The following is a 72,089-nucleotide window of genomic DNA, read 5'->3' on the forward strand; positions in this document are numbered from 1 at the left end:
TACAAATCAGTATGGCTTCAAGCAAAACAGAATATAGTCTACCTAACAGGAAGACATACATTCAAATGTCAAAATGAATTCAAAGCATATCAAGTGTTCTGGGCTTAGTGGATTAGCACTTGGTGTCATTTGCATTGTGTCCAGAGGCTGGAAAACTAAACATATTTCCTAAGACTCTCTTTCACTTAGGTTTCTGATCATGCATTAGGTTTTGCCAGTTACTTGCAGAGTGAGATGTAGAAGGCAGAAGTATAGGAGAGACATTTCTCCTTTCCTTTAGTTGTTCCTGTGAGAAGCACAGAATTGTAGAGATCTCTCGCAACAGAAGACTGTCTACTCCTTCTGTGGTTCTTTTTTCTTTTTTAATTAATTAACTTTTTATTGAAGGATAATTGCTTTACAGAATTTTGTTGTTTTCTGTCAAACCTCAACATGAATCAGCCATAGGTGTATATATGTATATCCCCTCCCTTCTGAACCTCCCTCCCATCTCCCTGTCCACCCAATCCCTCTAGGTTGACACGGAGCCCCTGTTTTAGTTTCCTGAGCCATACAGCAAATCCCTGCTAGCTATCCACTTTACATACGGTAATGTAAGTTTCCATGTTACTCTCCATACATCTCACCTTCTCCTCCCCTCTCCCCATGTCCACAAAGGTATCCCTATGTCTGTTTCTCCATTGCTGCCTTATAAAGAAATTCTTCAGTACCATTTTCTTAGATTCCGAATATGTGCGTTGGAATATGATATTTATATTTCTCTGAGTCACTTCACTCTCTATAATAGGTTCTAGGTTCATCTACCTCATCAGAACTGAATCAAGGCAGTTCTGTTTTATGGCTGAGTAATATTCCGTTGTGTTTATGTCCCACAGGTTCTTTATTCATTCATCTATTGATGGACATCTAAGTTGCTTCCATGTTCTAGCTATTGTAAATAGTGCTGCAATGAACAATGGGTTATGTGTGTCTTTTTCAATTTTGGTTTTTCAGGGTATATGCCAAGGAGTGGGATTGCTGGGTCATATGGTGGTTGAATTCCTAGCTTTTTAAGGAATCTCTATACTGTCTTCCATAGTGGATGTATCACTTTACATCCCCCACCAACAGTGCAAGAGTGTTCCCGTTTCTCCACATCCTCTCCAGCATTTATTGTTTGTAGACTTTTTGATGATGACCCTTCTGACCGGTGTGAGTTGATATCTCATTGTCACTTTGATTTGCATTTCTCTAATAATGGGTGACGTTGAGTATCTTTTCATGTGTTTGATAGCCATCTTTATGTCTTCTTTGAAGAAATGTCTACCCAGATCTTTTTCCCATTTTTTAATTGGGTTGTTTTTCTGGTATTGAGTTGTATGAGCTGCTTGTATATTTTGGGAAGTAATCCTTTGTCAGTTGTTTCATTTGCTATTATTTTCTCCCATTATGCCATCAATTGTTCTGCCTATGTTTTCTTCCAAGAGTTTTATAATTTCTGGTCTTACATTTAGGTCTTTAATCCATTTTGAGTTTATCTTTGTGAATGGTGTTAGGAAGTGTTCTAATTTCATTCTTTTACATGTGGCTGTCCAGTTTTCCCAGCACCATTTATTGAAGAGGCGTCTTATCCCCATTGTATATTCTCACCTCCTTTGTCAAAAATAAGACACCCATAGGTACATGGGTTTATTTCCGGGCTTTCTATCTTTTACCAGTGGTCTATATTTCTGTTTTTGTGCCAGCACCATACTGTTTTGATGACTGCATCTTTGTAGTGTAAGCTGAAGTCAGGAAGGTCGATTCCTTTAGATCCATTCTTCTTTCTCTAGATTGCTTTGGCTATTCGGGGTCTTTTGTGTTTCCATTTTAATTGTGAAATATTTTGTTCGAGTTCTGTGAAAAATGCCATTGGTAATTTGATAGGGATCACACTGAATCTGGAGATTGTATTTGATAGTATAGTCATTTTCACAATATTGATTCTTCCTACCAAGGAACATGCAGTATCGCTCTGTTTATGGCATCTTTGATTTTTAAAATTAATGTCTTATAATTTTCTGTGTACAGTACTTTTGTCTCCTTAGGTAAGTTTATTCCTAGATATTTAATTATTTTTGTTGCAATGGTGAAGGGATTCTTTAATTTCTATTTCTGATTTTTCACTGTTAGTATATCGAAATGCAAATGATTTCTATGTATTGATTTTGTATACTGCAACCTTGCTAAATTCACTGATTAGCTCAGCAATTAATTTTCTGATATTATCTTTAGGGTTTTCTATGTACAGTATCATGCCATCTGCAAACAGTGAGAGCTTTTTTCTTCTTTTCTGATCTGGATTCCTTTTATTTCTTTTTCTTCTCTGATTGCTGTAGCTAGGACTTCCAGAGCTATGCTGAATAATAGTGGTGAAAGTGGACACCCTTTTCTTGTTCCTGATCTTAGAGGGAATGCTTTCAGTTCTTCACCACTGAGAATAATGTTTGCTGTAGGCTTATCATATATGGCCTTTACTATGTTGAGGTAGGTTCCTTCTATGTCCATTTTTTGAAGAGCTTTAATCATAAATGGGTGCTGAATTTTGTCAAAGGCTTTTTCTGCATCTATTGAGATGATCATATGATTTTTATCTTTCAATTTTTAATATGGTGTATCACATTGATTGATGTGTATATTGAAGAACGCTTCTGTGGTTCTTGAGAGGAAGGCACTGAACTGGTGGCTTCCAGGTCCTAAATTCTAGCAATAGTAGTATCTTCTTAAAGTCAGACAGACTTTACAGCTGCCTAGCAAGCTACTTCTGCATAGAGTAGCTCTGAGTATTAGGCCTTAAGCCCTTTGTGTGATCAGTAAGCATCTAAGTTCTCTTATCAAATTTCTTTCTGCCAGTAATTGCTTAGGCAGCTGTTCCCTGCAACTGAAAGCTAAGAAACCAAGATGTGCCACACGGCTTCCTAATTTACAGTGCTGCTTTTCTAATTAATGCAAGTACAATATTTTCATAAGTGGTCTTAGCTGATCTGCTTAAACATATGGTATGCTAATGAATGTTGAAATATGTCTTAACTTCAGTTGTAGATCTAGAAGAATTATGACTTTCTCTAACTGGTAGCCCCTCAGGAGGTTTTATTTCAGATATGGCTGTTACAAATAAATATTTCTGGAGAAATACATGACCTGTAAAATTACATGGAAAAAGTACACAGGTTCATGGGCATTCTCAGCTTTTCTGATGTACAAAATACAAAACTGCAATTAAGCCAAGTTGTTAACAATTAACTGGATGCATTGTGTTGCCTAAACAAAACTATGCCCACCTTCTAGAAAGTCAGCATAATATGTCTACAGGAACAATCTTTAATTAGTAGTTACCTCAGGCCACCCCTTTCATTAATAGGAAATAATAGGATCAGTGTCTTAATAGGTTTTCTAGGGTAAGTATCTATGATAAACAGGAGCTTTTGCGTATATCCTCAAGTTCTTAGGTCATCATAATGCACTTTAATTAAGGTCTTTTCATAAGCCAATATATGTATTTGCTTTTGTTTATATGAGAGATGCTCAGAGAGCATTATTCGTTAACTATAGTATGAGACTAAAGTATACATAGATCATATACAGTGTTTTCAGATTTTCATCAGTGAAAAAATTGTTGCATCTGTGGATAGAAATGAGTCTTCAAGAAACTGTTTATATTTTTATGATTCATAGTGATGTGAAATGAACAAAACTTTAGCAATTCAATAATTCAATAAAATATTTCACCCTTAGGTGAAGCTGAGCCAATGAGAATGTATTACAGTTTATGCAAAGATTCCAGAGTCAGGAAAACAAAGCTGTTCTGGGCCAAATTGTTTGGCTACAAGATTGAATGAAATCCAGTGGTGCCTTTACTCTAATTATGAATATGTAAAATTCATGAGTTCAAACTGACAGCAGTTGGAAGGGAACAGAAATGTCACTGCAGTTGATTTCATAGAATGGTAGAATTTGGAAGATTTTAATTTTGTTTTCAGGCTAGTTGTTGTTTCAATAACATCAATAAAAAGTATAGTGAATTAAACTTCTCTCTAGTCTTTTATCCCAGAAGGTAACTCTGCTGATATTTGAATATTTACTATGTACTAAAGCAAATATCTGAGATAGACAATCTAGTCAAATATTCTTGATCCTCTTGATACCTAAAGCACTGATTAAATTATGCCTAATAAATGAAGCCCCAAGAATACAGAGCAAATGATTTCCTGACTGTAACTGACGATGGCAGAACTAACAGATGTGACCCCAAGAGGAGTCTAATTCTGAGAAGATAACAAAGCAAATCAATTAAAATGAAGTATTTGAAGTTTAGAACTTTTTTTACAGTTAAAAACTACATAAATAATAACATATTACTTCTCTTGGCATATAAGCACAGATAAGAAAATGGCATAAACTGGGCAAGAATATGAAAGGGAAAATAAGGACAATAAAATTGTATTAAATTGCCTCTGGCTTACACAAACTATTTCAAAGATCCAATGGCTTCTTTCGTACAAAATTTTAGAAAATCAAAGTCAGAATATTTCCTTTCTAACAAGTTTCCAGAAAGTTTATGTTTTAAAAGCATTATGCCTCCAGGACTATATATTTCACATGAAATACTAAGAAACTAGAGAACAAAGTATAAGACCCCTGGGGACTTCAGATCTCATAGATTTAGTTTAAAATGTTTTTTGAGGAAATGAGTTTCCAATAAAGGGATGTTTGAGCTATCAAAATATCTACTGAAAAGAAAGCAAAGGAAATATTCGATAATTTTTCTCTCAGTAACAAAAGTAATAAAGAAAACCATTGGCAGTACTACCTCATTTCAAAGGTAAAACTCCTTCTAGCCCAAGCTCTTTATTTTTTTCTCTCTTTATTTCAGTGATGCTATCTGCCATTGAATAACTGAAATCCATTTGTCAGGGTCAACACACATGCTAGTAAATACTAACATCAGCTTTCAAGGTTTGTATTTGCAAGTTTAATACTGTACTTAGTACTAAAAAGCTTAACTATTCCTTCATTTAATTTTGTAAGCCATTTTAGCTTATTTAAGCATTCTTTCTGTGAAAATATACGCTGTACATGAGTTCAATTATCCTTCATGAATAGTTCAAAAAGTCAAGAATTAAAATTAACATAAAATTATGTGCATAAAGTGGTTTACTGTTCTCCAATGTGGAAACTATATTTTAAAAGACATTGATTACACTCTTAGAAGAGTCTTAGACTTTCTTAATATATTCAATCTTCAATATTCAGACAGCATTTAAAATTATTTAGCAGCTGCTGCTGCTGCTAAGTTGTGTCTGACTCTGTGCAATCCCATGGACAGCAGCCCACCAGGCTCCCCTGTCCACAGGATTCTCCAGGCAAGAATAGTGGAGTGGGTTCCTATTTCCTTCTCCAATTTAGCAGCTAGATTTAAAATAAGATTTCTTTACCTTATAGTACCAACAAAAGAGCAATATAGGTTTAATATGTATCATTTTGAGATTAAAAAAATAAAAGTCAAGCATTCTCAGTAGATAACTTGGTTCATGTTATAGATAGATAATCAAAACAAAAATATTAAACTCAAATATTTTATGAATTACTTAAAAATTCAACAGATATCCATTAATGGATTGAGTAACATGTATTTGTAAAACAGGTGAAACAGAAACAAGACACAGAGCAATAGTGTCTTGCTTATTAGAATAGAAAAAAAAAAGTAAGACAAAACTGCAACGGGGAATTCGGAAATCTCAATAGGAATTACATTACAAAATGCTACAATATTTTTAATGGAATGTAGCCATGTAATTAAACATTTAATTATGTCTTCTTTCACTTAGCATTCACAATCTTAGACATTTTTCAATGAAGATAAATTACCAAATTTTGTAAAGACAGGTAAAAGTAGGAATTTCCTTGCAATTTTTCTTTCATATTCTTAAATTGGTTTATCTATACATCTAATTTCTGTACCAATGCCAACAATACAGAAATATGAGGTATGAGAAAATTCTCTTCTATTTAAATTCCAATTCTTACTAAAAGCAGAGTAACAATTTGGAAGATATGCTATTCAATTTTTTATAGAAGCACAACACTTTTTTAAAAGAAATAAAAATAGAAAAACAGTGTTTTATACTTTGCTTTTCTTACTTAGCCATGCATTTTTCTCAAAATAAATACATAAAAATTTATTCAGTCTTTTCTACTGATAGATATTGGGATTTTTTTTTCTATTTATTTCAAATATAGTATTGTATAATACAAATCCAGTTACCACATTACTTCTGTGTAATGACATCCTCAATATCTACTGGATAAGGCCCATATAGTGGTTCAATGAGTGTGTACACTTTAATGTTTAAAAATGCTGCTACACAAATTCTACAAAGTTTGAAGTGATGTCCAGTTCCATGGGATAAAGTTAATAGTGGTGCCACATCCTTGGCTCTACTGAATATGATCAACATTTCATATTTCTATCATCCTAATTTTTTTAAAGTTTTCAGTGTTTTAATCACCTTGTCCTTGTAGTGAAGTGGAACATATTTTCATCAGAAGCCCATTTGTATTTTTTCTTCTGTGAATATCCTAGCTATATTTCATGCTAGCTTTTCTTCTGGCAGTTTCTTTATTTTATTAATGTGTATAACTTTGGGTGAAAAGTAGAAATATTAAATTTTTATGTATTAAATATTACAAATATCATCAAACCATATGCATTTGTCATTTGTGACAATATTTGATCTACCAAATGGTGATCAAGTACAGATTACTCAAATATTTTATTTTAGTCTATCATTCTGTCATTTGTCTTTACATATAGTTTCTTTACCACACAAATATGCAATATTATGTAATCTGTACTTTAATGTTAATATTATATTTATGTTTAATACTATTTATAGTTTTAAATATAATAGATATATAAATATAAAATATAATAATTTTTAAATGGGCTTCCCTGGTTGCTCAGACAGTAAAGAATCTGCCTGCAATATGGGAGACCTGGATTTGATTCCTGGGTTGGAAAGATCCACCGGAGAAGGGAAAGGCCACTCCAGTATTCTGACCTGGAGAACTCCATGGATTGTACAGTTCATGGGGTCACAAAGAGTCAGACACAACTAAACAACTTTCATTTCACTTAATAGTTTTAAAATATTATTATAATATTAAAATTAAATGTATTTAATATTATTAATATTTAATTAAAATAAAATGTATTTATTTTTGATATTATTATAGTTTAAGCTTCATATATAGTATTAAATGGGACTTTTTCCTTTCTTTCAAAGAGATGGCTGTTTTTAGTTCTTCAAAGTTAATTCATGATTAATAATTTTCAATTTATCTACAGAACTGGAAAAATGATTCTAATCAATAATTCTTTCATGCTTCTAGAGTTAATTGAACATTTACAAATTATTTAAATATGTACAATGAATAAACAAGTTTTTTTTTTACTTTCTTATGATTACAAGTTCTATATTGAAATGCAAAACAATCACTAAGTTGAAATTTTAAAATACCATACTGTTAGCACAAACCACATTAATTAAACCTGCTAAATGATGATTTGGTCTTAAGTTAAAGTACCATTTGCAGTGGGAAAATGATACTGATGACTTTACCTCCTTTTCTTATGGAACTGGCTTCTTCATAATTCCATGGATCATATAATGGCCCTATTCTCAGCCTCTTTGGCTTTTGAAACATATACTCAATCTACAGAATCCTGTGCTATCACTGTCACTTGTCTATATGGCTTCATGAAGACCATCTCCATGATTTTCAACAGGCTGCCTATTTTAAAATAATACTATATGGAAATAATATGTTTCCAAGTACAAAAAAATGTCCAAAATGAGATGGTTATTCAGTGATTCAGAATATTTCCCCATTTTATTGTTCATATTAGAACAAAAGATACAAAATGAGAAATTTATTATAAAGAACTTCTAAAAACATGGAAATAAGCTCACGGAACACTGTAGAACACGTATGCACAGGCCTCGTTCTCGTTTTGCAGTTGCTAAGTCACATTGTGATCCACATAGTCAAACGCTGTAGCATAGTCAATGAAGCAGATGTTTTTCTGGAACTTTCTTGCTTTTGCTATGATCTAACAACTGTGGTGTTGGAGAAGACTCTTGAGACTCCCTTGGACTGCAAGGAGATCCAACCAGTCCATTCTGAAGGAGATCAGCCCTGGGATTTCTTTGGAAGGAATGATGCTAAAGCTGAAACTCCAGTACTTTGGCCACCTCATGCGAAGAGTTGACTCATTGGAAAAGACTCTGATGCTGGGAGGGATTGGGGGCAGGAGGAGAAGGGGACGACAGAGGATGAGATGGCTAGAAGGCATCACTGACTCGATGGACACGAGTCTGAGTGAACTCCGGGAGTTGGTGATGGACAGGGAGGCCTGGCGTGCTGCAATTCATGGGGTCGCAGAGTCGGACATGACTGAGCGACTGAACTGAACTGAACAGATGTTGGCAACTTGATCTCTGTTTTTGTTTGTTTGTTTGCTATTAATTATTTTGCTAGTTTTCATGAAATAAAATGACTGAGGTCTGACCCCTAGGCTCAGTGAAGTAGTATTTGATAAAACGGTACAAAAGATTAATAAGGCCATCAATGAGAACAAGAAGTGAGGTTAAAAGGAAAACAGTCAATGCAGCACTTGTAATATTTCACATAAGAAGGCAAAATATAAAACCAGTTTTCATAAAATATATTTTCTATAATTCTAAAAGCCTACTTTTTGTGTGTGTGTGTTGAGTTTCCTCCTCGTTGTTCAGTCGTTAAGTCATGTCTGAGTCTTTGTGACCCCATGGAGCAGAATGCCAAGCTTCCATGTCCTTCATCATCTCCTGGACTTGCTCAAACTCATGTCCATTGAGTGAGCGATGCCATCCAATGATCTCATCCTCTGTCATCCCCTACTTTTCTTGCCTTCAATCTTTCCCAGCATCAGAGTCTTTTCTAAAGAATCAGCTCTTTGCATCAGATGGCCAAAGTATTGGAGCTTCAGCTCCAGCATCAGTCCTTCCAAAGAATATTCAGGACTGAGTTCCTTTAGGATTGACTGGTTGGATCTCCTTGCAGTCCAAGGGACTTTCAAGAGTCTTCTCCAACACCACAGTTCAAAAGCATCAATTCTGCGCTCAGCCTTCTTCATGGTCCAACTTTCACATCCGAACATAATTACTGGATAAACCATAGTTTTGACTAGACAGACCTTTGTCAGCAAAGCAATGTTTCTGCTTTTCAATACACTGTCTAGGTTTGTCATAGCTTGTCTTCTAAGGAGCAAGAAGGCCCCCAAAATAAAGTCTGTCACTATTTGTACATTTTACCCATCTATTTGCCATGAAGTGATGGGACGGTATGCCATGATCTTAGTGTTTTGAATGTAGAGTTTTAAGCCAGCTTTTTCTCTCTCCTCCTTCACCTTCATCAAGAGGCTCTTTAGTTCCTCGTTGCTTTCTGTTTTTAAAGTGGTATTATCTGAATATCTGAAGTTGTTGATATTTCTCCTGGCAATCCTGATTCCAGGTTGTGAATCACCCAGCCCAGAATTCTGTACGACGTACTCCGCATATAAGTTAAATAAGCAGGGTGACAATATACAGCACTGACACGCTCCTTTTCCGATTTTGAACCAGTCTGTTGTTCCCTGCCCAGTTCTAACTGTTGCTTCCTGACCTGCATACAGGTTTCTCAGGAGGCAGGTAAGTTTATCTGGTAATCCCATCTCTTTAAGAATTTTCCAGTTTCTTGTGATTCTTACAGTCAAAGGCTTTCTTATAGTCAATGAAATAGATTTTTTTTTTTGGTCTGGAATTCCCTTGCTTTTTCCATGATCCAATGGATGTTGGCAATTTAATCTCTGGTTCGTCTGCTTTTTCTAAATCCAGATTGTATAACTGGAAGTTCTCAGCTAACATACTGTTGAAACCTAGCTTGAAAGATTTTTGAGCACTGCCTTGCTAGCAAGTGAAATGAGTGCAGTTGTTTGGTAGTCAGTACATTCTTTGGCATTGCCCTTCTTTGGGACTGGAATGAAAACAGACCTTTTCCAGTCCTGTGGCCACTGCTGAGTTTTCCAAATTTGCTGCCATATTGAGTGCAGCACTTCAACAGCATCTGCATTTAGGATTTGAAATAGCTCAACTGGAATTCCATCACCCTCACTGGCCTTGTTTGTAATAATGCTTCTTAAGGCCCACTTGACTTCACATTCCAGGATGTCTGACTCTATGTGCATGACCACACCATCTTTTTCATTACCTTTAAGAAATGTCTACAGTACAGCTGTACAGAAGAAAAACAGGCTGACATGTCTATTTCACTAGCAATATGTAGATATTCTACTAAGTGATCTCTAAACTTGATCTTCTCATAAATCCTACAGATGCACATTAATCATAATCATTTACCAAAGATGAAATTTAAACTCAGAGAAATATCAACAACTACAGCATTATTAGGCAATAGACTTCGGTTTCTTATTTAAGTGCATCTTTTTCAAATCCCCATCTTTCTGCTTTCAGCCCTGTGGCAATGACTTTCAGGTATCTGTTTACCTGTTCCTGCTCACTACATATGGTTTCATTCCACTGCTTTCATATTGGCTGAAAAATGTTAGAAGGGGGAACCACCTTAGTGAAGAAATGAGCCTATGGCATTCCATGTTAATTTCAAAGCTCTTTCAAAATCCGGCCAATAATTCAGCTGTTTCCCCCCCATACATATTTGTGAAAAAAAATTTAGACATGCTTTGTTATAATTAACAGCAATATGATTATGCAGATTGCCTAAACCTACACACGCACACAACAAAATGATATAAATGTAGAAACAAACAAAAAAACTGAGGGGAGTCAGACTGGCATGTTTAATTCCCTGAGTTTTAACCTAAATTGGATTCAGTGATACTTTCAGCAAAACTCCCTCCTGCTTTACACCTGAAAGCAGATGGAGGCAGATTGCATCATGAGTTCAGTCCTTTCAAATTACAATAGTTTATGATGCTCATCTGCATTTTAATCAGATACAAAGGATTTATTTCTGAAATGCATGAAGGAAGCTAATTTTCAGTACCTAGAAATGCATCAGAGAGTTTATAGCCAGTAGAGTAAAATAGGTTGCACATTTTTATTAATATTTTGTATCTATTTCTCTTGAGTATATTAAATTACAGTGATAGATGTGTCAGCAGTTTTATTAAAAGATGACCATAATCCTTTCAAAATAAGGATAGAGAAGTGTTTTCATACTAAAAAATCATTTTTATTATAACTTAACTCCTATTTGGAAAGGAGTTAAATTTGGAATCTGATTTAACAAAATAAGGTATGTTTTATTCTAGTAAACTGTTATGTAGATAAAAATGTTAAGTATTGCATCATTTTATTCCACCCCACCTTTTTTGAGGGCATCACTGTCACCACAATTTAAAGTTCTGTAGGGTTCTCAGAATCTACTTACTGTAGGTTCCTACTCAAATCTGTCAATGGGAGACACATGGTCAACATTTAGAAAGTGGAGAAGATGACATAAATTGCTGATACCTTTTTTCTTAACTCTCTCAAACTTCCTTGACTCCATCACAATTTCTGATTCCTTAGTTTTTCCAAAGATTATATATTGTGCTTATTTTCAATGCTTTAATACTTTTATCTAAAATATGTTGAATGACGTCTCTTCTGGCCAAATAATATCTATATCCACTATTGGTGACTCGGGGCATTTTAGTAGTCATTTATGAAAACAAAGTAACCAGCAATATTGAGAAGATTTTAATTACATAATATAACACTTCATTAACTTAGCATTTTCATACACTTTCCATGGTGAAGTTAACTTCTTCCTGTGCTCTTTCAATTCTCAACATAGGTTCCTTTGTGAGTGTGTGTGTAAATCTAGTTTCTTGAATTTCTAGAATTTTTTTCATTTCCACTGTTATCTAATTTATTGGCATACAATTGCTCATAGTATTCTTAGTATTTTTTTATGATACTTTTTATTTCAGTGAAGCTATAGTAATGTTTCTTCTCTCATTTCTGGTTGTTGGAACTTAAGTCTTCTCTATTTCTTGGAGAAGCCAGCTACAGGTTTGTCAATTTTTAAAAAATCTTTTCAAAAACGAGCTTTTGGTTTTACTGATTTTTCTCTATTGTTTTTCTATTTCATTCCTCACACATGCATGCTCAGTCACTTCAGTCATGTCTGACTCTTTGTGACCGCATGGATTGTAGCCCACCAGTCTCCCCTGTCTAGGGGATCTTTCAGGCAAGAATACTGGAGCAGGTTGCCATATTTTATTAAGATAACTCTAATCTTTATCCTTTACATCGTTTGCTGGCTTTAAGTTTAACTTTCTCTTCTTTTTACTGTCAGGTTGAAGTTTAGGATTTCGATTTGATACCTTCCTTCTTTTCCAACATAGGCATTTAGAGCTATAAATTTCCCTCTAAGCACTGCTTTGCTGTTGCTGCCAAGTCACTTCAGTCGTGTCCGACTCAGTGTGACCCCATAGATGGCAGCCTACCAGGCTCCTCTGTCTATGGGATTTTCCAGGCAAGAGTACTGGAATGGGGTGCCATCGCCTTCTCCAAGCCCTGCTCTAACTGAACTTTAAAAGTTTTTTTTTTTGTTGTTGTTTGCACTGTGTCTTCATTTTCATCAATCTCAAAATATTTTCTGATTTCATTTGTGATTTCTTCTTTGATCCATCTGTTTGGGGGTATGTTATTTGATTTCCACATATTTGTAAGATTCCCAAATTTATTTCTAATAATTTAGTTTTAGTTTCATACTCAGAGAAGGCAATGGGACCCCACTCCAGTACTCTTGCCTGGAAAATCCCATGGATGGAGGAGCCTGGTAGGCTGCGGTCTATGAGGTTGCTAAGAGTTGGACACGACTGAGCGACTTCATTTTCACTTTTCACTTTCATGCATTGGAGAAGGAAATGGCAACCCACTCCAGTGTTCTTGCTTAGAGAATCCCAGGGACGGGGAAGTCTGGTGGGCTGCCGTCTATGGGGTCGCACAGAGATGGACACGACTGAAGTGACTTAGCAGCAGCAGCAGTTTCATACTGCTATTATCAGGCACTACACTTTTAAAATAATTTCTATCCTTTTAAAAATATTGAAGTGTGTTTTTTGTTTGTCTGTTTGTTTTAGTACATGGTGTCTCCTGGTGAATGTTCCATGTGTTATTGATAAGAACAGGCATTTGGCTCTGTTGGATAGTATAGTCTATAAATTTTCACTAGGTCTATTTGATAGGAATTTGAAGTCTCTGTTCCACGTGCTGCTTCTCTCTCTGGGATAAAATCTGTGATGATGAGGTGAGTGAAGGTGGGAACAATGGCCTGCTTCTCTCTGAGGGATACTTTCACTATAAGGTAGTGAGAGCTTGGTTCGTGAGGAGGTGGCATCTACAGGTCTTCTGGGTTTGCCTTTCTCAGCATGAATCCCCCACCACCAAAGCTGGAACAAGGGTATTTGGGGCTCCAGGTTATTCAGCAGAGCCACATCCAATATAGATCTTCTGTCCCATGATCACAGACTGAGCAAAAGAAGGCTGTCCCCACCTCTCAGCTATATTCAGCCAGAACTTAGCCTCAGGAATAGGTAGGTAGGATGATAAATTATTATGTCCTGCTTTCCTGAGAAAACAGTTTTACTAACCAGGAGTCGGGGAGAGAGAAAGCCCTGGATTTTTGCTTATGTTAACTTGGAGTGGAGTTACATATCACTAAGCTGTCATGAATAGAGATGGTTTGGGTCTTAGTTTAAATACCACAGAATCACATTCTCAATCAAATCTAGATTTCCTTAAACAAGTGTCTCTTCATCTTCTGTAAGCTCACAGAGTCTGATATTTCTTAAACATTTGTATTTTTCATATTTTCATCTGTAGTTTTTAATATAGCAGTCATGACTATCAGGTCTACCACCAGAAAAAGAGACCTGACTTTCTATTTTGAAGTTTTATTATGCGAGGAACAATCTAAATTATTATAAATAATAATGGAAGTATTATCAAGGATTTTTAAAATATCCTGTTTTTAAATACTCAGATTGAAATGATAGAATTAAAAATAATGTACTTGGGACACTACTAAAGAGTCTACCCATAGACCACTGGAGACATCTACCTGTAGACCCCTTAACTGGCCCATGGACATACTAATATCCCACATGCCTCTTCCACTCCTTAATGGCTGGCTGCCATCGTGAGCTCCTGTGGACACCAGAGTGAGCCTTTGCAGATGGCTAGTAAGCAAATGCAGAAAGGCAGCCTAGCTCTCTGAGGTTGGAAAAAGTTACAAAGCCTAGGAAAGAATAAACAACAGACTCACAACACCTGGCCTGAATTTATGAGATTGAGAGAAGGCATACAGTCTTAAGAATCCCACTACCATCACCACCACCATTCCTGATTCAAGAGGGAACAAGAAATATGGGGCAGGCATATTCTTAGAAAAGATCTGTGGAAGTTTCAAAACCCCTAGATAGAGTAACAGGTGAAGGTAACTCTCTTGTGAAGCCAGAGAGTAGTCACTGGAGGAGTTAACCTCTTCTTCAGATGTGAAGACAGCAAATGAAAGACTTCAAGAAACACAAAAAGTCAAGGAAACATGACACTACCAAATGAATATTATAAACACCCAGTACCTGATCCCTCAAAAATGGAGGCTTATGAGTTGAAGGAAGAAAGCTTAAAATGATTGTCTTAAGGAAACTCAGAAAGGTAAAAGAATATCCACATAAAAAAATCGAGAAAATATTATCTGAACAAAATGAAATTCAACAGAGAGAATAATTAAAAAACAAAAATTCACATAAAAAATACAACTTAAGAACTGAAAAATGCAATAGAGAGCATCAACAGCAGACTTGAATGAGCAGGAGAAAGATTCTATAAACTTGAAGATAGGGTATTTTAAAGTTTTCAGAGAAGAGTGTAAAAAAATTTTAAAAAGTAAAACAAAAAAACAAATAAAAAGCAGGTTAGTTATAGGACAACATCACAAGAAATGACATTCTTATTATGGCATCCCAGAAAGAGTACATAGAGAAAATGGCAGAACAGTTATTTAAAGAAAGTGAAAGTGAAGTCGCTCAGTCGTGTCCGACTCTTTGGGACCCCATGGACTGTGGCCTACCAGACTCCTACATCCATGGGATTTTCCAGGCAACAGTACTGGAGTGGGTTACCATTTCCTTCTTCAGGGGATCTTCCCAACCCAGGGATCGAACCTAGGTCTCCCGCATTGCAGGCAGATGCTTTACCCTCTGAGCCAATGGTCAAATATTTATGAAAGCTGGAGAAAGATATGGTATTTCAGGTACACTAAAACATAACACCCCATACAAGTCTGACCAACAGAGGACTTCTCTGAGGCACATTATAATAAAATTGTTCAAAATCAAAGACAAAGTGAGAATTTTGAATTCAGCAAGAGAAAAAAAGAAAGAAAGAAAAACCTTATTCCATACAATGGAATCCCAAAGAGCTATCAATAGATTTCTCAGGCAAAATTTTGCAGATCACAAGACAGCGGGATGATATATTCAAAGTGCTAAATGAAAAAAAAAAAAAAAAAAAACAAAACAAACAAACAAACAAAAAAACCAGCTTGCCAACTAAGAATACTTTACCTGGCAAAACTGTCCTACAAAATGAGAGAAAACTTTTCAAGACAAACATAGGAAAGAGAGTTAATCACCACTAGACCTCTTGTCCTATAAGAAATACTAAAAAGAGTTCTTTAATCTGAAATGAAATGATGATAATTACTCACATGAAAACATATGGACATATAAAATACACTAGATTGGGTTATTAGGTTATGTACATGGTCAAATTTAGAATATTCTAATGCCATAATAGTATGGTAATATGTAGATCACTGAACTCAACTACAAATGTTAAAAGATAATGGTATTAAAATTACTATAGCTATAATAACTTATGAATAGATACACAAAATAATATGTAAATTATCATATCAAAAATACAAAAAGGGAGGATTAACAGGGCACAGATTTTGTTGGTGATTAAATTATTATCAGGTTTCCCAAATGGTAAAGAATCCGCCTGCAATGCATGTGACACAGGTTTGACCCCTGGGTCAGGAAGAACCCCTGAGGAAAGAATGGCTACCCACTGCAGTAGTCTTGCTTGTAGAATCCCATTGACAGAGCACCCATGTAGCCTGGCGAGCTATAGTCCATGGGGTCTCAAAGAGTTGGACAGGACTGAGCGACAAAGCACACACACGCACACACACACACATACACACAAGTTGTTAGCAGCTTAAAATAGAATGTTACAACAATATTTTATGTAAGCTTCACAGTGACCACAAACCAAATACCTACAGTAAATGCACAAAAGAAAAATATATCAATGTGTGAAACTACAGAAAATCACCAAGTCACAAAGGAAGACAGTAAGAGGAATAAATGAAAAAAAAAAAAAAGAAAACAATTCATAAGATGGCAATAATAACTGTTTACATGTCAATACCTTATTTCCCACTGTAAAATTTTATCCTTCCTTTGCTGCAGGAGAACTTGCACATTACTTGCCATGGTTACAGACCCTGAACTGCAATTTTCTGCTTATCCCAAATAAACTCATATTTGCTAGAGAAATAACTGGCAATCTATTTATTTCAGGTTAATAATATATAAATACAAAGTCTATTTGTTCTAAATTAGCCATGAATTACACTTCCGTATATCCTGATAAAACTAGGAAGAGCTAGTCTTTAAGACTTATTAAAGAAAAAAACTACCCTTCTTTTAAATTATTATGGTAAAAATTGTCAGTAGTTTCTTTTTATCACAAAATTTAAGCAGGTTTTATTGTAATTATGTACATGTATATTATGATTATCATATAAGCTTATTAAGGAAAGTTATTTTCTTTAACTGTGCCTAAACCACTCTAAATAGTATTACTATAGTGATTTTTCCAAAATCACAAAATTTAATCCTGTTCCTAATAAGACTGAAACTCATATTTAGTGCCTTGTTTAGTTCAGTGTCTCCATGGTATGTAGTGGATAAAGCTTAAATTCCCTGTGGGGAAAGGTCTAATGATTATCTCTTTTGGTTTGTATTGTCATGTTCAAATATATTAACACAATAAAATAAGCACTATACATTTTGTGTACATTTTGTTTACCCAAGGAATACTAGATACATTGAAGTAAGTAAATCAATATCTGCTGACAGATGAAAGAATCTGTGAATAGTGGAAAAGCAGATATGTTTCTCTTGAAGAATGTACAGTATATAAAAACAGTATAAGTATACTTTTCCTTCTTCACTGCATACAAACTGCTAAAAGTAGCAAGAAGCGAGGGTTATCTCTCTATTTCTGTCAATACACCTAGTCTTGAAATCAAGTTATACTTAGTAGCCTTGGAAACTTGGGCAAGACCCATAGATTCTGTCAGTCTATTTTCTCACCTGCAAAATAGGAATAACAAAAGTATGTATTTCCCAGAGAGTTGACTAAATTAATGTAGGTAAAGTATGTAAATTTATTCACATAGTGCCTGGCACATTATGTGAATTTAAAACTGCTGGCTATTATTATGATTTTCTTTTTGCTATATATGAATACTGTAAATTCAATTCTAGTTCTTCAATGGAAAAGTACCTCATTTGCTGAAATAAATACCTGTCTACAAATGTATGATAACTGAACCCAAATGAGATCAAATATTTTAAACCATTATGAATATTTTACTTAACTTGATTGAGCTTGAAAAATTAATAATGATAAGTGAGATGTTAAATGTGGTTGCTAATTGTTGCTATTTGTCAAATAGTGGGGACTTATATTGTTATAGTGCTTAAGAATTTAGAGTTTAGTGTCACATTGAGCTCAAGGCAAGCGGGGTTGGAGTAGATATTAGAAGACTGGGACAAAAAGAAGTTAAACGACATTCTAAGTTCACAGATAAAGAAGTCGGTTCTTCTCATAACAGAATATTGTTTGTTTTAGAAAAACAGAATTAAAAATAGCAGACTGTAACTGGAGAGAAATAAAGGGAAACTAATAGTTTTACATAAGGTCTTCTAAATATATTCATTCAAAGGTATTTACCAAGGACTGGGCACTTTTCCACAGGCTCAGCCCTCTCTGTTGCTGTGGACAGCAACACAGACAGGGTTTCTTTCCTCTCTGAGCTTACAGTAGTGCAGGAGATACACAATAAAGCAAACAAAATTCATACCATAATGTGTGTGATGAATTTAAAGAAAGCAGCAAACAAGTTGCCAAGCGAAAAGGGGCACAGATGGGGTAAATGGAACTTTACTTGCTCTAGAGGGGACAATAAGGGAATGTTACCAGCTAGAGGTAAAATAAGACATGGATGAGAAGGAGACAAAGAAGGACAAGCAAGGAGAACATTTCAGACAAAGACAGACAGTCATGAGAAGAGCTTTGTGTTGGGACATATACTGGCTAGTGTCGAACAACTGAATGCCTGTTAACATAATGATGAGACTAGAGAGGGGCCCAGACTGAGCCTGGAGGAGCAGGTTGGAGGTGCAGCAGGTCAATGATAGTGAGAAATTATGATTTTATTTTCAATTTGATGGAGGCCAGTTAATGTTTTTAAACAGGACAATGGCATGACCTCATTTACCTTATAAAAAGGCCACTTTGAAGAGAAACTACACGAACCATAAAAGAACATTAGTGGGGAAATTTATTCAGGAGAATTTTGTGGTTCTTTGAGTGTTAGATTCATTTCTGATCTGGACTAGGATCGGGGGTGAGCTGAGATGAAGTGGAGAGAGCTAAATAAAAGAGAGATATGTTTAGGAGGAAACATTGACAGACTATCTCTCCATGGACTTGGAGTTATGGAATGAAGAAGAGGGAAGAATGAATAATGACTACTTTTTTTTTTTTTTTTAAATTTGAGGATAATGCCATTTACTGATTGGGGCATATGGTAAAAAATAGATCCATGACATAAAGAGAACTAAATTGAGATGGCTAAGGCAATATATAATTTATCATCTGAACAGGCATACTTTTGAGAGAGATAGAGGGACTCTCAGTAATTACTGCAGGGTTGGCACAAAAGGACTGCCATCCTAGAGATAAGTGATGCAAATAGGAAAAAAAAAAGAATAATAGCCAATAACAATGAAACACTTCATGCCAAGATCATACTTTATTTACATGTCCATTAATATATCTCTTCCCAGACCTCACTGTATCTATAGACATTTTGCAGATGAGAATACCATCAGAGAGAAATAACTTGTACAAGTCACAAGGCTATTACTTATTCTGTACTGGCACTGGGCTGGCATCTCCAATACCCCATCTCTGGCCCCCGAACTCTTTGTTGTTGTTCAGTTGCTAAGTAATGTCCTACTCTTTGAACTCTTAACCAGTAAATATCATGGCCCCTCACAAGACCCCCAAATTATTCAAATTCTGTTGGAAATATTTTTCCTGTCATTTGAACCTCTAATATTATGTCTCCCTAACAATCTTCCTTCTCACATTTGTGGGCAGCAAATGAGGTTTTCAGCACCAGGAAAACATCTTCAAGTTCTTAATTAAGAGAAATGATTCTTTGGTATTATTTTACTACTTGTAACGAGTTGACTTAATGAAGATTGCAGTAATTATAAGTGACAGAAATTGATTCTATAAGAAAAAAAAAAACTTTATTGGAAAATGTAGCCTTGCTCAACACAGAATCCCAGAAACAATTAAGAAAATACACTCCAGATGGATTGAGTCAAATGATGAAAGCTGAAGGAACCACAATCGCTGGGGATGGAAGACCTTCTCCCTTCAGTGCTGCTTTTATCAAAACTCAACTTTATTTCCTTGCCAGGTCTCTCCATTTAAGGTTTAAAATTATCAGGAGAGATAATCTAGTGTCCTGGCTTTGGTCTATCTCTGGATCATTCAGCTAAGGCTGGAGATACAAGACTCTAAAAGAGGCCTAAGTCTTTGAATTGGGGCCCTTTGCAGAGAATGGGGAAGTTCTATATGACAAAAGTTCAACCCAATTTGCATCTCTACATTCTGCCATATAGAGGTTGTTCACATAAATGTGCATACTCGTGCGCGCACACACACACACACACACACACACACACACCTCCCTAGTTATTCTCCTCTAACCAAAATGTACCTGCCCAGCACAATTCGACCATTCTGCATAGGCACTCTTCTTCAAAAGAAGAGGTAAATGGAAGTCAATAGTCAGCTACTCTAGTTAGAGATGACACAATGTGTCTTTAAATTATCCAGTAGAGCCAACTGTCCTCAAATTCCATCTCAATATTCAAAAACTTTAGAAATAAAAATTTAACACCTTGTCCATATTATATAATAAAAACAAAAAGAATAAATGCATAAAATATGTACTCTTTTATTCAAAATGGAAAAATTACTCAAATTGAAAAAAAAAAAAATTTGTCGTAATGGATGCCAGTGTCACAAAACCATAAGAGCATATATCTCTTCTCTTCTCAACTTGTTTGCCTTCAGTTCTTGTTTCAGTTGACAGGGGTAGAAGTATTTCTCTTTGGGGGATTCCTTTCTAAGAACGTTAGCTAACTGTATAGTACCAGTATAATAATTAAAATTTATGGACTATTAATTCTGATGCTAAAACATATTACTACATGGATTCTGGCCCATTTATTTTGATTAAGGTTTCAAAGGATATTCTGAATCCTGAAAAAATATCTGTCAATCCTCACAAGGTTTTGCTTGCTTTTAACTGACCATTTAGCTGAATTTTCAATGTTTCATTCTATTGTATAAGGTTAGATGCTTTTGGATTAAATGCGGTTAGTAAGAAGAGTTGATACTTATGAAGCTCACTTTTGTACAGACACGTCTTGGTCAGTTTCAGGGTTGGGAGTTCTGTGCTATTAAAATCATGATTCTGTTAATCTATAAATTGTGATCAATATTTCTCACCTATTTAATAAGTACTTAATTCTTTGATATTGACACATGATCACTGCCATTTATTGAATAGATTATACTGACCATAAAGTTATTATTACGATAACCTTCAAAAATATTTTGAATCAATCAAAAATATTTCTAGTCTGAGTTTTTCTGAGAATCCATATCTAGAACTGACTCGATTTTTAATTTGAACTATCTCTCATTTATATTTAACTATTGTTATCCTGAATGTAATACAGTTCTTGGATTAGGGCTATACATGTAGGAAAATTGGATAAAGATAAGTACTTCTGGAAGTTCTGACCACTTGAAGGAAGTCATTTTTGTGTGAAAGCATGGCAACTACGTACTATATGTAGATACTAGCAACATAGGAACCATGAATATTAGTGTCTTTAATTTGTATTTCTGTGCCACTGGAATTAGTATAATGTGGTACAGAGGAAACATACTTCCATTTATAAACTTTAAGTTATTATTTTTCTTTCCTATCACCTTAAATGCCTTAGGGTATGCAAATCTATAAAAGAAAAACAAAAACATAGATCCGCATCCTCCTCTGTCACTCCTTTCTAATTATCAGTGAACTAAGTAGAGTGCCAGATATTTGGGATTTCATTTGGCTTATGTGGTTCCCCTCACAAGGCAGAGCAGAGTATAAGCAGTCTGTGCTGCCAAATGAGAACAGCTCAGTGCCTGCTGTTGCTGTTGTTCAGTCCCTAAGTCGTGTCCGACTCTTTGTGATCCCCATAGATTGCAGTATGCCAGGCTTGCCTGCCCTTCACTATCTCCTAGAGTTTTCTCAAATTCATGTCCATTGAGTCAGTGATGCTATCTAATCATCCCATCCTCTGTCGCTCCCCTCTCCTTTTGCCTTCAACCTTTTCCAGCATTAGGGTTTGTCCAATGAATCACCCATTCACATTATGTGGTCAAAGTGTTGGCACTTCAGCTTCAGCAACAGCCCTTCAAGTGAATGTTCATTTCCTTTAGGAAATGTTGATTTCCTTTAGGATTGACTGGTTTAATCTCTTTGCTATCCAAGGGACTCTCAAGAGTCTTCTCCAGCACCACAGTTTAAAAGCATCAATTCTTAGGTGCTTGGCATTCTTTATGGTCCAGCTCTCACATCCCTACATGACTATTGGAAAAGCCATAGCTTTCACTATACACGCTTTGTCAGCAAAATGATGTCTCTGCTTTTTAATATGCTGTCTAGGTTGGTCATAGCATTCCTTCCAAGCAATATGTGGCTTTTAATTTCATGGTTATAGTTACCATCCACAATGATTTTGAAGCCCAAGAAAATAAAATCTTTCACTGCTTCCACTTTTTCCTTTTCTACTTTCCATGAGATGATGGGGCTGTATGCCATGATCTTGGTTTTTTTGAGTGTTGAGTTTTAAACTAGCTTTTTCACTCTCCTCTTTCACCTTCATCAAGAGGCTAGTTTCTCTTCACTTTTTGCCACTAGAGTCCTACTAGCTCACTCAGAAAACACAGCTGTGCATGTTACCTCAGAAGGTCTGCCTCAAAAAAGATGCATTTTTAACAGTCATTGCCTTCATTGGAATTCAGTATTATATGATAAAAAGCAAACAACTACCAGGATTGCCAGAAAGAAAGAAAAAAATAGAACATTACTTTCGATGAAGCAAAGCTTTAGGCACTGAATCTCTGCTCACTTGAAGATCACTCTGACACATGGTTTCTATACAGATTTCCTCACATGTGATGCATATGTGGCTTTATACATATATACTTGTATAAAGTTAAAGTGCTGCACTCATTACGCCAGCAAATTTGGAAAACTCAACAGTGGTCACAGGACTAGTTAAAGTCAGTTTTCATTCCAATCCCAAAGAAATAAAATGTCAAAGAAAGTTCAAATTACCATACAATTACACTCATTTCACATACTAGCAAGATTATGCTCAAAATTATTCAAATTAGACTTCAGTAGTACATGAACAAAGAACTTCTAGATGTACAGGCTGGATTTAGAAAATGCAGAGGAACCAGCAATCAAATTGCCAACATAGAAAAAGCAAGGGGATTCCAAAGAAACATCTACTTCTGCTTCACTGACTATGCTAAAGTTTCTAACTCTGTATATCACACAAACTATTCTTAATGAAATGGGAATACCAGACCACATTACCATACAGGACCTCTATGCAGGACAAGAAGCAACAGGTAGAACTGGACATTGAACAACAGACTGGTTCAAAATAGGGAAAAGAATATGTCAAGGCTGTATATTGTCACCCTGCTTATTTAACCTCTATGCAGAGTACATCATGTGAAATGCCAGGCTGGATGAAGCTGGAATCAAGATTGCTGGGAGAAATATCAACAACCTCAGATATGCAGACGTTACCACTTTAATGGGAGAAAGTGAAGAGGAACTAAATAGCCTCTTGATGAAAATGAAAGAGGGGACCAAAAAAGCTGTCTTAAAACTCAACATTCAAAAAACAAAGATCATGACACCCAGTCCTATCAATTCATGTCAAATAGATGGCGAAAATGTGGAAACTGTCAGGTTTCATTTTCTCAGGCTCCAAAATCAACGTGGATGGTGACCGCAGCCATGGAATTAAAAGATGCTTGCTCCTTGGAAGAATAGCTATGACAAAACTAGGCAGTGTACTAAAAAGTAAAGACATCACTTTGTCAACAAAGTTCCATATAGTCAAAGTTATGTTTTTTCCAGTAGTCATGTATGGATGTGAGAGCTGGACCATAAAGAAGGCTGCTGCTGCTAAGTCGCTTCGTCATTTCTGACTCTGTGCGACCCCACAGATGGCAGCCCACCAGGCTCCCCCGTCCCTGGGACTCTTCAGGCAAGAACACTGGGATGGGTTGCCATTTCATTCTCCAATGCATGAAAGTGACAAGTGAAAGTGAAATAGCTCAGGCATGTCTGACTCTTCACGACCACATGGACTGCAGCCTACCAGGCTCTACCGTCCATGGCATTTTTCAGGCAAGAGTACTGGAGAGGGGTGCCATTATGCTTTCAAATTGCAGTGTTGGAGAAGACTCTTAAGAGTCCCCTGGACAGCGAGGAGATAAAACCAGTCAGTCCTATAGGAAATCAAACCTGAATATTCATTAGAAGGACTGATGTTGAAGGTGAAGCTCCAAAACTTTAGCCACCTCATACAAAGAACTGACTCCCTGGAAAAGATCCTGATGCTGGGAAAGATGGAAGACAGGAGAAGGGGATGACAGAGGATGAGATGGTTGGGATTGCAACCATGGACTCAATGGACATGAGTTTGAGTAAACTCAAGGAGATAGTGAAGGACAGGGGAGCCTGGCCTGCTGCAGTCCTTGGGGTCTCAAACAGTAAAACACAACGTAGGGACTGAACAACCAACAAGGGCTTTAATACAAATGATAGTAGTTTTTCTATATTAATAGAAATGATTTTATTTACCTAATAGTTTTAACAGTGGAAACAGTGGCTGACTGTATTTCTTTTGGGGGGGAGGGGGTTCCAAAATCATTGCAGATGGTGACTGAGGTTATGAAATTAAAAGATACTCCTTGGAAGGAAAGTTATGACCAACCTAGACAGCATATTAAAAAGCAGAGACGTTACTTTGCCAACAAAAGTCCATCTAGTCAAGGCTATGGATTTTCCTGTGGTCATGTATGGATGTGAGAGTTGGACTATAAAGAAAGCTGACCACCAAAGAACTGATGCTTTTGAACTGTGGTGTTGGAGAAGACACTTGAGAGTCCCTTGGACTACAAGGAGATCCAAGCAGTCCATCCTAAAGGAGATCAGTCCTGGGTGTTCATTGGAAGGAATCATGCTGAAGCTGAAACTGCAATACTTTTGGCCACCTGATGCAAAGACCTGACTCATTTGAAAAGACCCTGATGCTTGGAAAGATTGAAGATGGGAGGAGAAGGGGACGACAGAGAATGAGATGGTTGGACGGCATCACTGACTCAATGGACATGAGTCTGGGTGAACTCCAGGAGTTGGTGATGGACTGGGAGACCTGGCATGCTGCGGTCCATGGGGTCACAAAGAGTTGGACACGACTGAGAGACTGAACTGAACTGAATAGTTTTAAATAATAAAGTATGTTGGGGAAAATTCATTTGGTAACCTTGTAACAAAAATAAAGGAATTCAAGATAATAGTTATCTTTATAGGGGACAAAGTAAAGTTGAGGTAGAATATATAGGAACCTTAAAAGACTTATGACCTCTATTCTATAAATTGTATTATGGATACACAGAGGCCTATTTTATTATTAATATTTATGATGATATTTTAGTTTTTAGAATATTTTCTAAATTATGTAGATATTTTGTATATGCAATAATGTTTACCTTTTTTTTTTTTTCATTTCAATTTTCTTTATTTTGCCAGTGTGGATTTTCTCCATTTCAGAAGTTTGAAAAATTTATATAGTCAGTTCTGTTAGTCTTTTCATTTATAGATCCTGATGTACTTAAGGAGATCTTCTGTACCACAGGATTATAACAATGTTCCCTTATATTTTCCTCTACTAGATATACAATGTGTTCCTGTTATTTTAAAGACTTTATATCTTTTTGGAGCAGATTTTAAAAGTTCACAGCAAAATGGAGAGAAAGATACTGAGCTTTCTCATATACCTCCTGCCTCCATACAGGCCCTGTGTCCCTCATTATCAACATCCGTCTTCCAATGGTACATTTTTTTTTTAAATCAAGGATGAACTTACATGACACCCAATGTCTATGCCGCTGCTAAGTTGCTCAGTCGTGTCCAACTCTTAGCGACCCCATGGATTGCAGCCTACCAGGCTCCTCCTTCCATGGGATTTTCCAGGCAAGAGTACTGGAGTGGGGTGCCATTGCCTTCTCTGCCCAATGTCTACAGTTTACATTAATGCTCACTTTTCCTGTTCTTTATTCTGAGTTTGGACAAATGTATAATGACTTGTGTTTATCATTATAATAACATATATGGTATATTTTCACTGCTCTGTGCTCCACCTAGTCACGTTCCTTTCCACCCCTCAGTGGCTAGCTATTTTTTAAATAATTTCAACCATTACTTTTTTGAACTAACCTTGGCCCAATAGATATTAGGCAATGAATACAAAAATAAATATTACAATACTGCTAAATATTTAAGCTGAGTTCTCTCTTATCATTAAAAATTCCTGTTAGAGTATGTATGACATACTGTATTAAATTCAGTCTTGCTTCAAAAATATGGTGAATATCTTCTGCCTCTCTTTGGAGTTTGTACCTCCCTTTGTCATGTTAGTAACAAAATTTACACTAGCAAGACATTATTCTTAGCCACACAAGATTTCTTCTATGCACAATTTTACTTCATGTTCAGAAAACAATGTGAATTTTGGTGCTGAAATATGCTAAATCAAATTTACAAACATCTTTATCCTCTATTATGCAAAGGATACGATTAGAAAGGAAAAAAAAAAAACAGAAGGGTGAAACTAGAAGAAGGGATAGTCGTTGAAAACCTACTTAAGTAGATTTTTATTTGACATGATCTATTTTTGTTTGATATGATCCATCATTCTAACTTCTCTTGGATATTCTTTCTCAGTCTATGAATTCTCCCTGATATTAAAGCTTACTAAAATAGATTGAGTTGTGGCACTTATTCTATACTCACAAACTATCAATACTTTACTATGGATTCTATATTCAGTTCAGGAGACATTAATTTGAGATTAATATGTCTTCTGTAATTTTCTATGTTAGGTAAAAACAATCCTGCCTTCAATTTATTAATAACTGATGAAAAGACAAATATGAAAACTTAATTATCATGTCATATGATAAGATCAAATAATGGAAAGAGATGCAAAGGAGGTGTATGAGGTAAGGATATTTTATAAAAAGACCTAATAGGACAGGAAAAATTAACAGGCTAAATAAGAGGTAATCTTTTAAGCTATCAAAATGTGCCTGTATTTTAGCAGTATATATCCCTCTCAAAACTCCTGCTAAACTTTATAGAGGAAAAAACTTTACTTCACTAAATTAAATGCCATACTTTTAATAAAACAATTTGTGGGGGAAAAAAAAAAACAACTTGAATTACATTCCCAGTACAATTAGAAGAATTTCATAATTATGTGAAGACTATTTGAAGTGTGCTTTAACTGTTCTGATTTTGAAAGGAATAATAAAGGTATCAGGACGCTGCCCTTGGTATGAGACTTCACAGGGCTTTCTATTCTTGTCTCAAACACTTTTCCACAGTGTATTCTATTTTTAGCTTTTGTTTTCATCTACTGTTGTATGATGAATCAGAAAACAGTTAAGAATCTTAAATTGCATGCATGCTGAAGAACAGTTTCAGGATGTGTACTATAATGATAATAAAATAACACAACAAAATTTTGAATTAGCATTCACATGTATGAAGTGATAAGAATATAGTATTCTTCATTGGAAAAGCATGCAAAATAATTGGTGAAACTGATAGAGAGAGAGATTATTCAAGAGTTCAGATTCTTTAGTATTGTTGATTCATATGACAATAACAATGTCAGAGAAGTTCAAGACAAAGGAAATGTCAAAAGAAAATGAGCTGGCAAAAATGTTGTCTTTCAAAGCAAGCCTGAGAAGCTTCACAAAATCAAGATTCAAGCTATGCTCATGTTATGGATGGACTCTTTGTATCTGCCCAAATATTATATTTTAGAGCCCGAAGGTTACAGTTTTTGGAATTGGAGCCTTGGGAAGTAATTCACTTCAGTTCAGTCCCTCAGTCATGTCCGACTCTTTGCAACCCCATGAACCACAGCATGCCAGGCTTCCCTGTCCATCACCAACTCCCAGAGTTTACTCAAATTCATGTCCAGTGAGTTAGTGATGCCATCTAACCATCTCATCTTCTGTCAGCCCCTCCTCCTGCCTTCAATTTTTCCCAAAATCATGGTCTTTTCAAATGAGCCAGCTCTTCGCATCAGGTGGCCAAAATATTGGAGTTTCAGCTTCAACATCAGCCCTTCCAATGAACACCCAGGACTAATTTCCTTTAGGATGGACTGGTTGGATCTCCTTGCAGCCCAAGGGACTCTCAAGAGAATTAGGTTTAGATGAAGATATGGGGGTGGTACCCTCATGATGAGATAAGTATCCTTGTAAAGAGAATGAGAGATCAGAACACTCTCCCTCACTTTGTGTATACAAAGGAGGTCATGTAAGATGTACGCTGTCCGTGAGTCAGGAAGAAGACCATCACTAAAAATCAAATCTGCTGGCATTTTGATCTTGCCTTGGACTTCTCATCCTCCAGAATTGTGAGAAACAAATGTCTTTTGATTTAAGTCATCTGGTCTGATATTGTGTTATAGCAACCTGAGACAGTCCATATAATCAAAAAACAGTGGAAGCCACATTTATCTCTTCGTGAAGAAATGCTATTTTTCCTGCTCTATTAAAAAATAATCAAAATAAACAAAAATGTTGTTGTTGATGAGACAGAACTGTTTTGGGAGCAATATTCTCTGGTAGGTTTCTTTGAGGAGAAGATAGCCATCTTTATACAGTTATGAAGTCTTCCAATTGGCTGGCTCTACTTATACAGGCACTTGTTTAATAATATTATGTTAAATACAAATAAGTCTATCATGCATTCTGAAAAATATGTTTACTCAAAGGAATAACCAAAGGAAAATTGTCTGTAAATTCTCAAAGCCTACTTGATAAGGGAGTTTGAGAATTATGTACAAGCTTATCTCAGACCCTTAAGCTTAAAAAAAATCTTACAAACAAGGTATTAAATATTTCTGACCTCTTAACATTCAGCCAGGAATGTGGAATGCAACCCTACTATCCAGATAGTTTTTCTCTCTTCCAAATATAAAATTGCATCTATAACCCATGGAGCATATATTTATTATCTATGAGATTTTCACAGTCATCAAAAATTATTATTCTCAACAATCTATGAAAACATGGCCCAGGGTACAGATGTCAAGAAAGAAGCTTTACTAAAAGGTTTTGGAAAATTTTGACACACAAAAAGGTTTTATAACTTATCAACCAGATATGTTTTTTTTTTTTTTAATCTAAATACAATGCCAAGAGAAATAATAAGATACTAATGCCACACTTTGTGGTTGATTTAAAAGGTTTTGTCAAAGTGGTGGAGGATAGAGTGAAAATTATTGTTCCTGAAGAGGGATGTTAACTTTGAAGAGGTTGATGAAAAAGATGTTAGAGAGTTCTTGAAATCTCATGCAGGGAAATTAACAGCCACACTTGTTCAGGAGAGTGTATGACCCTCATTTGAAGAAGATGGAGTGATGACAACTTTAAGAGGTGCACAGTCAAACCACAGGTGACATATATGTACTGTGACAAAATATGTAGGTCACACAAATATAATGCTAACCAATAATCTTAAATGTGTCAGCTAGAAAATGAAAAGTCCTCTTTGAAATATTGTATGCTGTCTCTTAGGACGATAGTTCTGATTCTCCAGGAAGCAGACACCAGGCAATAATTAAAAAGGCAACACAGTTCTTGAAACAACTGTGAAAGTGAAGGGATGGGGACATATGCTTGGTTAGGTAGTACCTTCAGACCACAGTGCAGGTCTTATATGTGTGATGAGGAAGAGGAAGAAAAGGAAGGAAGACTGAGCAGGCAGAGTTTCAGACTCTGAGAAAGCCTCGGGCAGCTGATGAGGAGAGGATTTGCAGAGCAGAGATTTTCTGTTGGAGGCGCTGCACATGGTCGGAAATGGCTGAGGCTGGTAAGCACCCTTGCTGTGCATACTCATGGGTGAGAAGCAGCATGAAGCTTGCTGTTCTGTCATCTCTACAGCAGCAGCATATATAGGAAAAGCATAGGGAAACTGTCAGTTCTTCTCGGTCTGATATTTGCCTGAAGTTTCCCCTTCATCATCTACTTTCTCTGCATGTCACTATCCGTGATTCATCCACTGACTCAGTCAACACTCCTTGCTTCTATCATGGCGGTTTTTTAATTATTAATCTCAATTAATAATTGTTCAATATAAAAAATCACTTTAAATGTAATTTTCTGAATCTTCTCAATATATTTATTATATTTTATTTATAGTACTTATTTTAAGTATAAATTTTGTATTACAGAAACATATGTAAAGTGAAGTATTTTGAATGCAATTTTTGATGACATATTAATCTTCAGTTCAGTTCAGTTCAGTTCAGTTCACTTCAGTGGCTATCGTGTCCGACTCCTTGCGACCCCATGAATCGCAGCACGCCAGGCCTCCCTGTTCATCATCAACTCCCGGAGTTCACTCAGACTCACGTCCATCGAGTCAGTGATGCCATCCAGCCATCCCATTCTCTGTCACCCCCTTCTCCTCCTGCCCAAAATCCCTCCCAGCATCAAAGTCTTCTCCAATGAGTCAACTCTTCGCATGAGGTGGCCAAAGTACTGGAGTTTCAGCTTTAGCATCATTCCTTCCAAAGAAATCCCAGGGCTGATCTCCTTCAGAATGGACTGGCTGGATCTCCTTGCAGTTCAAGGGACTCTCAAGAGTCTTCTCCAACACCACAGTTCAAAAGCATCAATTCTTCGGTGCTCAGCCTTCTTCACAGTCCAACTCTCACATCCGTACATGACCACTGGAAAAACCATAGCCTTGACTAGTCGGACCTTAGTCAGCAAAGTAATGCCTTTGCTTTTGAATATGCTATCTAGGTTGCTCATAACTTTTCTTCCAAGGAGTAAGTGTCTTTTAACTCATGGCTGCAATCACCATCTGCAGTGATTTTGGGACCCAAAAAATAAAGTCTGACACTGTTTCCGCTGTTTCCCCATCTATTTCCCATGGAGTGATGGGACCAGATGCTATGATCTTCGTTTTCTGAATGTTGAGCTTTAAGCCAACTTTTTCACTCTCCTCTTTCACTTTCATCAAGAGGCTTTTTAGTTCCTCTTCACTTTCTACCATAAGGGTGGTGTCATCTTAATATCTGAGGTTATTGATATTTCTCCCGGCAGTCTTGATTCCAGCTTGTGTTTCTTCCAGTCCAGTGTTTCTCATGATGTACTCTGCATATAAGTTAAATAAGCAGGATGATGATATACAGCCTTGACATACTCCTTTTCCTATTTGGAACCAGTCTGTTGTTTCATGTCCAGTTCTAACTGTTGCTTCCTGACCTGCATACAGATTTCTCAAGAGGCAGGTTAGGTGGCCTGGTATTCCCATCTCTTTCAGAATTTTCCACAGTTTATTGGACCCACACAGTCAAAGGCTTTGGCATAGTCAATAAAGCAGAAATAGATGTTTTTCTGGAACTCTCTTGCTTTTTCCATGATCCAGCAGATGTTGGCAATTTGATCTCTGGTTCCTCTGCCTTTTCTAAAACCAGCTTGAACATCAGGGAGTTCACAGTTTACGTACTGCTGAAGCCTGGCTTGGAGAATTTTGAGCATTACTTTACTAGCATGTGAGATGAGTGCAATTGTGCAGTAGTTTGAGCATTCTTCACATTGCCTTTCTTTGGGATTGGAATGAAACTGACCACTGCTGAGTTTTCCAAATTTGCTCACATATTGAGTGCAGCACTTTCACAGCATCATCTTTCAGGATTTGAAATAGTTCTACTGGAATTCCATCACCTCCACTAGCTTTGTTCACAGTGATGCTTTCTAAGGCCCACTTGACTTCACATTGCAGGATGTTTGGCTCTAGATGAGTGATCACACCATCATGATTATCCGGGTCGTGAAGATCCTTTTTGTACAGTTCTTCTGTGTATTCTTGCCATCTCTTCTTAATGTCTTCTGCTTCTGTTAGGTCCATACCATTTCTGTCCTTTATCGAGCCCATCTTTGCATGAAATGTTCCCTTGGTATCTCCAATTTTCTTGAAGAGATCTCTAGTCTTTCCCATTCTGTTGTTTTCCTCTAATTCTTTGCATTGGTCGCTGAAGAAGGCTTTCTTATCTCTTCTTGCTATTCTTTGGAACTCTGCATTCAGATGCTTATATCTTTCCTTTTCTCCTTTGCTTTTCACTTCTCTTCTTTTCACAGCTATTTGTAAGGCTTCCCCAGACACCCATTTTGCTTTTTTGCATTTCTTTTCCATGGGGATGGTCTTGATCCCTGTCTCCTGTACAATGTCATGAACCTCATTCCATAGTTCATCAGGCACTCTATCCAATCTAGGCCCTTCAATCTATTTCTCACTTCCACTGTATAATCATAAGGGATTTGATTGAGGTCATACCTGAATGGTCTAGTGGTTTTCCCTCTTTTCTTCAATTTCAGTCTGAATTTGGTAATAAGGAGTTCATGATCTGATATCAAAAACTCAAAATTTTATATTATTTATGTGTTATTATGACAGTTTGATACATACCTAGATCTTTTTAAATCTTTAAGAAATTAATTTGTTATTTTGGACTTATGCGGGGAATTAACAGGAAAAATGCTGTCATTATTGGTTTAAAGGTCTTCGGCTACTTGGAGGAGCTCATAAATTTTAGGGAGTTTCGCTTTAGAATAGTTTCAAACATCTCATCTTAAAGCCTTTATCCACTTCTTCAGCTAATCTGATCTACTGTCTCATTTTTTTATCCCATATTAATGCTGAAGAGATTACAGAGTTATCTGAAAGCCTTATTATACCTCACATCTGTGCTTCATTAGTTATGTTACTTTTTATTGTTAGGAACACTACAATGTTCCCAATTAACCTTCTTCTTCCTCAACCTGGTTAAATCACACACATACTCAAATCCTTGGCTTAACTATCCCTTATCCTAGCTGGCTGCACATTCTGTTCCATTCTTCACGCTCCGTAGATGTCTGGTATGTATTTATACTATTCCTTAGATTTTGAGGTCAATAACAAAGACTTACTCTTATGTTCTAAAGAAGACTGAATCAAATGTTCTAAAAAAGACTGAATTAAAATGGTAGATGTACCATATCAGAAAAAAAAAATCAAACTTTTTTTGAGAAGAAAAGTTTAATTGTAGAAGAAATTCTCCTCACAAAAATCACTATCTCTTATTGAGTTAAAATTCTACAAAACTGTTATAAAACTACAAAGCCTGCTGTAACTAATGTTCTCTTTTTTAATCTAAAGTGTTTATCAAATGAATTAAATTTTATGAATCAATGCATTTACATTTCCTTCTTAATACCTGACCAAATATTACTACATGATTTGTAACTGAAGTTCATTTTTCTCTAAAAGGATTAATTATATAATCTTTTTTAACTGTAATTGATATATAAGTTAATAATGTGAACTTCCACAGTAATATTTCTAAATTAAAAGAGTCACTTGGGGATAATTGAATGCTGTTAAACTAATATTTGAAGATGATTCTATCAATTAATATGAAATCTCCCCTGTTGATTAAAATTGTTGAAAATTAAAATTACTTACTGTGTATTTCATATATATAATATCTCTAAATGTATAATTACAAAAGAAATTACACCTATATTTTTCAAACCACATACATTTATTTTATATGCTTAATCTGCTTATCTTAATATTTGGATATGGTGGCAATGAATCTGACAAGGTGGGTAGTGAGACTTAGTTAATCAGGAAATATGAGATGCTCCAAAGTTGTTGTATACATGTCAGAATTGGCAAAATATCTACTTTCTACAAGCAATAAAAGGTTGTATTTCACAGTTATGATGCAATTACATTGTTATTTCACAACTGTCAAAAAGCATAGTCTTGAAATATGACTTTTTAAAGTATGTACTTAAACTTTTTCAACATTTTATCAAAGAACATTATAGAGATTCTACAAATATTACAACTGGAAGTACCTTAAAAAGTAAGTTAGCCAATATTTTATATGATTTTCAATAGAATAAAAAATTCTGTATTCTAGATTCAGTGGGTATTACACAGCCTTATGTGTATGTATGTATATCAACAAATCATATAAAGTAAGCTTATAAAATTATAGATATGTAGTCTGACAAAGCAAAAAAAAAAAACTAAAGATCAATTGGAAAAAGACATTTAAAGCACAGTTGTTGTTTAGTTGCTAAGTTGTGTCTGACTGTTTTGCAACCACATGGACTGTAGCCCACCAAACTCCTCTGTCCAAAGATTTTCCAGGCAAGAATACTGGAGTGGGTTGCTATCTCCTTATCCAGGAGATCTGGACCCAGGGATTGAACTCATATCTCATGCAGTGGCAGGTGGATTCCTTACCACTGAGCTACCAGGGGACCCCATTAAAACATAATAAGGAATGTTTATTTCTTGAACTATTTTTTATAACCCTCATCCACCAAGAGTGTAAAGTTTTAGTTGCTCAGTCGTGTCTAACTCTGCGAGACCCCATGGACCCACCAGGCTCCTCTGTCCATGAAATTCTCCAGGCAAGAATACTGGAGTAAGTAGTCATTCCCTTATCCAGGGGATCTTTCCAACCCAGGGATCAAACCCAGGTCTCCTGCATTGTAGGCAGATTCTTTACTATTTGAGTCTACAGAGAAAATGAAAGATATATAGCAATACAACATAAAAAAGCACATGAAGAGATTGGTGTGTCAAATAATTAGCAAAACACTTGGGAAATAGCTAGAACTAAATGAATAGTAACTAGTATCATGCCAATTCGGGAGACCCAGGAAACCAAGGTTCAATCCCCAGTTGGAAAGATCCCTTGAAGAAGGGAATGACCACCCACGCCAGTATTCTTGCCTAGAAAATTCCAAAGACAGAGGAGCAGAGGTGCAAAGGAATTATAAATGAGTATAAAATGAACAGAAATCAAGCTGATTTAAGTGTGCAAAATGTTTGCCACAACACCCTCTACAATTGCTAAAAGTTAAATGCAGAGTAAGATTTGAACTTCCTAATAGAAAGAGAAAGAAGCATAATTAGATCAAAGATACATTGCCCATGATGTAAAATCTAGACTAGATTGTTAGATTCAGGCAATATTTTCGGTTCTAAATTCTACCACATAATTCCAGTGGGTTACTATGTTAGGCCGTTTGGTAACGAGTAGATCACATCTTCTATGACATACCTAAAATAGTACTACTGTGGTGAGCAGACTCTAAGATGGAATTAGAGCAAAAAGGGAGTAATAAAAATATAAAAGAAGGCCACCTAAAATTATTCCTGATTTACCACATTAAAAAGTATCCAACTTGTGAAAAAAATTACATATAATAATAATAAATTAATATGTAACATTTATAAAAGTATCAATAGATGAAGTATTTATAATGGACTAATATAATTTAGCCCACAAATGCTTCCTTTTTCTAATTCTATTTCTGAACAAATATCCACTGAAAACTATTATCTTGCACCATTTCCTTGAAGTGATAAAGAGAACTAACAGTGGAAAAACAGTACTAAAACTCAATAGCTCATCTTGTTTCATGTTTTCCTGAGAAGTCTAGCTTTGCATTTTAAGAGGAAATTAGCTTGATATTTTTGCGTGTTGGAAGGATGTTCAATAAACTAACATGATTTGGAAGAAAAAAGTTGACTCTGTTTTAAGCAGAAATGGAGGTTCATAGACCAAATGATATTTTAAGGAACATTAATCCTATTAGATATTATGCAATTTTAAGATATGAAAAACTGGGGAATCACAAGTCACATTATCAAATCCCTGGCTCAGTGAAATTACTGGAGAAATTAAATTTTAGGATTCCTCCAAATATATTATCTCAGTATTTTTTCAAATCCATGTAAAACACTATAGTTGAAACTAGATCAGACTCAAAGTGGTTAGAGAAAAACACAGCTAGAGAATGAATAAACATAAAAAATAATGAATGATAAAATTTACCATTGAGAGAAACTGTTGCACAATTCTAGGTATAAAATATGCCTGAAATATTTTATTTAAGCTTGATCTTTTAAGCCATTTTCCAGAAAGAAACTTATAAAATATCTACAAAATTCAGGTTAGCTGTATTATTTAAGTTCATACTCTTTATCCTTTTCACAAGTAAAGATATGAACAGAAGAGTTTATATGGTAATGCTGCAGACCTGAAACTAGCATTCACAGAGGACTAGAGTAACGATTGGATAGAATTTAAAGTGTCTCCAGCTTGGGAGACTTACATGCTCGATTTACAGTTTCTAGGTCTAGTAATTAGGAACTCCTACTGTAACTGAAAAAAAAATTTCTATCTTTCATTTACATTTGGGATTGTTGAATAGATATCTGTCTTTTGCAAAAGAATGATTCTGAATTAGAGAAATCCGTAATTTATTAAATCATCTTTTATAATAAAACTTTTGTTAAAAGTAAAAGCAGCATAAATATAATTAAATATCTATAAACAAATAATTGGTGAATTAAAATACTTTTATATCAATAAGAACAAAGGGAGTGGGGAAGAGCAGCTTTTGACATATGTGTGGACATTTCATAAATTTACTTTATATATGATTTACTGTTTGATGATCAGAAAATATACTATTTCAGTTTTGATCCTGTTGGAATACTAAAAACATAAAAATCCTGTTAAAATGAGATTTTTACATCAATCATTAACTCATTTATTCCTGTGTGCTTTATTCCATTTGTGTGAACTGGCTTTTATAAGTTGACAGGGCTCCCCCTCCCCCACCCCCGCCTTCCTCAAGTTCAACGAAAACAGTTTTCTCTCAAAATATTTGTCACAACCTTTTGACACACAAAAAAGCAGAGAGAAAAAAGTAAACAAAGGTATATACACATCTATCAATCTTTTGATATTACAAACTGTTCAGACAGGGGCATAGATGTTTAGAAGACCAGCAGATGGACATGTTTTTCAATTCTAGGTCACCTATATTACGTTCACATAGCAAGAATATGTAATGTTTTACTCAATTCTTGGGAATATGTAACTGGAGAAAATATAAATCAGCAAGAAATAATAATTTTATCAAATAACAAGATACAATTCATTGATTAAATAACTAACATTACTTTGCCAACAAAGGTCCATCTGGTTAAGGCTATGGTTTTTCCAGTGGTCATGTATGGATGTGAGAGTTGGACTGTGAAAAAAGCTGAGTGCCAAAAATTTGATGCTTTGAACTGTGGTGTTGATGAAGACTCTTGAGAGTCCCTTGGACAGCAAGGAGATCCAACCAGTCCATTCTAAAGGAGATCAGTCCTGGATGTTCTTTGGAAGGACTGATGCTAAAGCTGAAACTCCAGTACTTTGGGCACCTCATGCAAATAGTTGATTCATTGGAAAAGACTCTGATGGTGGGAGGGATTAGGGGCAGGAGAAGGGGACGACAGAAGATGAGATGGCTGGATGGCATCATCGACTCGATGGACATGAGTTTGAGTGAACTCCGGGAGTTGGTGATGGACAGGGAGGCCTGGTGTGCTGTGATTCATGGGGTTGCAAAGAGTCGGACATGACTGAGCGACTGAACTGAACTGAACTGAATGCACTATCTTTTAAACTATATAATAACCATTTAACCTAAAGAACCTACTTCCCCTCATGAACTGAACCAGATCAGCCTAGTTAGTTAACACCCGATAAAAAAATCTGAGAAACACAATTTTATATTGCCCACCAACTTTCTATATTAAATACCAAATTATTAGACACTTCACAGATATTAAAAAATATTTTAAAGGAATAAAAATTTAAATAAAAATATAACTGTATGGAAAAGATGTTTGTTTCAGCCCAAAATGGTAACATGTGATTTATCTTCTTATTTGAGATAAATAAATATCTGGTTAAAATACTTGAAGAAATGAGTTTTAGATATTGAGACCATAGGCGTTACAGGACATTGATCTCTGAACAAGGAGAAATTAAAGAGCTGAACCACAGGAATACCCATATCTTACTACATTGAGCAGTATCCATGCCCTAGCATGAGCAAAGGGAAATGAAGCCAAGCCTGGGATTTTCCCTAAAGATGAGAAGATCAAGGTAGGAATCTGGGGAGAGAAGACAGTAAATCCTTCAGTTTAAGGCATTTCATAAAATCTCCGGAAAATCATTACATAATCATTAGCACAAATGAAGTTGAGATTTTGCAACCACAGGTAACAAATGAATACAAACTTTAAAAAAAAAAAATGGCCCAGAAAAGTCATTAAATAATCAAACAACAGCAACACACAGAAAACAAAACAAAACAAAACAAAAAAAACTAATAAGTATATTAATGGGGATGAAGAGAGGTGGGACAAATCTAATTTCCAGAGTTACCACATTTTACTTTGTAAATTTCCAGCTTTCAACAATAAGACAGGTTATGAGATACACATAGAAAGAAGAAAATATGACCCACACACAGTGAAAAAAAGAAAAACACTCTATAGAAGTTGTCCATAAAGAAGCAAATATGATGAATTTAATTTTTTAAATGATTATATATACTATATGTTCCAAGAATTAAAGGAGACCATGACTAAAGAATTAAAACGATTCATGAAAACAAGATGGAAACAAATTTGGAATACCAATAAAGATACATAAATTATAAAAATATATTAGGTAATAATTCTGGAATTAAAAAGGACTATCATGTAAATTTTTATAAAGTTCAGTGGAGGAGTTCAAGCATAGGCATGAGCTGGTAGGAAAAGAAAATCAGCAAACTTAATGATAGGCCAACTGATAAAATTCAGACTGAGAAAAAAAAATAAAAGAGAACAAAAATAATTGAACAGATCATGAAACCTTTCAGTCAGTTCAGTTCAGTTCACTTGCTCAGTCATGTCCTACTCTGCGACCCCATGAATTGCAGCATGCCAGGCCTCCCTGTCCATCACCAACTCCTGGAATTCACTCAAACTCATGCCCATCGAGTCGGTGATGCCATCCAGCCATCTCATCCTCTGTTGTCCCCTTTTCCTCCTGCCCCCAATCCCTCCCAGCATCAGTTTTTTCCAATGAGTCAACACTAAGCATGAGGTGGCCAAAGTATTGGAGTTTCATGTTTAGCATCATTCCTTCCAAAGAACACCCAGGACTGATCTCCTTCAGAATGGACTGATTGAATCTCCTTGCCATCCAAGGGACTCTCAAGAGTCTTCTCCACCTGGCTACATGAAACCTGTAGGACATTATAAATTTATCAGTATAGACATAATGGGAGTCCATGAAGGAGAGGAGAGAAAGAAGAAATAAAAATATGTGAAGATTGTCTTACTCTGGGCTATTATTACCAAATACCATAGACTCAGTAGCTTATATACAATAGAAATTTATTTTCTCATAGTTCTGGAGGCTGAAATGTTCAATAACAAAGTACTAGAAGATTGTTTGGTGAGAATCTTCCTTAGTTTGTAGACAGTCATCTTCTCACTGTATCTTCAGATGGTAGAAGGGACAAGTGTGCTACCTAGGATCTTTTATAAGGGCACTAACCCTACTCATGAGGGCTCCGACTTTATATTTAATCAGTGGCCAAAGACTTCATTTCAAAATACCATCACATTGTGGATTAGGTTTCAACACATGAATTTTAGGGGCAACAACATTCAGTCCATGGAAGAGATGTAATGGCTAAACCACTTTCTAAATTCAATGGCAAATATTATCTTACCACCCAGGAAGCAAAGAAACTCCAAGAAAGTCACAGATAGGTATATCAGAGATAAATGTAGAAAGCTAAAGTCAAAAATAGTCTAAAAATAGAAACAGAAAAACAATCACATACAACAAATCCTCAGTAAGATTAACTATTTGTCTCTTATTAGAGGGCTTCCTTTGTAGCTCAGTTGGTAAAGAATCTACATGCAATGCAGGAGACTAGAGTTCAATTCCTCTGTTGGGAAGATCCCCTGGAGAAAGAAATGGCAACCCAGTCCAGTATTCTTGCCTGCAGAATCCCATGGACACAGGAGCCTGGCAGACTACAGTCCATGGGGTTGCAAGAGTCGGACACAACTTAGCGACTAAACCACCCCCTCTTATTAGAAGCCATAGAGGCAGAAGGATGAGATAGTCAACGTATTGAAGGAGAAAGATTTTCAACTGAGATTTTAACCCAGCCAAACTATCATACTAATATGAAGGGGAAATTAGGCATTGTTGGGTAAACAAAAACAGAGTGGATCTATATGTTCACAGAAAAACTTGTTCATGAATTATTCATGTAAAATAAAAAGTGAAAGTGTCAGTTGCTCAGTCGTGCCCAACTCTTTGCAGCCCGATGCGCAATATTCCTGAGGCTCCTCTGTCCATAGAATCTTCCAAGCAAGAATACTGGAATGGGTAGCCATTCCCTTCTCCAGGAGATCATCCTGACCCAGGGATAAAACTCGGGTCTCCTGCATTGCAGGCAGATGCTTTATGATCTGAGCCACCAGTATTATTCATAGTATCACCAAATAGGATACAACCTAAATATTCATCAATAGTTAAATGGAGAGACAAAATAGAATATGTCCATACAATAGATTATTTGCAACTAAATGGAGCAGCATATTGATAAATACTTTTACATAAAGACTCTGATGCTGGGAGGGATTGGGGGCAGGAGAAGAAGGTGACGACAGAGGATGAGATGGCTGATGGCATCACGGACTCAATGGACGTGAGTCTGAGTGAACTCCAGGAGTTGGTGATGGACAGGGAGGCCTGGCGTGCTGCAATTCATGGGGTCGCAAAGAGTCGGACACAACTGAACGACTGAACTGAACTGAACTGAACTGAACTGAACATAAATGACACTTAAAAATGTTACAACTACCGAAAAAGACAATAATTGAAAAAGATCACATATGATACAATTTATGCATTGTGTCCTTAATAAGTAAGTCTACAGAAATTAATGGTTGTCACGAACTGGGGTAAGAAGAGTATCAGGTCTGAAGGCTTGAGTATAGAGTTTCTTTTCACAGTAATGAAAATACTCTAAAATCAGCTATGATGCTTGCATAATTCAATATCCTAAAACCTAATGAACTGTATACTTTAAAAGGGTAAATTTTATTATATGTGAATTATACCTTAATAAAACTGTCATAAAATTCCTCTCTGTCCCCTACAAAAATATAAAATAAAGCCTTTTCCAGATATTCAAAAACTGAAAGAATTTACCACAAGCAGACCAGGGGAGAAAAATGACACGACATAGAAATCTGAATTTATACAAAGAAATGAAGAACACCACCAGTAGTAAATATGTGAGTCAGCAGAGGAAATCTATTTTAAAAAAAATTCTAACATTATCTTTTTTTTGGTGGGAGGATGGTGTGCAGCATATGATAACCTTAGTTCCTTGACCAGGGCTCGAATCTGCACCGTTGCAGTGGAGGTAGAGAGTCTTAACCACTGGGCCACAGGGGAAATCCCTCTAAAATTATCTTTTAAAGTTTCAAAGCAGACAAAAAATATTACATGTGTTGTATAGTTCACAATATAGTGAGAAATAAATTACACAACAATAGTACAAAGAGTGGCAAGGTAGATATTGAAAGATACTATTCAAGTACTACGTCCGAAGTGGTAAATTGTACTCTACATGTCCCGGGCTAAGATAAGCATTTTATCAATCTTAAAGTAATGACCAGAAACAATACAACAAAAATTAAATCTATTAAGTCAACATTGAAAGCAAAGAGAATTATTAAAACATCCTTGATTAATCAAAACAAAAACATTAAAAGTAGAAAAAGGAGAAGCAGAAACAGATGACAGAAAAGTAAAACTAACAGAAATGTGGTAAATATAACTGTTTCCTTCTGTGTTTGCTTAGTCATGTTTGACTCTTTGCAACCCCATGGGCTATAGCTCACCAGGCCCCTCTATCCATGAGATTATCCAGGCAAGAATCCTGGAGAGGGTTGCCATTTCTTCCTCCAGGGGAATTTTCCCAACCCAAAGATTGAACCTGAATCTCCTATGTCTCCTGCATTGGCAGGTAAATTCTTTAGTATTGAGCCATCTGATACGTATATAAATAAAAATGTTTAATTAAATAGACAAAATGTCTCAGTTAAATGGAAGAGTGTCAGGTTGAATAAAAAAGTAAGACCCTATTACTTAACCATGGATAAAGATTAAATGTTGCCATTTGCAATGATAGGTATGAATTTTGAGGACATTATGCTAAGTGAAATAAGTCAGTCTGTTTTAAATAAATAGACACAGATAATTAAAAACAAAAGGATAGAAGAACACAACCATAAATTAAAATTACTTTATATGACTTTACTTTTCAGTCACTTCAGTTAAGTTCAGTCACTCAGTTGTGTCCGACTCTTTGCAACCCCATGAATTGCAGCATGCCAGGCCTCCCTGTCAAACACTAACTCCCAGAGTTCACCCAAATTCACATGCACTGAGTTGATGATGCCATCCAGCCATCTCATTCTCTGTCGTCCACTTCTCCTTCTGTCCCCAAACCCTGCCAGCATCAGAGTCTTTCCCAATGTGCCAACTTTTCGCATGAGATAGCCAAAGTATTGGAGTTTCAGCCTCAGCATCAGTCCTTCCAATGAACACCTAGGACTGATCTCTTTTAGGATGGACTGGTTGGATCTCCTGGCAGCCCAAGGGACTCTCAAGAGTGTTCTCCAACACCGCAATTCAAAAGCATCAATTCTTTGGTGCTCAGCTTTCTTCACAGTCCAACTCTCACATCCATACATGACCACTGGAAAAACGGACCTTTGTTGGCAAAGTAATGTCTCCGCCTCAACATTCAGAAAACGAAGATCATGGCATCTGGTCCCATCACTTCACGGCAAACAGATGGGGAAACAGTGGAAACAGTGTCAGACTTTATTTTGAGGGGCTCCAAAATCACTGCAGATGGTGATTGCAGCCATGAAATTAAAAGACGCTTACTTCTTGGAAGAAAAGCTATGACCAACCTAGACAACATATTAAAAAGCAGAGACATTACTTTGTCAACAAAGGTCTGTATAGTCAAGGCTATGGTTTTCCCAGTGGTCATGTATGGATGTGAGAGTTGGACTATGAAGAAAGCTGAGCACTGAAGAATTGATGCTTTTGAACTGTGGTGTTGGAGAAGACTCTTGAGTGTCCCTTGGGCTGCAAGGAGATCCAACCAGTCCATCCTAAAGGAGATCAGTCCTGGGTGTTCATTGGAACGACTGATGCTAAAGCTAAAACTCCAGTACTGTGGCCACCTCATGCGAAGAGTTGACTCACTGGAAAAGACCCTGATGCTGGGAGGGATTGGGGGCGGAGGAGAAGGGGACAACAGAGAATGAGATGACTGGATGGCATCACTGACTCAATGGACATGAGTTTGAGTGAACTCTGGGAGTTGGTGACGGACAGGGAGGCCTGGTATGGTGTGATTCATGGGGTTGCAAAGAGTCGAACATGACTGAGTGACTCAACTGAACTGAACTGAACTAAGGTTGGTCATAACTTTCCTTCCAAGGAATAAGCGTCTTTTAATTTCATGGCTACAATCACCATCTGCAGTGATTTTGGAGCCCAAAAAATAAAGTCTGACACTGTTTCCACTGTTTCCCCATCTATTTGCCATGAAGTGATGGGACCAGATGGCATGATCTTCGTTTTCTGAATGTTGAGCTTTAAGTCAACTTTTTCACTCTCCTCTTTCACTCCCATCAAGAGGTTTTTTAGTTCCTCTTCACTTTCTGCCATAAGGGTGGTGTCATCTGCATATCTGAGGTTATTGATATTTCTCCAGGCAATCTGCTTCCAGCTTGTGCTTCTTCCACCCCAGCGTTTCTCATGATGTACTTTGCATAAAAGTTAAATAAGCAGGGTGACAATATACAGACTTGATGTAGTCCTTTCCCTCTTTGGAACAAGTCTGTTGTTCCATGTCCAGTTCTGACTGTTGCTTCCTGACCTGCATATAAGTTTCTCAAGAGGTAGGTCAGGTGGCTTGGTATTCTTATCTCTTTCAGAATTTCCACAGTTTATTATGATCCACACAGTCAAAGGCTTTGGCATAATCAATAAAACAGAAATAGATGTTTTTTTCTGGAACCCTCTTGCTTTTCCCATGATACAGCGGATGTTGGCAATTTGATCTATGGTTCCTCTATCTTTTCTAAGGACTGCACAGAAGCACACTGGCTGCGACGGACCACGCAGAAGCGAGGCCCAGGGTAGCTACCCCATGCTCAAGGTCAGGGGCGGCAGCTGAGAGGAGCAACCCCACGTCCAAGGAGCAGTGGCTGCATGGGCACAGGATGGCTGAGAGGAGCTACTCCATGTTCAAGGTCAGGTCCCAAGTAAGGAGCAGCAGCTGCACTTTGATGGAGCAGCTGTGAAGAGATACCCCACGTACAAAGTAAGAGAAACCCATGTGAGACAGTAGGTGTTGCAAGATGGCATCAGAGGGCAGACACAGTGAAACCATAATCACAGAAAACTAGCCAGTCTGATTCCATGGACCGCAGCCTTGTCTAACTCAATGAAACTGAGCAATGCTGAGTGGGGCCACCCACGATGGATGGGTCATGGTAGCAGTCTGACAGAATGTGGTCCCCTGGAGAAGGTAATGGCAAACCACTTCAGTATTCTTGCCTTGAGAACCCCATCAACAGTATGAAAAGGCAAAACGATAGGATACTGAAAGAGGAACTCCCCAGGTATGTAGGTGCCCAATATGCTACAAGAGATCAGTGGAGAAATAACTCCAGAAAGAATGAAGGAGCCAAAGTGAAAACATACCCAGTTGTGGATGTGACTGAAGATGGAAGCAAGGTCCAACGCTGTAAAGAGCAATATTGCATAGGAACCTGGAATGTTAGGTCCATGCTGCCAAGTCACTTCAGTCGTGTCCGACTCTGTGCGACCCCAGAGATGGCAGACCACCAGGCTCCCCAGTCTCTGGGATTCTCCAGGCAAGAACACTGGAGTGGGTTGCCATTTTCTTCAATGCATGAAAGTGAAAAGTGAAAGTGAAGTTGCTCAGTCATGTCGGACTCTTAGTGACCCCATGGACTGCACCCTACCAGGCTCCTCTGTCCATGGGATTTTCCAGGCAAGAGTGAACGTTGACATTCTAGGAATCAGCAAACTAAAATGGACTGGAATGGGTGAATTTAACTCAGATGACCATTATATCTACTACTGCAGGCAGGAATCCCTTAGAAGAAATGGAGTAGCCATCATGGTCAACAAAAGAGTCCAAAATGCAGTACTTGGATGCAGTCTCAAAAACGACAGAATGATCTCTGTTTGTTTCCAAGGCAAACCATTCAATATCAAGGTGACCCAAGCCTATGCCCCAAACAGTAACACTGAAGAAGCTGAAGTTGAACGGTTCTATGAAGGCCTACAAGACCTTTTAGAACTAACACCCAAAAGAGATATCCTTTTCATTATAGGGGACTGGAATGCAAAAGTAGGAAGTCAAGAAACACCTGGAGTAACAGGCAAATTTGGCCTTGGAATATGGAATTAAGCAAGGGAAAGGCTAATAGAGTTTTGCCAAGAGAATGCATAGGTCATAGCAAACACCTTCTTCCAACAACACAAGAGAAGACTCTACACATGGACATCACCAGATTACTTTTCATTACTTTATACCAAATAAAGTAATGAATTTAAATTATTACACACAAAAAATCTTATTTTGAAGGAGACTTTGTTCTATCTAGGCCTCTAAGAATCAAATACATATAAAAATACATAAACAGAAAATAAAATTAAATGCATTGTGTGCATGAAAAGTAACTAGTTCCCTTCCTGAAGTATTTCTTAAATTTAAAATAAACAGCAAAATCTTAAAGCACTTTCTTAAAAAAGAATTATGCTCAAATAGATGAAATGAAGTTGAGTAATTTTGACTCTCTCCAAAGCAGACAATCTTAACACGTTCTAATTTTATTACACAACTTGTGTTGTTGTGATTATAGCTATTTTTACTCTACTGTGGCTCAGATGGTAAAAAAATTTGCCTGCTATGTGGGAGGCCCAGGTTCGATCCCTGGATTGGGAAAATCTCCTGGAAAAGGGGATGACAACCCATTCCAGTACTCCTGCTTGAAGAATTCCATGGGCACAGGAGTCTGGCGGGCTACAGTCCATAGGGTCATAAAGAGTCAGACAGGACTGAGTGACTAAAACTTTCATATTCATGCATTCGGAGAAAAGGCCTTAATTTGAAGTAATCCAGCCTGGGATTTTAATTCCAGCTGTACAATGTACTTGTTCAGGAAAATTGCTATATCTTTCTGATATTTCCTAAAGTGTTAGGATTATAAACACCAAATAATTAGCAAAACATTTGGGAAGTAGTTAGAATAAATGAATAGTAACTAATATTGTGCCAATGTAGGAGATGCAGGAGACCAGGGTTCAATACCTGGGTTGGAAAGATCCCTTGGAAAGGGAATGGCTACCCACTTCAGTATTCTTGTCTAGAAAATTCCATAGACAGAGGAGCCTGGTAGGCTATAGTTCATCAAGTCACAAAGAGTTGGATACATGGGATTTAATTTCTAAGGTATAGTACTGACACATGAGGGAGTTTTATCACTGTACTGCATATTGTAAGTGTACCTTCCAGTTTATATAGATATATCAAATATTTATTAATGAGCTTTAAATGGATAGTACATCACATGTTATGAGGTGAATTATTTTGTACTCCATCAGAGAAGATTATAACAGAAGGTAATAAAATTATGTTTAAAAATTTATTATTCCAGATTTTTAGCTAAGAGGGCAGAAGAAATAATGGAATGTTGGCAATGAATGATATGATTATTTCCCTTCCCACCTATGCTATTATTATAATAGTTTAAATTCTATGACCATAACATATTCTAAATTGTTGTTATTCAGTTGCTAAGTCATGTCCAACTCTTTGAGACCCCATGACCTGCATGTCAGGCTTCCCAGTCCCTCACCATTTCCTGGAGTTTGCTCAATGTTATGTCCATTGAGTTGGTGATGCGATCCAACCATCTCTTCCTCTGTCGTCCCCTTCTCCTTCGATCTTTCCTAGTATGAGGGTCTTTTCCAGTGAGTCAGCTCTTCACATCATTAGCTAATTCTAAAACATATACTTAGGTTGTACGCACTAGCTCTTTGTTTCCAGTCATTTCAAGAACCATAGACAATTTCCACAGGAACTGCCTTTTCTCTTTAGACTTGGTGGTGGTGGTTTAGTCAAGTCATGTCTGACTGTTGAGAACCCATGGACTGTAGCCCTCCAGGCTCCTCTGTCCACAGGATTTTCCAGGCAAGAATATTGGAGTTGATTGTCATTTCCTTATCCAGGGAATCTTCCCAATCCAGGGATCAAACCCAGGTCTCCTGCACTGCAGGCAGATTCTTTACCAACTGAGCTACCAGGGAAGCTCAGGTTAGACTTGCAGGAATACTTAAATATTATCCTCTCAGCATCTTCTAAATCTCAAAGTCAGTGGCACATTTTGAAGTGAGTAGCCAAATACTATGATAAAAGTCCTCTCAAATGTTTATTATTAACAAAATAAAACAATTTAGTCTGAATTTTCCCCTTTAAGATTCAATAAAACTGCCAGTGATCTCAATTATAATTAATATTATAGTGAATATTTGCAAAACTTCTGTCAAAATTTTAGCTTTGTGACTATTTAACATTGTGTCAGTTTAGTTCAAAAATGTGTTAAGTGGATATTTAAACCTGTAGTAATTTGGCTCTTACTATGCTTGTGTTAAAATGTTAGCTTCACCTAAAACCCAATGCACAAATTGTTGGACACAACTGAGCAACTGAGCACATCAAACTAGGTCTTAAAATTAAATCATATTGTGCTATTTAGCCTTCATACTAGGAGTGGCTCTGAGAAGCTGAGGGGCAAAATGAAATCCCTAGATTATTAAGATGACCTGTAATTCCATATACAATATGTAAATTCCTTCACTTTATCCAAGGTGTTTCTTACAGCTGAAATGAGCAATGGACAAAATATAAATATACCTTTCCATAGATGTTCCTAACTCACTGAGGTGGAAAAAAAAAGAAAACAAAAGGAAAGGGGGAAAAATGTCTGGTGAACCTAATTAAAAGGAACTTATTGTGACTATATATGGAGACATAAAAAATAAGAAAATATTCTTAATAGTCTTGTTGAGAATTAGGAAATTATTCACCTTTAGAAGACATAATAGATTTGTAGCCTAACGGCAGTTCTGGTTATTTAATAGTAAATTTTCTAGTTTTCTATCTGTTAATTCAAGATCATAGACATTCATTTTCATCTTTTCTTTGTATCTTATGTCACTTGGGTTCACATCCTATGATAGTTCTACCACTTACTAGCTATGTAAACTTAATGAAGTTATTTAATTAAGCTATACTTCAGTAATATCTGAAATAATAAGAAATAATAGTACTGAATTCATGAGATTCTTTTCAAATGTATTTATTATTTTGCAACAGCTTATTACAAATTTAGCAGATTGAAACAATGTACTTATTATCTGGTAGTTTCTGTAAGTCAGAAGTTAGGACAAAATTCTTATGTTCAGGATCACATAGGCTACAATCAAGATTTTGGTCTGGTTGTGTTCCTTTCTGGAGTTTGATGCCCTCTTCAAGGCTCATGCAATGGTTAGCTAATTCACTGCCTTAGGTTTGTAAGAGTAAAGTCCTTCTTTCCTTGCTAACTCTCTGAAACTGCTCTCAGGTATTGGAAGCTCTCTCACAGGCTGTCTGATAATATGGTAACATACTTCTTAAAGGCTAGCTGGAGAATCTTTTATTCCTGTCTCCTAAGATGGAATCTTGCCATAAAGGAAAGGAGATTATGTAAACCTGTGACTTAGTAAGAATATGAAACTCAGGGAGAGTGTGTCTAACATATAAGGATTAATTTACCTAATACAGGTAAACATGAATAATCCTGCTTGGCAAAAGCATGGTCTCAATATTTTAGCTCATAGCTACTACTACTGTTGTAACCTAATAAAATTTTCTACTCTCTATAATGTGCCTTTGATTGCCTTATGAATTCAGTTGCTTCAACTGTTAGGCTGCCTTAAAAGTTTCCTTATGGTCTTCTCTAGGTTTTTCCTTTTCTGGGCCAGCAGTCACACTTTTTCTTTATGCATCTAAATTGTTATCACAAAGGTGATGATGACCGATGAGAATACACTGAGAGATAAATTAAACAAGAGTCTTTAATAAGTACAAAATGTATAATAATTCATCTTATTCATCTTATGAACAGCCAGACTGTGGATCATGATGTTATGCATCCCCTGGGAAGTCAAATGTCAAATTTAGGAGTTCATAAAAGTGACCTACTCAGGTTCTTTGATTGGTGGAATAAAAAGAAAGGGTTAAATCTTTGGGGCCACTCCCAAGCAATTGAGGGCACAGAACCATTCCAGCCAATGTGTGCCTGCTCAGTCAGTCATATGTCATATGTCAATCACAAGCATTTAATGTGAATATATCTTTCTCTACAAACATTCACATCCATTACTCTTATCAGCATAGTAACCTGTCTGTGGGCTTCCCTGGTGGCTCAGCAGTAAAGAATCTGCCTGCAAAGCAGGAGACCCAGGTACCATCCCTGGATCATGAACATCCCCTGGAGAAGAGATTGGCTACCCACTCCAGTATTCTCACCTGGAAAATCTCATGGACAGAGGAGCCTGTCTACCACTGGTCTACAGTCCACGGAGTCACAAAGAGTCAGACATGACTGAGTGACGAACATGATATAAATCTGTCTGTAAAGTACTAATACCATTCTAAACAGGTAGTTTAGGCTAAATTGGATTGTAGGTGACTGGCCAAGTGGTTTTCACTGAAGCTCTTTCATAACTAGGATTTCTTGCCCCTAGAAATTCAACTCTCAAATACATCTCTTGGCTTACAATTTTCTATAGTTACCATGTTAATTCATCAGTCTTTTATTTATCAGCTTTCTACAATAAAGACAATATCCCTTTTAACATTCCAAACATGTTTTATTACTATGTCAATATGTACATGAACTATCCAATGGGGTAATTAGTTTGGGGGAAATAATAGTAGGTCAATAAACTAGAGTTTACTATTCTCTTTGAGAGAGTTTCATATTGTCTAATCAACTGAATAATTTGTTCTTCACCTTTTTATAAGAACATGTATTGCTTTTAAAACTAGATTGATTTGTGACTTTATCTTCAACCATGTGTAACTTGGACAATTGCTGTCTACATTTTGTAAAGCTAGAGTGTATCATTTCAAGTTACCAATGTTAATCAGTTACACAGCCAATATTACCAAAATACTTATTTCATGAGCACTCACTGTATCCTACAATACACCCATAATTATAACACTGTCATAAGTAATTTGTTCACACCAAGGGTTGGTCATTATTAAAGATATTTCCTTTCCAGAAATATCCTCTTTTTTGACCCTTGTACCAGGTAGAAAGAGGATTATACACAAGAGATCAAGTTTCAGTGATTAAATCCAAAATATTTCTAGGGTAAAAACCATTGACTTATTATAGGACACTTCTGTAAATAAATGAGAGGCAAAATAGTATTCATTAATTACAGATCACTGACTGCCCATAAGCATTTACCTCTGATCTTCTACAGTCTGGATTATTCTTACTAATTGAATACTGAACAGAAATATTTATTCAGGCTACTGAAATTGCTAGAAACCTGTACTGTGTTACACTTTTTATATTTTCAAGTACTCTGAACTCCTCTATACCATTTTCATAATTTTTTTTTTTTTGGCCTGGTATTCTAGGATTTCATAGTATACAATTCTGATTTCATTTCTGTTAACATAATAAAAATCTCTCCCTGAGTGAGTAACCACAAATCATTTCAGTGTCTGAGTTCTAGACAAGTAGCACCAAATTTTGAGGTTATAATTAGATCAGATTTATAAAGCTTCCTTCCTCTACAAAACTTAATTTCTGAAACAAAATCTTCTCAAGACTCTCTTTGCTTTATGCCACTTTTTTCCTTTCCACTACTCAGTTTTCAAATAAATTATATATATCTTGTTGAGATTCACTCAAGTCATTAGAATGACACCCAGATTTTATTCCCTATAATCACCTGATCAATGATTTTTAAGTCTCAATAAATGTTTTTCCCATAAATCATATAAACTCATAACCTACCAAAAGTTATTTCAATCACTAGCATTTCTTCTCATAGGAGCAGACAGAGCTCTTCCTCATTATCTACATAAACCTTGGTCTGATAAGACTACAGAAATTTTCACAATTCCTATCTCTATAATATAGAACTTAGATAATCCCTTCCTTCTGTGTTCAGTTTTTTATTTTTTCTGATAAAATAACTAAGAAGTTGTACCATTTGTGAATAATTAATTTCAGAGAACACACAAACGTAGCTAAATAGACAACGTCTCAGTTCAGTTCAGTTCAGTTGCTCAGTAATGTCCAACTCTTTGCATCCCCATGAATTGGAGCACGCCAGGCCTCCCTGTCCATCACCATCTCCCGGAGTTCACTCAAACTCACGTCTATCGAGTTGGTGATGCCATCCAGCCATTTCATCCTCTGCTGCCCCTTTTCCTCCTGCCCCCAATCCCTCCCAGCATCAGAGTCTTTCCCAATGAGTCAACTCTTCGCATGAGGTGGCCAAAGTACTGGAGCTTCAGCTTCAGCATCATTCCTTCCAAAGAACACCCAAGGCTGATTTCATTTAGGATGGACTTGTTGGATCTCCTTGCAGTCCAAAGGACTCTCAAGAGTCTTCTCCAACACCACAGTTCAAAAGCATCAATTCTTCAGCTCTCAGCTTTCTTCACAGTCCAACTCTTACATCCATACATGACCACTGAAAAACCATAGCCTTGACTAAATGGACTTTTGTTGGCAAAGTAATATCTCTGCTTTTGAATATACTATCTAGGTTGGTCATAACTTTTCTTCCAAGGAGTAAGCGTCTTTTAATTTCATGGACGCAGTCACTATCTGCAGTGATTTTGGAGCCCAAAAAAATAAAGTCTGACACTGTTTCCACTGTTTCCCCATCTATTTGCCATGAAGTGATGGGACCAGATGACTTGATCTTCGTTTTCTGAATGTTGAGCTTTAAGCCAACTTTTTCACTCTCCTCTTTCACTGTCATCATGAGGCTTTTTAGTTCCTCTTCACTTTCTGCCATAAAGGTGGTGTCATCTGCATATCTAAGGTGACTGATATTTCTCCCGGCAATCTGATTCCAGCTTGTGCTTCTTCCAGCCCAGGGTTTCTCATGATGTACTCTGCATATAATTTAAATAAGCAGGGTGACAATATACAGCCTTGATGTACTCCTTTTCCTATTTGTAACCAGTCTGTTGTTCCACGTCCAGTTCTAACTGTTGCTTCCTGACCTGCATACAGGTTTCTCAAGAGGCAGGTCAGGTGGTTTGGTATTCCCATCTCTTTCAGAATTTTCCACAGTTTACTGTAATCCACACAGTCAAAGGCTTTGGCATAGTCAATAAAGCAGAAATAGATGTTTTTCTGGAACTATCTTGCCTAGTTTGATCTTTTAAGAATACTTACTTTTTCTTTGTTTAACTTCTTCGGTCCTTTTTTTCCATTAATTGTCTTAGCTTCAGATGCTGGGAAACATTAAGGAGAACGGGAGAAGCAGGTAACAGAGGATGAAATGGTTGGTTGGCATCACCAACTCAATGGACATGAGTTTGGACAAACTCCAGGAGACAGTGAAGGACAGGGAAGCCGGGCCTGTTGCCATCCATGGGGTTGCAAAGAGTTGGATGTGACTTAGTGACTGAAAACAACAACTCCTATCTATAAACCCGTTACATTTTGCTTTGAATCTGACAAAGAATCAATGCACAAAATGACTGTATATACTGGAGAAAATGGAAATGGTCTCTTAAGGCATGTGTTAGCCTCTTGTTTCATGGACCCAGTATCTTCCTGAAAATGTCAGTCCAATTTAATTAGAGAGCTTTATTTATCAGCAATTTCCTTAGAGAGAAAGCCTTTCTAATATCACCCAACACATTTATTCATATCTCTCAAAGTGATGTTAGCACACATAAAGTCCCTGTTAGGGAAAGTGAATGTTGTGTTCCTTCAAAATTCATATATTAAAGAACTAATTCTCAGTGTGATGGCATTTAGAGATGGAAACTTAAGGACATAAGTAGGGGTAGATGAGGTCATGAAAGTGGGGTCCTCATGATGCTATGAGTGTTCTTAAATGAAAAGAACCAGGTAGCTTTCTCCTTTTCTTTTGCCATGAGGGGAAGCCATTAGAGCACACACAGCAAAGAAAGTCATTCACAAGCTAAGAAGAGAACACTCAACAGGAACCAAAATGACCAGAATCTTGAATCAGACTTTCTAACCTCCAAAACTGTAAGAAATGACTTTCTATCAATTAACCTATTATGCCTGTGGAATTTTTGTTACTGAAATATTAGATGACCTATAGGGTTTTCAAAAATATTTATAAATATATTTTAGTCTCCAAGTCGTGTCGGACTCTTTGTGACCCCTTGGACTGTAGCCCTCCAGGCTCCTGTGTCCATGGGATTTCCCAGGCAAGAATACTAGAGTGTGTTGCCATTTTCTAAAATTCAAATATAACTCAGTAAATATTGGAGTCCAGACTTCCCTCATGGCTCAGTGGTAAAGAATCTGCCTGCCATAGCAGGAGTCACAGGTTCAATCTCTGGGTTGGGAAAATCCCGTGGAGTAGAAAATGGCAGCACACTCTAGTACTCTTGCCTGGGAAATCCCATGGACACAGGAGCCTGGAGGGCTACAGTCCAAGGGGTCACAAAGAGTCCGACACGACTTGGAGACTAAACAACAGCAACAACAAAAGTACTGGAGCAGTCCAAGAATAAAAATAAATTATTAGAGACAATTGCACCTCAATAAAATGGAATGAAATATAGTAATAACCAAAACCAAATTTTAAGAAATGAATTAATAAATTACTAGACGTTTCTAGCAACTCCAACCTATTTTTTTCCCCTTTGTTAAGTTGTTGGATCTTTATAAACCAATTCTACTCAGTCTTCTAAGCTTCCATCCGTTTTTAAACAATTTTTTTTCTTTGAATTTAAGAATTCTTATATAGTTAATATTGTTGAGTACCTTTCATGATACTATGGTTGATTCCAAGCCATCTGACACCAGTTGATGACAGTAGGTATCCTTGAAGAAACATCATGAAAAATTATTGCATATCTAACCAAAGACAAAATGGGATTTAAATTTCCTCTGCAATACAGTTGTAAAAAGAAAAAGTAAAGTTTCTGTGTTTTCATCTTTGTGCCTTTGCTCAGGATTTACTTATATTTGTTTGTCAGGTCCTAGAATATTAATTGTTCATGGCAAAGTCTACAAATAGACAAATGAAATCGTGAATGAATCTATCAAAGTTCCATGCCTTTTATAGTTGAATTATAATTAGTAGATATATATTTTTATTTTGTTTGCCTTTTGTTCTTCCAAACTTTCAATATGATTACTTTCACTCCCTTGATATCAGAAAACAATTTGCCCACCTACTATAGTCATGAATCTAGTAGGTGGTCACCAGTTATAGTATCTCACTGCCCTCCTCACAACTGATTCTTCAAGCATTTAACCATTGTATAAGATACTGTGTGTTTGTGTGTAAGATACTCTTGATTGACATATCCAACATTTCAATTTGTTTCTGCTACCTGACTTCACTTTGGGGATAGAAAAAGTTACATAACTCTTCCTTAAATGGAAAGAGTCCTATAAAGGTAACAATTTATATTTTACTTCTTAGGGAAAGTTTTGGTAGATTATTATATTAGAGCCAGTTAGGATGTATATAACACATAGCCAAAATGTTTGATTTTAGTGGTTATAGGAGTCCCTGAGTAGATATGGCAAGTGACTGAAAAGTGTCATTTTTTTCTTTAATGATACTGGAAAATGTTGATTTGATTTAATTAGAGGCAAATATATCTTAAATTTTCTCTAATTTAAGATTTTATTTTGGGCCATCCATTCATTCACTGTATTGGTTCTGGCAACAGATATTAATTGAACATCTACTTTGTGCAAATCTCTATTTTAGGATACATGCTAAGTAAAACAGATAACCAATCTTTACCAAGTGTTTGATAGGTATCAGGCTATTCTAAATGCTTTCCATAATGTTAGGTAGTTAGAATAGGAAAAGGAGTCCGAACTGGTGATGGCTAAAAGACAAAGAAAGGGAAAAGCCTGTGAAAATAGAACAAAAGAAAATCCGAGGACTGGAGTGAGAACTCCAGGTGAAACAAACAGCCTTCCTGGCTAGCCCAATTTACACAGGTTAGGTTCATGGGAAAGAGACAAATATATAAAAAGAGGAGCCAAGATTGAGCCTCTCCCTTTTGGGTCAGCCTGCCCTCATGCCTGAAGGATATACTATCCTGTGCTTGCCAAATAAAACTGAGCTGTAACCGAGCTGTAACACTGGTCCATAGTTTCAAATCTTTGTTGCAGTGAGACAGAATGGAGGAAGTTACACACTCCCCCAACATATCCAGTTCTGTGACTTGGGTTTAGCCTGGCTGAAACAACCTCAGGTTGGCCCCAGTGAGGCAGAGACCAAGCAAAGAAACAGAACAACTTGGCGAAAGCTCATGTGTTGGAAGCTGAACGCAAAAGAAACCCAGTACAGTGGAAGCGACAAGAAGCCTAGCATGCTAGAAAATGGGACAACAAAAACAAACTTGGCAAAAAGCTCACACAGCTCGGTCTCAGATTCCAGAAGACCTCCAGCCTAAGGTGGGAGGTCCTTGCCCCATGGCTGGAAGGACATATGCCTAACAAAATTTTAATTCCTTTACAGTCTCGCATTTCTTGTTTCCCTGAAGCCCCTGCACACCAGGCGAGCAGCAGTGGGTGAAATTGAGGGACTCTGGCAGGGGCTACTCCCCAGTAAGTTCTGAAGGCTCCAATATCTGCTGTACCCTAGTAGCTCTTGCCCAAGTGGATGAGGGTTCTTCTGCTTTTAACCTCTTTTGTGCCAAGAATCAGGCCAATGAGAAATGTGGGCACAGGCCAGGCATTTAGCAGTTTTTCCAGCAAGCTATGAGAGGGGTTCTTTGGCATGTTTTTCCCACTGCTTTTTCTTCCTGTCCTTCAGCTCCTCTCTCCAACTATGACACTGTTTACAAAGCATTGGGCAGTTCATCATCTTTCCATTTCTTAAAGTTGTGTTTGAAACTGTTTATCTAATATTGGGATTCAAACCTATGTGGCAGGGACTCTGTGCTATCCTTAATCACTCAGTCATGTCCAACTGGGACTTGAGCCCAGCCAAAATCTACAATGCCTGGTATCAGGACCTAAAGAAGCTCAGGTTCTTGATGTCTCATTGCAAAAAGAGGTCATTGAGAGAGACAGCGGTAGGCAAGAGGTAGATTAGTTCAGATTCAGAGAGAAACACAGTCCACAGAGTGTGTGCCATCACAGAGGGTGTATGTCGTGGCCATGAAATGTGGTTTGGTTAGTTTTTGTGAGCTGGGTGATTTCATATGCTAATGAGTACAAGGATCATTCCAACCATTGGGGAACCACCCACTCCTTGGTCTTTTGATAGTGCTTTGGAACTGTAATGGCACCTCTGGGTGTGTCATTTAGCTTGCAGATTGAGGATTAAGGTTAAGTTGAATTTTACTGGTCTGTCATCATCATCTTGGACCCATTTGATTTTGATCAGTTTATGTTAGACACTTAGGCTATGTCATTCTGTCAAAATTGTGTCCTGCCCTCTTCCCTCCTGTTTCATGTTCTTTTCCTGAACCCTGTCCAGGGCCACAAAGTTGCCTTTACAATCTTCTGAAGGGACAACCAGAAAATAGCTGGTCATTGGGAGGGAAATACTGTATGATATCCAATCCCTCTAGATATTCAGGCCTTCATCTTCCATGTTTCCTACAACACATGCAACAACAGCATCTCTCAGTGGAGCTGCTAGGGTGGGAGACAGGCACACAATGTCTGTGAGAAATCCATCTTTTGGTGGCATCCCTTCAAGGGCAACTGGGCTTCCAGGGATAATGTTTGCCACTTTGGGAGTTAGCTCTGCAGGCCGTTTGGGCCCAAACCCATACCACACTTCTCCTAAAGTTACAAACATATCCCCAGATCAAATCTCCACTCCACTTTTATGGAACATTTGGTCTGTTTCCTCTTATCAATTTGTTCTTAGGCTACTTACTAACTCCTACAACCAGGACCCTGCCCCTTTGGAGGCAACATACTCCACTCCACTTATTATTACAATACTCCTAATGCCCCTAACAGGACCAGATAACCCACTCCTTTGTCATTACTTCTGTTATTACCTAAAGTGGGTCATTACTTTGCCAACAAAGGTCCGTCTAGTCAAGGCTATGGTTTTTCCTGTGGTCATGTATGGATGTGAGAGTTGGACTGTGAAGAAGGCTGAGTGCCGAAGAATTGATGCTTTTGAACTGCGGTGTTGGAGAAGACTCTTGAGAGTCCCTTGGAAGGCAAGGAGGTCCAACTAGTCCATCCTAAAGGAGATCAGTCCTGAGTGTTCACTGGCAGGACTGATGCTGAAGCTGAAACTCCAGTACTTTGGCCACCTCATGTGAAGAGTTGACTCATTGGAAAAGACTCTGATGCTGGGAGGGACTGGGGGCAGGAGGAGAAGGGGACGACCAAGGATGAGATGGCTGGATGGCATCACTGACTCGACTGACATGAGTTTGGGTAAATTCTGGGGGTTGGTGATGGACAAGGAGGCCTGGCATGCTGCGATTCATGGGGTCGCAGAGTCGGACACGACTGAGCAACTGAACTGAACTGAACTGAAAGTGGGTCTATGACAATGAAATGTTTACCACTGGAAACACCCTAAACTGCTCTTATGGATAACTAGGGGAAGAAATCAGTGACTTACATTCCTTCAGAGCAATAAAGGATAAGGCTTATGACTATATACCCAGGTTCCCAGTCTCAGGGCACAGGTTTGGATTGCTTTACTCATGGTGTCTATCCCCATCCATGGTGGACAAACCAGCAATGAGTTCAGATTACAACCTCTTAATCCTACCCAGCACTGGTCATGCTAGAGACTTTGGGGATGCCCAGTTCCAGCCAGGGGTACCAGGAGGTTGACCTGCCTCAACCTGCCTAGGGATCTGGTCATCAGGAGGTTGTCATGCCTCAACCTGCTTGGGGATCTGCCAGTGCAGGGGTTCCAGGAGGTTGACATGCCTTGACCTGCCCAGGGACCAAATTCTCAGGAGGCCGACTTTCCTTGACCTGACTAGGGATTCAGTCTTCAGGAGGCTGTCATGCCTCAACCTGCCTGGGGAGGCCCAGCTCTCAGGTTGCATTAGTAGGCTGGATAGGATAAGCTTCAGAAAGACTCACCCATGAAGATGTCCACCCATGGAAACAGAAGGAAGCCTATTATGGGACTCAGCAATAACTCAGGAGTCCAACAAAAACCCCACTGTCTTTCCAGAAAGTCTAAGAGAGGCCCTCCAAAAGTTTATAAATCTGGACTTGGACACTAATGAGGGACAGGTGATTTTAAAGGATAAATTCCTGTCCCAATGTGCATCAGACATCAGGATAAAGTTATAACAGCGACAGCAGCCAGGACCCTGATGCCTCCTTAGATGAGATGGTCCAGGCAGCCACCAATACGTTTTATAACAGAGAACAGGAGAGGGAGGCCAAAGCCCAGGAAAAGGAGAGAAGAAAAGAGATAAGGGTGTGCCCAGATGCAGGCCACCCTCCAGGGAAGCCCTATGGCAAACCTCAAGCCCTTGAAGGACAAGGCAGGAGACAAATGCCTAATCTATAGACAGGTGGGACATTGGGCCAAACTGTGTCCAAACCATAGGAAGTCTCCTAAAATGGTTTGCTACAAACACCATCAATTGGAACATTGAGTGGCACTCTGCCCTCGAGACTCAAGAGCCTAAAAATCAAGCATCAAGCCTTCCCTCACGATGATTCAACAGGACTGAAATGGCCTGTTCCAGTCATCCCATATGTCACAGATAACCATCATGGGGCTAGATCCAAGGGTGCAACTGGATGTGGTAGGTAAAGTCCTAGAATTTCTTGGTTGACACAGGGGCTACCTACTCTGTCCTGACCTCCTGCTCCAAACCTTCTCCTCCCAAATCTGTACCATTTTGGGTGCTACAAGGAAAACAATTGCAAAAAGATTTACCTAAGTTCTTCTTTGTTAGTGGGATGGACAAATATTTTTTCTCCAGTTTCTGGTGGCTGCTGAGTGTCCTACTCCCTTCTTGGGAAGAGATCTTTCCCTGCATTCGAAATCTTGCAGCTATTGATGTCCTGATAGAGGATTCTTTAAAACTCTCTCATGGGGGCAAACTAACTATTTTTACCAGCCACTAAGTGAAACAACACCTGAATGGGAGAGGCCATTTATGGATGTCTGATCAAAGTATCCTCAGATATCAAGAGTGATGATGGAAAATCCAGGCCTGATTATATCCCCTTGTGAGGTTCTTAACCCAGCCACCCTTCTGCCTACCCCCGAGGTCTCTCTCCCCTTTCACTCCTGTCTAGAAACGTTGGGCCACTGGACAAAACCCCGAGAGGGAATGTCAGAAGATCCTCTGACCAACCCTGAGGAAATCTGGTACACTGATGGAAGCAGCTTTGTCTTGGATGGAAAAAGAAGAGCCAGATATGCAGTAGTCTCCAATTATGAGACCATAGCAGCTAAACTTTTGCCACCAGTACTCCACCCAATTGGCTGAGCTCATAGCCCTGACTCAAGCTTTAGATCTGGGAAAACAAAAAAGAGTAGCCATTTACACTGACTCCAAGTATGCCTTTCTGGTGCTACATGCACATGCTATTATTCGGAAAGAAAGAGGACAAGTGACCATCCAAGAGTCCCCAATCCAATATAGTGATCAAATAGGCTCTTGGAAGCAGTCCATCTGCCCACTGAGGTTTCAGTCTTCCACTGCAAAGGATACCAAAAAGGGAGCACGGAAGTGGCACGAGGGAACCAAGCAGCTGATCAGGCAGCTAAAAGAGCAGCATTACAGAACAGTGACCTAACAGGGATTGCCACCCTAGTCCCACAGACCAATTTGCCAGAAACTCCTTCATATACTGAAGGAGTATCTCAGGAGAATCTCACTGAAGGCGAGATTCTTAAAGCTGAGAGTGAGGGCTTTTGAGAAGGTTGTATGGGGTGGTTCCAAAAGAAGGGATGCCTTTTTCTGCCTGGGAACCTCCAGTGGAAGTTGGTTAACTCCTTACATGCCACTACTCATTTAGGGGAGAAGGCCCTTCAAAGAGTACTAGAAAGGTTCTTCAGAGGAACAGGCCTCCAAATTACTGTAAGACAAGTGGTCTCCTCTTGCCCCATTTGCCAATTAAACACACCTCAAGGAGCTCAAAGACCCCAGCTGGGCCAAAACATACAATGGTGTGGGAACTACCCAGGAGAGGCCTGGCAGATGAACTTCACCCAGATGCCAATTTCTCAAGGGTAAACGTTCCTACTAGTCATGATAGATACATTCACAGGATGGACTGAAGGCTTTCTCACTGGGACTGAGAAGGTTGAGGATGTGGTTTAAAACCAAAACCAAAAAAAAAAAACAAAAAAACAAAAAAACAAACTGCTCATTCCAAGATTTGGTCTGCTCAGGTCATTGGAAAGTGACAATGGGACATCATTTACTTCTCAGGTCACCCAAGGGGCCTCTAAAGAACTGGACATTACTTACTATCTCCATAGTGCCTGGAGGCCTCAGTCTTCAAGAAAAATAGAAAGAGCCAACCAATTTTTAAAATCAACAATAAAAAAAATAACCCAGGAGACCTCCCTGGGATGGAAGGAGGCTTTACGAATAGCTCTCCTCCGCACCTGCATTGCCCCTAAGGAACAGCTTGGTCTTAGTCCTTATGAGATGCTATATGGGAGACCTTTTGTTTATGTCAATGACTTCTTCCTAGATCCAGAGGCTCAGACTCTCCAGTTTTATACCATGGCCATCGGGCAGTTTCAACAAGATAAAAGCTTGTGGGTATCAACCAGGACCCAAACGATTCTAAAGGGCTACCACTATCTGCTCCAGGGACTCAAGTCCTAATTAAATTCTGGGAAGATGTGTCCCCAGAGGCTCAAATCCAGCCCACATGGAAGGGCCCCTACTCTGTAATACTGTCTATCCCAACAGCAGTCAAGGTACCAGCACATGACTCCTGGATTCACTACACACGAGTAAAGCATGGAAGAAAACAGAAGAGGACACTCAATACACCTGTGAGCCCCTGGGAGATCTCAGATACCTTTTCAGGACTACAAATGAGTGTGATTCTAATGAACACCCCCAGAATTAAGATTCTGGGGATAAGATTTCTCAGGAGAGTTTTAAAAAGCCAACACAGCTTGGCAGAGGTTGTACTCCAAAATATATGGGAAATAGATCTCCTGATCCATAAACAAGGAGGGACTTGATCCATCTTGAATGAGATGTGGTTTTTCAGTAAATACCTCCAGTTAGGTTAAAGAAAGTGTCACAGTTCTTAAGAAAAACATTTAGATCCTATGGGATCTCAAAGAATGAGCTGGACAGTTCTCCAGGTAGCTACAATCTCCCTTTGGGGGGATCCTTCTCCTGGCGAGGGGGAATTTGGAGTTGGCTAATGCCCCTACTTAAAAGTCGATTACTCCTTGGAAGAAAAGTTATGACCAACCTAAAGAGCATATTAAAAAGCAGAGACATTACTTTGCCAACAAAGTCCATCTAGTCAAGGCTATGGTTTTTCCAGTAGTCATATGGATGTGAGAGTTGGACTGTGAAGAAAGCTGAGCACCAAAGAATTGATGCTTTTGAACTGTGGTACTGGTGAAGACTCTTGAGAGTCCCTTGAACTGCAAGAAGATCCAACCAGTCCATTCTAAAGGAGATCAGTCCTGGGTGTTCATTGGAAGGACGGATGCTAAAGCTGAAACTCCAATACTTTGGCCACCTCATGCGAAGAGTTGACTCATTGGAAAAGACTCTGATCCTGGGAGGGATTGAGGGCAGGAGGAGAAGGGGATGACAGAGGATGAGATGGCTGGATCACATCACCAACTTGATGGATGTGATTTTGAGTGAACTCCAGGAGTTGGTGATGGACAGAGAGGCCTGGCATGCTGCAATTCATGGGGTCGCAAAGAGTCAGACACCACTGAGCAACTGAACTGGCCTGAACTGAATGCCCCTACTAATCCCCGTTAGCACCATATTGAGGCTGCTTATGATTGCTCCTTGTATTGTCAATTGTCTAACCCATTTTCTTTTTGCCCAGGTCAACAAGCTACAACATGCAGTGCCAGTTCAACAAGGATATATAAAATTACACCTGACCATGGAAAATATCACTCACCCTTATCACAAACCCTTCATCCTTAAGGACTCTGAGGTTTGAGACTAGCAAGAGGAGGAGGTCCAATGGCTCTCACCATCCCAGCTCAGCAGGAAGTAGCCAGAGAGACCTCAATGCCCCTATTCCCAAAGAACTGGTCTCCCATCTCTTGAGGGAGGAATGTTAAGTAGTTAGAATAGAAAAAGGAGTCCAAAATGGTAGTGACTAAAAGACAAGGGGAAAAGCCGGCAAAAATGGAATGAAAGAAAATCCGTGGACTGTTTTGAGAACGTCAAGTGAAACAAACAGCCCTCCTGGCTAGCCCAATTTATATAGGCCAGGCTCAGGGGGAGGAGATAAAACATATAAAAAGAGGAGCCAAGGTTGAGCCTCTCCCTTTTGGGTCAGCCAGCCCTCTTGCCTGGAGGGTGTACTATCCTGTGCTTTCCAAATAAAACTGAACTGCAACTGAGCTGTAACACTGGTCCAGTTTCTTTGCTGCAACAAGACAGAACCAAAGAAATTACACACTTCCCCAATAATATGTTAGTAAAGTCAATTGTCACACAATTCTGAATTATGTAAAAAATACTGTCCCCATTTCAAAGACAAGGAAATTGACAAAGAGTTTAGATTTATTGCATCAATTACCAAGTAAAGGAACCATGATTAGTTCCTAAGAAATCTTATTACAGAAACTATATAACCATTAACAATATTTTATAATGAATAAATATTAAGACTATATTAAAGTATGTTCTCCTTGAGCATATTGTATATTATGAAAATGTGTTTTTCTCTAAGGCCTAAAGCCATGTTCTACTTTATTTCTGTGCTGTAGTCATACCTCTATTATAACATTCATTATGTGGGATTCAGGACTTCTCCAGTGATTCAGATGGTAAAGAATTGCATGCAATCAGGAGACCTGGGTTTGATCCCTAGATTGGGAAGATCCCCTGGAGAAGGAAATGGCAATTCACTCCGGTATTCTTGCCTGGAGAATTCCACGGATAGAGGAGCCTGGCGGGCCACAGTCCATGGGGTCGTAAAGAGCTGGATACAACTGAGCCACCAACACTTTCCCTTTCATGTGGGATTCAGTTATTGATTTTCTTTTCCCAGTTATTCATGGTAAATTCCTTGAGAGCCCTAAACTTCTTCCCATCACAGTGCAAGATGACATAAAACCATGGAGAAGATTATTTCACATACATTAGCATTATAAAGAAAAAGCAATTTGAATATCCTAAGAATCACTTTGGCCCTGTTTATCTAGATACAATTCCAGTCTCTTCACCTTTTGATCTACTCTGCTTTCTATTGCACAGTGTGTCATTCACCAAAATTATTTTGATTTTTCTAGTATAAAATGATATTTTGGTTTCTTGTAAAAATTCATCTGATAATGAAAGAGAAATGTCAAAACAATTAGATTGTTTCTATGTATCAATTTACATTTTACATCAATCAATTCATTCCTCAGTTTAATACTAATTTTATTTCATCACAAGACTCCCAAAGGATCATCTAAAGTGGATAAATTCGCAAATAGCTGTCAATAAAAGCAGTTTGTAGAAGCATTTTATATTGCTGCTTTGGAGCCATTGTTGGTGGACAAGAAAGAAAATCTTTTGTATGGATTATGAAGACAATTCAGGGGAAATAATAAAGAAGAAATAGAAAGTTCATCTATCAAACTATCAAAGATAGGAAAATGCAAATGGAGGCAGCCAGAATCATAGCAATGGTATATTTATTTGATTTGAAGAAATAAAAATTTAAAAGAATGATTTAAGTTCTTGAACCTTAAAAATTACCTCTTCTTAGATCAGTGACTGTCTAGGAATGTGTCCGCCCCAAAATTCATATGCTGAAATAACTTCCAAGTGATAGTATTGGGAGGTAGGATCTTTCAAAGGTAATTCAGTCATGAAGGTGGGTACCTCATGAATGAGATTAGTGCCATTATAAAAGAGACTCCAGAGAGCTCTTTTGCTTTTCCCTTACCATGTGAGAATACAAAAGAAGGCCAGCTGATGACCAGGAAGCAGTATCTCAACAAGCTCAACAAACACTAGATCTGCCAGTATCTTGATCCTGAACTTTTCAGTGTTCAGAGGTGTGAGGAATAAAAGCTGTGTAAGCCACCAGGTGAATGGTGGGTCATTTGGTGTTTTTTTTTTTTTTTTTTAATAGCAGATTAAACTGACTAAGATACACAGAATGATTTAAAAAAAAATTCAGTGTAATAGTGCTCATAATATATGTCTGTACATTATATGTTCATTTAAAATTTCTCACCACATCTGGGGAAAATCAACTAAAAATATTGCATAATAGGTATCCCATAGTTGTTAATGTTTTCTAATTCTTTAATTTTAGTTTTGATTGGAATCAGTAACTCAAAATTTTCCAACACTAAAAGAAAATTTAGCAACATCAAGACTTTAAAATTATGTGATCACTTTTCTCCACTGGCTTCCTGTGCTAACAAGTAGATTAGTGACAGACTGCCAGATATATGTCCTGACATTTTATTCAACACATTATAGTTATAACTATTTTTTCAAATAAATATAGTTTGTGGTCACCCTACTTTTTTTTAGGTCTGCTCCATTTTGTCTCATTTTAATTATTCAAAAATATAGTTTTACTCACTTTTCAGGAAAGTATTTCATATTCCATTATGACAGGTTTGAAAAATCACTACTCACTATTCTCAAGTTAAAACCACTAATAGTATACCTACCTATAGAAGTAAACACTAGAGTAGTTTTGATTGAATAAAGCTTATATAGAAACATGTCAAACTTAATAGTAGTACTAAAATAAATGGGCAGTTATTTCAAGCTACTTATAACACTAAATTTCAAGAATTCTAAGGTGAAGCACTGATCTTTGCTAGATTCATATGAGAACAAAAAATGATAGCACTGATTTTGATTGCTTTCCTCTGGCTGACTGAAGAAACAGAACAGAAAAGTATTACAAAATTGTACTGGCAACCATGATTAGCTGGGGACAGAATTGCTGTGATAAAGTCAGAAAGGCAGGTAATCAGCAAATCAGCAGAAAATGTCTAGGAAAAGCAAAAGGAAACATATATCCCTCACAAAAAGGAAATAATAAAATAAAATAAAATTGAATAAAGACAAATCATCAGTTTAAGTATGTATATATAAGAAAAATTGCCAGTGGGTCTAGGTATGGCCTTTGAGATATTTTGCTTGTTTTAAACAAAACTGTAATAAAATAATAGTTATCAGTCAATAAAAGATTCTGTCAACAAAAAGTTGTTTGGATCAGGAAGAACATATCTTGTTTACAAGCTGTTAACACTTAAGAATACAAGAATATACATATAACTGATTCACTTTGCTATACAGCAGAAACTAACACAATACTGCAAAGCAAGTATACACCAATAAAAACAAAATTAAAATAAAAATTATTTTAAAAAATACAAAAATATAATGAGAATGATGAAAAAAGTATATAGTTCCATTATTATTGTGACTGGAAAAAATAATAATTATACAAAAATGAGAATTAAGTGCTATGAAAAAGTGATGGGAGATTAAGAAGGGCAATGACAAAGAATGTTCAAACTACTACAATTCCATTCCTTTTGCATGCAAGTAAGGTTATGCTCAAAATCCTTCAAGTTAGGCTTCAGCAGTATATGATCTGACAATGTCCAGATGTACAAGCTGAATTTCAAAGAAGCAGAGGAACCAGAAATCAAATTTGCAACACTCACTGGATTGTGTAGAAAGCAAGGGATTTCCAGAAAAACATATACTTCTGCTTCATTGACTACAATAAATCCTTTGACTGTGTGGATCACAACAAATTGTGGGGGATTCTTAAAGAGATGAGAATACCAGACCACGTTACCTGTCTCCTGAGAAACCTTCATGCAGGTTAAGAAGCAACATTTAGACCTGGACACAGGACAACTGAGTGGTTCAAAACTGGCAAAGGAGTATGACAAGGCTGTATACTGTAATCTTGCTAATTTAACTTACATGCAAGTACATCGTGTGAAATGCTGAGCTGGATGAATCACAAGCTGAAATCAAGATTGCAGGGAGAAATATCAACAACCTTAGATATGCAGATGATACTACTCTAATGACAGAAAAAGAAGACGGACTAAAGAGCCTCTTGATGAAAGAGGAGAGTGAAAAAGCTTACTTGAAACTCAACATTCATACAACCAAATCATGGCATTTGGTTCTCTCACTTAATGACAAATAAAAGGGGGAAAAAATGAAAGCCGTGACAGATTTTCTTTTCGTGGGCTCCAAAATCACTGCGAATGGTGACTGCAGCCATGAAATTAAAAGATGTTTGCCCCCTGGAAGGAAAACTATAACAAACCTAGACAGTGTATTAAAAAGCAAGTATATCACTTTGCTGACAAAAGAAGATATAATCAAAGCTATGTTTTCTTTCCAGTAGTCATGTATGGATGTGAGAGTTGGTCCATAAGGAAGGCTGAGTTTTGAAGAATTGATGCTTTTGAACTGTGGTGCTGAATAAGACTCTCCTAGAGAGTCCCATTGACTGTAAAGGGATCAAATCAGTTAATCCTAAAGGAAATCAACCCTGAATATTTACTGGAAGGGCTGTAGCTGAAGCTGAACTGCCAGTACTTTGGCCACCTGCTGTGAAGAACCAACTCATTGGAAAAGACCCTGATGCTGGGAAAGATTGAAGGCAAAGGCGGGAAGAGTGGCAGAGGATGAGATGGTTAGACAGCATCAGCAACTCAGTGGACATGAATTAGAGCCAACTCTGTGAGATAGTGGAGGAAACAGGAGCCAGGCATGATTCAATCCATGGAGTCATAGAGTTGGACATGACTTAGTAACTAAACAGCAACAATAACAATTACAGTATGTATATATCTACTCCTCTATTTCTATGTCTATGTCTATGAGATGCCACATCCTTACTAGAATGACTATAATAAAAAATAAAGAATATAACATGTTGATGAGGACATAGAAAAATTTGAACCTTCATACACTGCTGCTTAGGAATGTAAAATGGTGCAGGAACTTTGAAAAACCTGTTGGCAGTCTTAAAAATTTCAATGTAATCTTACACTATGACTCAGCAATTCTACTTCTAAATATTAATCTTCAAAATGCAAGCCTGTGTGTATTGAGAAAAAATACACAAAAATATTCATTGCATTGCTCTCACACCCAAAGTTCATCAATTTAAAATGAATAAAGTATGTAATATATTTAGTATGAATGAAAATGAATGAATTACATATATAAAAATGAAAGAATCTCACTTCATAATGTCTATGAATGTAAGTAACCTAGACAGTTTTTTTCAGTTTAATTAAAAATACATGCAAATCTAACCTATTATTTTAGAAGTCTTGATTTCTAAGTAAGTGTACAAAGAAGGGAACACAGATAAGAAATTCTCAAGGGCTAATGAGCAGCAACAAAAATTATGTTCTGTATCTTGAGTTTGGTGGTGCTTACACAGTCACTGAGCTGACCAGTTATGATTTCTGCATTATCTGTGTCTAGTACCTCTATATATATAATTTTTTAATATGTCAGCAAATAAATATATACACATGAACCTATATTTGTGAATAATTACCAAACTTGTATGCATAAATTATATAATACATGATACTAATATACACATTTTAACTTATGAATGCATTACATATGTATGATATAGGAAATATAGATAAATTTTAAACTACAAAGAAAAATTCTAATTGGATCAAACACAATCTTTAGCGGTGCTAATCTCTGTGTATTGGCCCAAGATGAGGAATAGAGATTTACTGCTTAGTCTCAAAACATTACATTTTTATTTTACTAAGTTCATTCATGTATTATTTAGATAATGCTTAAATACACAATCATGTGTTAAATATATTTTTTCTCATTTATGTTTTTGTAATTATAAAGTTTAAATCATTTCAGTGTAACCTGTGGCCATTATTGAAGGAATGATTTGTGGTAAAAATCAGTCACCTGTGTCAAGGCATTTTTGGACAATGAACAATATTCAGCAAGCAATAAAGTGAAATCTTGGTATTAATTTTTATTCCTATCTGCTGTACATCCTAAAATCTGCAGACTTTAAGAACTCAGCACATTTTTAAGGGATTTGGGGCTGTAAAATTACATGGAAGGCTTTCTCTCATAAATCTGTTTTTAAATTTTACAATTCAATATTTTATGATCCTACACCAGTCTATATGGCAGATACTTTCTACATTTCATTCATCTTGACAGCAGTGCCCTTTTTACTTATTTTCAAAAGTGAAATCTAACCTCATAAGAATGTTCAAAACAATATTGTTCAATGTGATTCTAGTTATTTTTTTCCTTCTCAAAATAGGTAATGATATGTATAGCATGCTCGTTGGTCCTATTCCACAATTATCAGAATTTCCCAAAAGTATTCTCTTTTCCTATCTGTATATTTGGTCATGTCCCAATTAGTTTTACTTAGAACTATGGATAACATTTTTTTTGAGTCTCATGAGTTTAGTTCAAAAGCAAGATTGAAGATGAAAAATAGCATTTCTTTTGATTGAATGTAGCATTATTTCTAAGGTTTCCCTGTGAGATAATTGAGATAATAGGAGAAATTTCATCAAGGCCCTTAAGATTTCTACTAATAAGAAAAATGTGAGAGTGGGCAATATTCAACCAAAATCTATTTGCCAAGCAGGACTGGCAAGAAAAGTGGTAAATATCTATAGTTAGAAATTAGAGTAAAGTAGGTTTTCATCTGAATATTACTACTTTGGTTTTCATGTATATTGCCTGGTATAAACAAAAATCACCTAATTTATTCAATAACTATTCATTGGCATGCACTATATTTCAGATGTTTCATGAGTTATGGGAAGATAGTAGGTAATATTGAATGTCTACTTAGAAATACTATGAAAACATAGCTGTAAAACATATTTTCTATGAGATCTCAAAATTCCAGAAATAGCTATTATAATTCAATCTAACTACAGGTCAGTCACAAATACTCCTGAAAAAAGGACATTGAAGATGACAATAAGGGCATCTTATTTCTATTCACACTTGTGGTTTAGTTAATGACACATATATATGGCCCTGACCATTTTATATTCTATTTTATCTTATTTTCTATAAATATGTTGCCTTTTTTACTTGTTATTTACCTTAAAATTCAGTGTGTTAGATGTCAAAAATGATAACACCTTTTTTCCATTCCTGTATTTACTCTCTACAATATGACCTGGAAATTCCTTGAATTAAAAGGTGAAGGGTAGGCATATCTCTGGCACAGGGTGGCTCCTCCTGGCCGCCCCTGACCTAGGACGTGGGGTAGCTCCTCGGTGAAGGGTAGGTATATCTCAGGTGCAAGGTGGCTCCTCCCGGCTGCCCCTGACCTAGGACGTGAGGTAGCTTCTCCCGGCCGCCGCCCCTGACCTCGGATGTGGGGTAGGTCCTCTCGGCTGTTTCTGTGCCATCGCAGCCTGCAACTCTTGGCCGCTGCCCCTGACCTCAGACATGGGGTAACTTCTCTCGGCTGTGCTTAGTGCGCCAGTCGCAGCCGCCCACGCTTAGTGCCAGGGCGGCTGGGAGGAGCAACCCCATATCCAAAGAGCTGTGGCTGCGTGGGCGCAGGAGGGCCTAGAGGAGCTATCGCACGTTGAAGGTCAGGAAGGGCAGCAGTGAGGAGACACCCTTCATCCAAGGTAAGGAGCAGCGGCTGTGCTTTGCTGGAGCAGCCGCAAAGAGATACCCCATGCCCAAGGTAAGAAAAACCCAAGTAAGATGGTAGGTGTTGCAAGAGGGCATCAGAGGGCAGACACTGAAACATACTCACATAAAACTAGTCAATCCAATCACACTAGGACCACAGCCATGTCTAACTCAAAGAAACTAAGCCATGCCTGTGGGGCAACCAGAGACGGGCGGGTTATGGTGGAGAGGTGTGACAGAATGTGGTCCACTGGAGAAGGAAATGGTAAACCACTTCAGTATTCTTGCCTTGAGAATCCCATGAACAGTATGAAAAGGCAAAATGTAGGATACTGAAAGAGGAACTTCTCAGATCAGTAGGTGCCCAACATGCTACTGGAGATCAGCGGAGAAATAACTCCAGAAAGAATGAAGGGATGGAGCCAAAGCAAAAACAATACCCAGCTGTGGATGTGACTGGTGATAGAAGCAAGGTCTGATGCTGTAAAGAGCAATATTGAATAGGAACCTGGAATGTCAGGTCCATGAATCAAGGCAAATTGGAAGTGGTCAAACAAGAGATGGCAAGGGTGAACATCGACATTCTAGGAATCACTGAACTAAAATGGACTGGAATGGGTGAATTTAACTCAGATGACCATTATATCTACTACTGCGGGCAGGATGCCCTCAGAAGAAATGGAGTAGCCATCATGGTCAACAAAAGAGTCCTAAATGCAGTACTTGGATGCAATCTCAAAAACAACAGAATGATCTCAGTTCATTTCCAAGGCAAACCATTCAATATCACAGTAATCCAAGTCTATGCCCCAACCAGTAACGCTGAAGAAGCTGAAGTTGAACGGTCCTATGAAGACCTACAAGACCTTTTAAACTAACACCCAAAAAAGATGTCCTTTTCATTATAGGGGACTAGAATGCAAAAGTAGGAAGTCAAGAAACACCTGGAGTAACAGGCAAATTTGGCCTTGGAATGCGGAATGAAGCAGGGCAAAGACTAATAGAGTTTTGTCAAGAAAATGCACTAGTCATAGCAAACACCCTCTTCCAACAACAGGAGAGAAGACTCTACATATGGACATCACCAGATGGTCAACACCAAAATCAGACTGATTATATTCTTTACAGCCAAAGTTGGAGAAGCTCTATACAGTCAACAAAAACAAGACCAGGAGCTGACTGTGGCTCAGATCATGAACTCCTTATTATCAAATTCAGACTCAAATTGAAGAAAGTAGGAAAACCACTAGACCATTCAGGTATGACCTAAATCAAATCCCTTATGATTATACAGTGGAAGTGAGAAATAGATTTAAGGGCCTAGATCTGATAGATAGAGTGCCTGATGAACTATGGAATGAGGTTCGTGACATTGTCCAGGAGACAGGGAGCAAGACCATCCCCATGGAAAAGAAATGCAAAAAAGCAAAATGGCTGTCTGGGGAGGGCTTACAAATAGCTGTGATAAGAAGAGAGGAGAAAAACAAAGGAGAAAAGGAGAGATATAAGCATCTGAATGCAGAGTTCCAAAGAATAGCAAGAAGAGATAAGAAGGCTTCTTCAGTGATCAGTGCAAAGAAATAGAGGAAAACAACAGAATGGGAAAGACTAGAGATGTCTTCTAGAAAATGAGATATACCAAGGGAACATTTCATGCAAAGATGGGCTCGATAAAGGACAGAAATGATATGGACCTAACAGAAGCAGAAGATATTAAGAAGAGGTGGCAAGAATACACAGAAGAACTGTACAAAAAAGATCTTCACAACCTAGATAATCACGATGGTGAGATCAGCATCTAGAGCCAGACATCCTGGAATGTGAAGTCAAGTGGGCCTTAGAAAGCATCACTATGAACAAAGGTAGTGGAGGTGATGGTATTCCACTTGAGCTATTTTAAATCCTGAAAAATGATGCTCTGAAAGTGCTGCACTCAATATGCCAGCAAATTTGGAAAACTCAGCAGTAGCCACAGGACTGGAAAAGGTCAGTTTTCATTCCAATCCCAAAGAAAGGTAATGCCAAAAAATGCTCAAACTACTGCACAAT

Source organism: Capricornis sumatraensis, chromosome 4 (genome assembly GCF_032405125.1).
Source record: "Capricornis sumatraensis isolate serow.1 chromosome 4, serow.2, whole genome shotgun sequence".
Lineage (NCBI taxonomy): Eukaryota > Metazoa > Chordata > Mammalia > Artiodactyla > Bovidae > Capricornis > Capricornis sumatraensis.